The sequence below is a fragment of the Capsicum annuum genome, chromosome 6 (genome assembly GCF_002878395.1).
Source record: "Capsicum annuum cultivar UCD-10X-F1 chromosome 6, UCD10Xv1.1, whole genome shotgun sequence".
Classification (NCBI taxonomy): domain Eukaryota; kingdom Viridiplantae; phylum Streptophyta; class Magnoliopsida; order Solanales; family Solanaceae; genus Capsicum; species Capsicum annuum.
The window spans coordinates 124,409,619-124,481,707 of NC_061116.1; the positions used below are offsets into that span (position 1 = coordinate 124,409,619).

The 72,089-nt window shown below is 35.7% G+C and overlaps 2 protein-coding genes across 3 annotated transcripts; one reads left to right on the plus strand and one right to left on the minus strand.

The window, feature by feature from the left end:
- Window positions 1-14,208: 14,208 nt before the first annotated feature.
- On the minus strand, window positions 14,209-25,825 carry LOC124899519. The gene is made up of 6 exons (XM_047414422.1): window positions 25,550-25,825; window positions 24,950-25,392; window positions 21,857-22,010; window positions 15,932-16,025; window positions 14,701-14,804; window positions 14,209-14,583 (listed from the first exon to the last, which is right to left on the minus strand). Exons 1-6 carry the CDS (start codon window positions 25,823-25,825, stop codon window positions 14,209-14,211), a joined length of 1,446 nt encoding a protein of 481 aa, XP_047270378.1.
- A 3,705-nt stretch (window positions 25,826-29,530) lies between these two features.
- LOC107873170 (probable transcription factor PosF21) lies at window positions 29,531-41,647 on the plus strand. Of its 2 annotated transcripts, none has more exons than XM_016719917.2 (5): window positions 29,531-29,815; window positions 30,125-31,145; window positions 37,697-37,829; window positions 38,089-38,173; window positions 40,982-41,647. In XM_016719917.2, the coding sequence occupies exons 2-5, from the start codon at window positions 30,472-30,474 to the stop codon at window positions 41,359-41,361; spliced, it is 1,272 nt and encodes a 423-aa protein (XP_016575403.1). In that variant the 5' UTR covers window positions 29,531-29,815; window positions 30,125-30,471; the 3' UTR covers window positions 41,362-41,647. The 2 variants fall into 2 exon arrangements, with proteins under 2 accessions (XP_016575403.1, XP_047270828.1); XM_047414872.1 differs by having other exon boundaries at window positions 29,665-29,815; window positions 30,782-31,145.
- The last annotated feature ends 30,442 nt before the right edge of the window (window positions 41,648-72,089 follow it).

Below are 72,089 nucleotides of genomic sequence, written 5' to 3' on the forward strand. Positions count from 1 at the left end.
TTAAAAAAAACCTTTATGTTAACCTTTATTAATATAGTTGATACGTAACGTAGGATTGCTATTACCGCTTGCATATGAGGTTGTGGATACGGAGAATGAAAACTCATGAACGTGGTTTTTCAATTAGTTTAGAACTTCTTTCGGAGAACGTGACAACATGTGTGTTGTATCTGATAGGAATGAAAGTATTATCAGTGTTGTATATCCAAATGTCCCTCATCTTGCCTGCATTTGAGCCTTTGGAAAATGTTTGTGGTTACTTTCGTAAGAGCAAATTAAGTTTTAGCTATTTATATTATTCAATGACAAAGGCTTACAGAAAAGATGATTTTGACTAGTTAATGGCAAAGATTGAAAAAGTTTATCCTAGAGTAAAGAAATACCTACAAGAAGCTTGTTATGAAAAGTGGAGTAGGTGTCATTCACCGGTAAATAGAGGTCGGATGATGACTTCAAATATTGCTGTGACATGACTCGGCCCCCAGTCCATGTCGTAATGGGCATCTCAAGTCCGATCGAGATCGGAGACAACCCCTGTTATCCAACCCAACCTACAGCCGCCTACCCTGAGTTGACTGAATTCCAAACATATAAAAAGATATCATTATTGTTCACATCAAGACTCTGAGATAGGATCATAACTGTGACCGACCCAACCTAGTCCAACCATCCCATACCAACTGCCCAACCAAATTACCAAAACAAGGGCCATAAACCAGGTCATAACCAAATAAGTTCCAAAACATAATGTGATTTAATCCCAAAATAAAATATGATGGACTAACCAACAATACCGTCCAAGGGTGTAAGCCCAACACCAATATCAATGCCAAGGCAAACACCAATACCGATCTCACCCATTCCAACCCATAGAAGTACTACAAAGCCTCTAACCAAAAGAGTAACAAATTTCGATTGGGACATGCTGCCAACCATATCCAAAACCAATATCCGAAATAAAATTAAAGTGTCTAAAAATATCCATAATATGAAATGGAGCCTTCCAAAAAGATGAAAGCTCACCACTTCAATCCAAACAGTTGTCCCGAGTCAATCACTATGTAGGAGAAGAAGAAAAGTCGGTTCCTACATAGCGTGGGTATATACCCGCCAGTAGAAGGGTTAGCGAGTGACCACTAGCATGATATCTGGATAATAATAAAATAATACCATTTATAAAATCAAGTAAATCATCCATAATGTACATTACCATATATATATATATATATATGTCGGGAAAGGGAACTGTGTTTAACATGCATTTAAAATCATTACCTGGGTTGTGTAGCTTTGCCCTTCTAAACCACCCATGGGCTATATGGGTTCAGCTCCCTCTGATGAAAGGGCCCCGATGCGTGTATCCGCACGACCAAGAAGTATCCCATTGGGATGACTAGTACATTCTCCAAAATAAAGTATGACATATGCACACGGTTACCAAGACCAAACCTCATATCGTCAAATATGAGTTTCCAGTTTTAGGCCCTCCTCGGGACCTCCACCTTCCACGGCTTAACTACAACTCGCCCTTTAATGCCCAATTAAAACCATTTTCTAAATAACCAAATGATTATTCCATTATTATCCAAGGCCATTGATATTGACATCGTCATACCAACCCTTACTTGCAAGTATCATCTATAGCCAACCATTTATAGGTTTAAGGGGACTTTTAAGTGCCCTTCCAATTACCATATTAAACCTCTTGGGGATTTCATGTATCCTACAAGCAAAACCATTTAACCATTGACCATTCCAAATCATTTAAACCATCGATAATTCATTTACCAAGGTTGAAAAGAAGGAAGAGTTCCATTTAAAAGTAAATAATGCAATGAACATATCTTTATAAGCATTTTGTCAAGCACATTGGGGACATAATATAACCAAAACCAATTCCAATTACCATTAATCTATTCCCATGCAATCCAACTAACCAAAAACCACCATTGATGCATATAAAAACATAATTAAACCATAGAAAACCATGACCAACCATTTATAACTAAAACCCCCAATTCATAATTGAAAACCAAAATTATACAACCGCAAAACCATGAAAACATTATGTAAAACTACGCCTCTAGTTAGAATTAACTTTGAGGGAAGAGATATATGCCTAAATTGAGAAGTAGACGAAAAGAAATCACCAACACAAGCCACGAACTAAGCCTTTAGATTGAAACCCTAACTTTCTTTCCCAAAAGCTCCTGAGAGAATTTTAGAGTGTTTAGGAAGAGTTTCTAAGTGTTAATGAATAGAATATTAAGGTAAAATAACCTTCCAAGTGCCCTATATGTCATGGGACCTGACTAGGATAAGTGGGGAAATGTCCAAATTGCCCTCACTTAAAATCCTTAAAATTTCCGTCATAGGGGTATGACTGACCCTCACGAGTCGTATCCCCCGATACGAGTGGTACCCACTACTCGTATCTTAAAGCTAAACCCTTGGACCAACACTGTCCAGTAAATGACATCCTTCCCAAGTCGTATTAACAGCATACGATTCGTAACCTTCAACCATATCCCTGGCAAGATAGAATCATATGAGGTTTGAACACTGTTTCCTACATGAGTCCTAGGTATGACTCGTACCCTGACTTACGGCTCCAGGTGAACCACTCGTACTCAGATCCAACCTAAGTAACCCAGTCTTAAGCTAAATTAAGGAACCAAATGATTCGTACCCACCAATACAACTCATACCCCTAATTCGTATCCATTCCAGTAACCAAAATTCATCCCATAAACCAACACTAGTCAGCATACGACTGACCCATATGAACCGTACCTGAGTGTATGACTCATTTTCTCCAGTCATATCCTATCTTGAGACTAAAAATTGAGGAAATTTTCTAAGGTCTAGAATCTAGTGTGTTTCAGTTTCCCTCACTAGGAACATTCATCCCCGAATGACGGAGTGGGTAGCATAAACACTTTTTACACCCCTTAGATGTCTATACTCTTACCTTAAATAAATATGCAAGGAAATCAAGTAGAGTCATTTGCATTATCAAATTATGCATCAAGGAAACATACCTTTCGCACGAATATCCGAAGCCGAGAACAAATGCGGATACTTGGACTTCATGTCCTCCTCCGCTTCCCACATAGCTTTTTCCACCTTATGGTTCCGACACAGAACCTTAACCGAAGCCACATCCTTGGTCCATAACCAACGAACTTGCTAATCTAATATCTCCACTGAAACCTCTTCATAAGACAGAGAGTCCGTGATACCCAAACCATCCAAAGAGACAACCGAAAAAGGATCACCAAGACATTTTCTCAACATGGAAACATAAAATACCAGATGAAGGGAGCTCAAACTAGAAGCCAACTCCAATTCGTGAGCCATATTACCAATTTTCTGCAAAATCTTATACGGACCAACATATCAAGGGCTGAGCTTTCCCTTTTTGCTAAACCGCATCACTTCTTTCATGTGAAATACCTTGAGAAATACCTTATCCCTAGCCTCAAACTCCAAGTCTCGATGCCTAACATTCGCATAGGACTTTTGGCGACTTTGGGCAGCCTTAAGCCTATCCCGAATCACCTTAACCTTCTTCATAGACTGATAGACCAAATCTGGACCGAACATATCTGCCTCACCCATCTCAAACTAACCAATATAAGACCTACACCCTCCTACCATACAATACTTCGAAAGGGGCCATGCCAATACTAGAATGATAACTATTATTATAAACAAACTTTACAAGAGGTAGATGCTTGACCCAATTTCCACCATAATCAATCACACACTCACGAAACATATCTTCCAAAGTATGAATAGTCCTTTCCATTTGTCCATCCATCTGCGGGTGGAAAATAGTATTCAAACTTACCTTAGTACCCAATCCCTTCTGAAAAGTCCGCTAGAAGTGAGATAAAAACTGTGTACCATGATCAGAGATAATCAAAATAGGTGCCCCATGCAGCTTCACAATCTCATGAAGATACAACCTCACATAATCCTCAGTCAAAAGTTAGTTCGTATCGGTAAGAAATGAGCGGACTTTGTCATTCTATCCATGATGACCTAAATCGAATCAATTTGATTTTGAGATCGAGGAAAACCGATGACAAAATTCATATTAACCATCTCCCATTTCCATTCGAGCAACTCAATTTCTTAATACAACCCACCAGGTCTCATGTGCTCAACCTTAACTTGTTGACACACCATGTATTTGGCCACAAAATCAGTAACATTCCTTTTCATAATTCTACTAATACACTTTCTTAAGATCATGATACATCTTTATAGAACCAGGATGAATAACATAGCACGATTCATGTGCCTCAACCAAAATATTTTATCGTAATCCATCAACATTGGGGACGAACAACCTCCCTTGGTACCATAAAGTACTATCACCACTAATCTCAAACACCATTACCCATTGCTCTCTAACTACGCTCTTGATTCTCATCAAAACAAGATCTAGCAGTTGCTTCTCCTTAACTTCTGCACCAAGAGATAAACGAACCACTTCCTGAACCATTACACCACCATCCTTAGAGTCCAAGAGGCGAACTCCAAGATTAGCCAAACAATGAATATCCTTCACCAACTCCCGCTTTCTTTTTCCACATGGTCCAAAATCCCTATGGAAAACTTGTAAGGAGCATCAACAACTACATTAGCTTTACCTGGGTGATAGTGAAGACTCATGTCGTAATCTTTGAGAACCTCCAACCATCCCCTCTACCTGAAATTCAGTTCCTTCGAGTGAACACATACTATAAACTCTTATGATTAGAAAAGATATCCACGTGTACACCATACAAATAATGCCGCCATAATTTCAATGCAAAAACCACCGCCAACAACTTCAAATCATGAGTAGAATAGTTCCTCGCATGCACCTTCAACCACCTGGAAGCATAAGCAATTACCTTCCCATGCTGCATCAAAACACAACCAAGACCTACCCGAGATGTATCACAATAAACCATAAATCCATTATTGCCTTTCGATGAAACCAAAATAGGAGCGTAAGTAAGCTTATCCTTAACCTTCTCGAAACTACCTTCATAAGCATCCAATAAAGAAAACTTTACCTTTTTATGAGTCAACTTAGTCAACGGAGCAACTATAGAACAAAATCCCTCTACGAACCACCTATAACACCTAGCCAGACCTAAGAATTTTTGAATGTCAGATAGAGCCTCTTCACCACCACAACCTTTTGAGGATCCACCATAATTCCCTCGCTAGAAATAATATGATCGAGATAAGTCACAGCGTTCAACCAAAGCATACACTTAGAGAACTTGGTATACAACTGTTGTTCCTTTAAGTTCTAAAACACCACACAGAGGTGATTCACATTTTCTGCCTCACTCTTCGAATAAATTAAGATATTATTAATAAACACAATGATAAAGAGATAGAAATACTGCCTTAACACTTTATTCATCATATCCATAAATATCGCTGGAGCATTAGTCAACCCAAATGACATCACCAAAAACTCATAGTGCCCATAACGAGTACAAAAAGCCATCTTAGGGATATCCACCTCCCTAATCTTTAGCTGATGATACCCGAACCGAAGATCTATCTTAGAAAAGAACTTGGCTCCTTATAATTGGTCAAACAAATCATTAATCCTTGGGAGAGGATACTTGTTCTTGACTGATAACTTATTCAACTGCTTATAGTCAATGCATATCCAAAGGGAACCATCCTTTTTAAGCATGAACAACATCGGTACACCCCACAGAGACACACTAGGATGAATAAATCCTTTATCCAGAAGATCTTTAAGTTGCTCCATGAGTTCCCTCAAATCAGTCAAAGTCATTCTATACGGAGGAATAGATATTGGACTAGTGTTCGAAATCAAGTCAATACCAAACTCTATTTCCCAATCCAGAGGAACACCAGGAAGATCATCTGGAAAGACCTCAAGAAACTCACTCACTATAAAAATCGAATAAAATGAAGGACTTTTCGAGTCGAAATCTTTAACTTGGACTAAGTGATAAAAACAACCTTTAGAGATTAACCTCCCAGCTCTAAGATAAGAAATAAACCTTTCCCTAGGAGAAAGAGAACCACCCTCCCACTCAATAACCGATTCACTAGGAAACCTAAAGACAACCCTACGGGTCTGACAATCCAAATACGCATAACAAGAATACAACCAATCCATACCCAGAATAACATCAAAATCCACCATGTCCAACTCAAACAGATCCACCAAGGTTTGCTTACTACTAACAGCTACCACATAGCTCCTATAGACTCTCTTAGCAATAACTGAGCCACCTACCAGGGTAGAAATAGAAAAAGTATCTAAAATAACCTCAGGATAAAAAACAATACATATAGCCATATATGGGGAGTAGACCCCAAATCAAGAAAATAATACACGGCATGAGAGAAGAGCTATAACATACCAGTAATGACATCAGGTGATGCCTTAAATTCCTATCAGAATGTCAAAGCATACAACTTATTTCGACCAACACTAGAACCAGGAGTAGTAACAAAAATAGATGCGGTACTATTGGGTGCAGGAGCAGAAGACAAAGCCATCAGAATCTTATTTGATCCTATAGGAACCTTGTTAATCAGATAATTCCTGAGCCGATGGCCTGTCTGGACACACTTGAAGTATTTGTCCCTTCTTTTATTGCAATAAACCCAATGAAGACCACCACAGAACCGACAAGAAAGGCATGAAGAAATAAAATGACCTTCGCTTTCCTGAGATTGGGCTCCCTGCGCTCGAGAATTATCACCACTCTAACATCTATCACTCGACTACTTCAGTTGAGAAGCACTAGCAGTAGAGAAGGAACCAGAACACCCTCACTTATTCTTTTGCCATTTACCTCCATCCCAACCACCTTGCGACTGACCTCCTCTCTATTCAGAAAACCTGCTCCTCTTACCTTGCCTATCTCCAAACTCTGCCTGCCTCATCTTCTTATTCTCTACTTGCTGTATATGGACAGTCAACCTAAAAATGTCCACATCCTTAATCAAAAAAGTAGTTTTACTCTCCATGACCAAATCTCGATTCAACCCAGAAGCAAACTTCCTCATTATCGCTCTTATATTAGCCACCAAAGCAGGAGCATACCTTGACAACTGATGAAACTTTAAGGCATATTACTTGAAAAATATTCTCCCCTGCTTAAGATTCATAAAATCCTCCATCTTGGCTTCCTTCGACTCTTAAGGAAAGAAAATATCCAACAAGGCATTAGAAAAGGCCTCCAATAAAGACATCTCCTCAACAACTCCCTTTACCTCATCCCATTCCTCATACCGCTGGTATACATCTTTGAGCTGATAAGCTGTAAAGCTCACACCTTCTACATTGGTAGTCTGCATCACCCAAAATATATTTTCCCTCTCATCTAAGAAAGCTTAAGGATCCTCCTCAGCAACCCTTGTGGCCTCAGCAGACAACCCACCAGAAGTATCTGTCTCGACTAGAACAGTATCCAATATAGAAATAGTATGAATAGACCAGCAAAATTCTACATTAGTTACCTCACCTTGAGGATAAATAGTAGCAATCGGAGGAACTCCAGAATTATGAGGGACAGGAACATGAGATCGAAGACAAACTCCAGACGTAGAACGTACCCCATCAATGTTGCCTCCAGATGGGACTGAAGAGTTTTCTTGTGTTCCAGATCTAGGAGGAATAATTTGAAATATGAACAACCAAGATTTAGATAAGTATTCCAGGACTTAGACTCTAGCTTCAAAGTAGAATACCAAAAATGTGAAACATTCCTAAATGTCTTGTAGCCCTTCTCTTATGAGTGTGGCGCGCTACACCTCCCTAAAAGAGACTCTACCGACATAGTTTTGTGGATTTCCAATTGACCATGAACCTAGGATCTAATACCAACTTGACACGACCCATCCCCCGGGCCATATCGTAATGGGCATCTCAAGTCTGACCGGGACTGAAAACAACCCTTATTACCCAACCCAACCTACAGCCGCCTGCCCTCAGTTGGCTAAATTCCGAACATATAACAAGATGACATTATTATTCACATCAAGACTCTGATATAGGATCACAACCGTGACTAACCCAATCGAGTCCAACCATCCCATACCAACCGTCCAAATAAATTACAAAAACAAAGGCCATAAACCAGGCCATAACCAAATAAGTTCCAAAACATAATGTGATTTAATCCCAAAATGAAATATGATGGAATAACCAACAATAACATCTAAGGGTATAAACCCCAATACCAATACCAATGCCAAGGGAAACACCAATACCGATCCCACCCACTCCAACCCATAAAAGTACCACAAAGCCTCTAACTAAAAGAGTAACAAAATTTGGTTGGGACATGCCTCCAGCCATAGCTAAAACCAATATTCAAAATAAAATTAAAGTGTCTAAAAATATCCATGACATAAAATAGAGCCTTCCGAAAAGATGGAAGCTCACCACTTTAATCCAAACAACTATCTTGAGTCAATCACTATGTAGGAGGAGAAAAACGATTGGTTCCTGCATAGCGTGGGTATACAGCCGCCAGTAGACGAGTTAGCGAGTGACTACTGGCATGATCTTAGGATAAGGATAAAATAATGCCATTTATAAAACCAAGTAAATCATCCATAATGCACACAACCATATATATATATACATATCCATACCGGGAAAGGGAATCGTTTTTAGCATGCATTTAAAATCATTACCTGGGCCGTGTAGCTTTGTCATCCTAAATCACCCATGGGCTATATGGGTTCAGCCCCCTGCCAAAAGGGCCCCAGTGCATGTCGCCACACGACCAGAGAAGTATCCTATTGGGATGACTAGTACATCCCCCAAAATAAAGTGTGACATACGCACATGGTCACCAAGACCAAACCTCATATCGTCAAATATGAGTTTCCAGTTTCAGGCCCTCCTCGGGACCTCCACCTTCCACGGCTTAACTACAACTCGCCCTTTAATGCCCAATTAAAACTATTTTCTAAATAACCAAATGATTATTCCATTATTTTCCAAGCCCATTGATATTGACATCGTCATACCAACCCTTACTTGCAAGTATCATCCGTAGCCAACTATTTATAGGTTTAAGAGGACTTTTAAGTGCCCTTCCAATTACCATATTAAACCTCTTGGGGATTCCATGTATTCCACAAGTAAAACCATTTAGCCATTGACCATTCCAAACCATTTAAACCATGAATAATTCCATTACCAAGTTTGGAAATAAGCAAGGGTTTCATTTAAAAGTAATAAACATATCTTTATAAGCACTTTGTCAAACACATAGGGGGCATAATATAACCAGAACCAATTCCAATTACCATAAATCCATTCCCATGAAATCCAACTAACTAAAAACCACCATTGATGCATATAAAAACGTAATTAAACCATAGAAAATCATGAACAATATTTATAACCAAAACCCCCATTTCATAATTGAAAACCAAAATCATATAATCATGAAACCATGAAAACATTATGTGAAACCATGCCATTAGTTAGAATTAACAATTAGGGAGGAGATATATACCTTAATTTAGAAGTAGATAAAAAGAAATCACCAACTCAAGTCACGAACTAAGCCTTTAGATTAAAACGCTAGCTTTCTTGCCCAAAAGCTCTTGAGAGAATTTTAGAGTGTTTAGAAAGAGTTTCTAAGTGTTAATGAATAGAATATTAGGGTAAAATAACCTTTTAAGTGCCCTATACATCATGGGACCTGATTAGGATAAGTGGGAAAATATCCAAATCGCCCTCACTTACAACTCTTAAAATTCCCATCACAGGGGTACGACTGACCCTCACAAGTTGTATCCCCCAATATGAGTGGTACCCACTACTCGTATCCTAAACCTAAACCCTTGGACCAACACTGCCCAATATACAACTCATTCTTCCCAAGTCATATTAATAGCATACGATCCGTAACCTCTAACCGTATCCCTGGCAAGATAAAATCACATGAGGTGTGAACACTGTTTCGTATACGAGTCCTGGGTATGACTCGTACCCTGAATTATGGCTCTAGGTGATCCACTCATATTTATATCTAACCTAAGTAACCCAATCTTAGACTAAGTTAAGGAACCAACCGATCTGTACCCATCAATACTACTAGTACCCCTAAGTCGTATCCATTCTAGTAACCAAAATCCATTCCACCAACCAACACTGGTCAGCATAAACTGACCCATATGAACCGTACCCGAGTGTACAACTCGTTTTCGCCAGTCGTATCCTATCCAAAGATCAAAAATTGAGGAAATTTTCTATGGTCTAGAATATAGGGTGTTTCATGCTGAGCGTGTTAATAGGTATTTGATGGAGGCTCGGGAATTTCAAATATTTGAATTATTAAAGGAGATGCGAATGTTGTTTGGTTCTTGGAACTATAAAAACAATGAGATATCTTCATATACAAATACAACTTTGGTTCGAAGATTTGAAGAAATTTTAACTCTCAATAGTGTAAAAGCTTTGAGGATGACAATATGTTTAAATTTTTTGAATTTTCATTATGCATTTATATGTAGTATTTAATTAAATTGCCCTAAAACTTTGTATTACTGTATATTTTGCAAAAAAAGTTGTTTATTTGAATTTTTTTCAGGTGAAGGCTTCCTCAACCTACATCTACTCAGTTTATGAATATGGAAAAAGATACATCGTCAACTTCAAAAGTGGCTCGTGCAACTGTGAGAGGTTTCAAATAGAATAAATACCTTTATCTCACGCTATTATCGTCTTAAAGTATAAACATGTAAAAGATTTTGGTTCATACTATTCAGATTACGACAAGCCAATCACTTTGGTGAAGACTTATAAAGTTTCAATTATTCCAATGCTAGATAAGAAGGACTAAAATGTTCCCAATAGTGTAGAAAAGGAAGAAGTATTGCGACCAATATGTAAAAGACTTCCAGGAGGACCTAAGAAAGGAAGGAAGAAGAAATCAAACGAAATTCTTTCATCAAGCACAAATAGTTGTGGACAATGTGGACATGATGGGCACAATAGGCGTTCCTGTAACTTTTTCTCAAAGGAGAAATAACTTATAGTTTTCCTATACTCTTGATGATTAATCACTCGATTATCATTATCAATTTTTAAGTAATGACTTTATTGAACAGTTTAAGTTGGGTCTTGAAACGTTCACATAAATATGAGTTTTTTTTGTTTACCATTTATGTTTGATGTATTTTTTTTGTGTTGTGTATGTGTTGTTGCGTTACTTAGTTGTTTTATTGTCACTTCTACATGCATTTTTTATTCATTAATGTTTTTAATTATTTGTTGATAAGCATACCTTAATTACAACAAATAAATTAGTAGTTAACGTGCTTTATAATACTATGTTTATGTAAAAATTAAATTCCATATATATGTAAACATATACATATATATTGTTTATACAGTTAGTAATTTATGATGAATATCAATTCTATGTATATGTAGACATATACACGAATATAAGCTATAAAAAATGTACCGAATTGACAAAACATTATGTAATTTTTATTAACAGACAGTTAGAATAATTAGCCAGATGTTATGTATGTATGAATCAAGCTACGTCATAAGTTTATGTATATGAATATATATACATTTTATATAACACGTATAATAATGTATGTATATGTAGACATTAATTTTATGTATATGAAGACATATACACACATACAAATGTAAGTAGTGTATCCTATTTACAAAGCATTATATAATTTTTAGAACAAAAAAAGATATATTAATTAGCCATGTCTTATATATGTATGAATGAATGTATGACAGAAGTTTATGTATGTGAATAGATATACATCCTATATAACACTTATATATATTTATTAGCTTGAAAAATATTATATCCATAAATCATGTACAATCTTTAATAATAAAAATTACGTGCAAGACGTACGTTATAGCAATAGTTAATATGCACAAGATGCAAAAATCATGCAGAAACATTTTAACCAATAATCCCAAAACATATGGTAAATGTGTTATAAGAAACTTGTACATACAAAAAATCTAAAGTTTTTTAAAATTCTACATTCCTAACAAATTCACAGAAATAAAAAGTCTTTACCATAAGCATCTTTAAGGCTACTCAATTCTAACTATTCCAGTTTCATCAGGAAGGGGGAGTTTTGTTGTCCTTGGTCTTAGAGGGTCATCATTGTCACTAACATAACATTTCTTCACTTTTCTAAGATCGTAATTCCAAAGGAGTAACGTGTATCACATATAATGGTATTCTGCTTCAAAACCAACTAAAGGCACGTATATTCCTTCGCTTAGGTATTCTACATACCCATCCACAAATACTCCACAATCCCTGACATGCATACAAAGAAACACGTTAATTTGTATAACACATCATTAGTAATAGTTGATAAAAAATATAAAAGATTACATAAAAGCTATCACATTCTTGTTGTGTAATGTTTTGCATATACTTAACCTCAAATAAGTGTTGATTCACTCACTGTTTCCTTTGACTCATCTTATCCCTATATGCATCAAGATTTGGCCAATCTTTATGTGATGTTTCTTCTAAAAATCCACTGTCAAACAAGTAAGTAGGCAACATATCTTCCAACTTGTGAATCTTGGGAGATGATTTCATATTTTTAAATTTGGACCATAAGTCATAAATGCGTATGCGTCTATCCATTAGAACAATTACAGCTAATACCTAGTGAAAATTTTCATTACAATTCACAGGATCATACACCTCATCAACTAGGTGTCATGGTAACCCAACTAGAATGCAAAATCCCTTGATTATGTTTGTTATTTCCTCTTCATTCTGGGCCACAACAACAGACTCAACATAATCTTGTTGTGTAGAAAGTATCGTATTTGATTCATTGAGATAATATCTACGATACGTCTTCTCAAGATATGTTTTGAAAAATTAGTTTGTTGTTGTGAATCTATATTCTTGATCAGTTCTTAATTTTGACTTCTTGCGCAAGTAATAGAAAATCACATCAATATGCTACAAAATTGAAATATAAAGAAGAGGCATTATGTCGAGTTATACTTTGAACATATTTATATGTTTATACTAATTAATATGATTTAAAAAGAGTTTACATATCAGAGGTGTGAATATACATTACATGCAGAAAGATATATCATAAAAGTGCTAGTGCCTATACATAACAGCCAAATGTATGTATAACTGGTTTTTAATTAGCAAGTGCACATACATAACAACAATCATGAATATACATAGTATAAGGCAGACATATATCAAACACATATAATATTTTACTTTTCACTCAGGCATATATATAGGTAACTGTCAACAACAGGCAGACATAAACTTTTCAATCAGGCAGATATATATACATACTGGTAAAGCACATAAATAATAAGCAGACATACATAACAGGTTGATATATACATAACTGATTTCTCATTAGTAATTGCACATACATAACAACAATCAGGCATATATATAGTAGAAGGTAGGCATATATCAAACACATGCAATATTGCACTTTCCACTCAGACATATATATAGGTAACTTCAACAATAGGCCGACATAAACTTTTCAGGCAAGGAGATATATACATACTAGTAAAGCACATACATAACAGGTAGACATATACATAACATGCAGATATATACATAACTGTTTTTTCATTAGCAATTGCACATATATAACAACAATCAGGCATATACATAGTATCAAACACATACAATATTGTACTTTCCACTCTGTCATATATATAGGTAACTGTCAATAACAGATAAACATAAACTTTTCAGTCAGGCAAATATATACATACTGGTAAAGCACAGACATAACAGTAAGACATTTGCATAATTGGTATGCTAATCTTTGTATATGTAATTAAAATGAGTTTAGGTATATGTGTTTAAATGACATACTTGTTAACTAAACTGTATAAAAAATACCTCATCATTCCAACATACGTTTGTTTGAGATATCAAGTAAAACCAGTTTTTTTCATCGTGGATGAGCAATGACAAAATTGATTTCTTGAACCCTAAGAGCAGCTATTTTTGCTCTGTATTGGTCATCCTTCATTTTTCTATAAAATGTTAAATTTTGTTAGTAATAAAACAATATTAATAGCATATACATATTGGCATAAAATATTCAGTTTAATAATGATTAGACTTATTTTTTTGCGTGCAACTTTAATAGACCTTCCTCAGTCCACTACTTCTACTCCTCAATGACACCCCTCGACATATCATCAGATATTATAAAACCATCAAATGTGAATTTTTGTTTCAATTCTGTGGTTTCATCCTCAATGGATTTTGAACCAACAGCAAACTCTGTCAAGTAAGGTGACTTAAATACTTTAGATTTAGTTCTAGTCCTCTTAGCAGGGGTTTTTGCAGCTTGATGTGCTGCGAAAACTGCATCAAAAAAATCTGGAGGAATTTGACTATCTGATATGAAATGCTGGTTGACCGTTTCTTCTATCAGAATAACAACTTCGATAAAAAGTTCATCCACAGGTGCTGCTAGATACTTTATTATTGTGTCTAACTCGGCTTGAGCAGATTCTGGAATTGTACTTGGGTAATCATCCTAATATTAAATATTATGTCTATAGTATTAGTTTTGATTAAATGCGTTAGTAAACTTGATGACATGTATAAAAAATTTGACATATATATTGAAAAAAAATTAACTTTTTGTATTTACCGGGTGATCTTTATGAATATATACGATAATTGATGTTTCAACATTAGCGTAATCTGATTTCAGATTTACCACAACTTCGACAAGAGCATCTAATGTGGCAGTTTCTGAAATTCAAGAGGGGCTAAATTAAAAAAAAAATTGTGAGTCGACTACTGACTCTTTATAGTCGACTCACCTACAAATCAGTATACTTCATAAGACAAATTAAATTTTAAATAGTAAAGGAGATAAATAATCAAACATAAAGTAAAGAAACTGAGATTTATCCTGATTCGAAACACCAATGTGGTGCCTACTTTCAGTCCCCTTGGGTTTTAAAGTTTTCTTAGATCGTTCAATGTCGGACTTGAGTATAGTAGTGAGAAATAAGTTTTGAAGTCTTATTTTGCTCTTCAGATCTGTGACACAGCTTCAGTTATTTACAAAGTTGACTCAATCTTACTCTTTATATGACAATTGTAAACTAAAAGTTACAAAGCCTTGTGAGACTAAGATTGAGACACTTTGATATTCTTCTTTTGAAGTTTCATAAACCGTGTCCATCTTCAGTCTTTCTTTTTTATAGTCTTCGACTTCTACTTTTCATAAGGAAATCCAAGAGATTTTTTCTCAATCAAGGATTTAAATTGATTCCTTAATTGAGGAATGTAGCCATATGATATGTCCATATCAAATATATTAATATACGACTTTTACTCACGTCCATATCAGATATATCCGTGATCTATTATTACTTTTGGTCTTATAAAAATTGATGCCTTTTTAAATATGTTTGTGACCTTTTTCTTCTTTCACTTGATCGTGATTGATCTGATTTTTCATGACTTTTAGGGCTGAGAATCTCCTTCCACTAGTTCTCATTATGATTGATTTACTTGGATGCCATGGATCGCAAATTGATGTCCTTCAATTTCTTATGTCCTTCCATTCCTTATCGTGGATCTTAAATTAGTGTCCTTCCATTCCTGATGTTCTTCTATTCCTAGATTTTGTGATTGATTTTACTTGGATGTCATGGATCGTGAATTGATGTCCTTCTATTCCTGATGTCCTTCCAATATTAGTAGTCTTCAATATCCTGCAAAGACACACTTGTTAGTTTGTCATTATTAAAACATAGACTTGAGAGAATAACAATCTACCTCGTTTTGATAATGACAAACAAGAGTAAACATCAGAATAAGAGAAAACATCAGTTGACATTCTTGTCTTTTCGCTTGCTCCCCCTGACTTGTACAAGTATTAGTTGACTTCCATGTAACATCAGCTGACTTGCTCTGCTCCCCCTGAAAGGTAGGCGACTCTATTATTCTTGCTTTATCCCCCTTTGACATAAGCAAAAGAAATAACACGCAGGCAACATACAGACAACGAAATCCACACATAGAGATACTACAAAAAGTAAAAAAAATAAAGTTGTTTTACAACCTATATGGCTAGGAAGTATGTGATAATTTTTTATTTAACAAAAGTCGCGGCAAAATACTGTCCAAAATAAGGCTTAAAATCACTAATGCTAAGAATACCAAGCTTTTTCTAAAGGAACAAAATCTTTCTTCTAGCAGAGGTTTTGTAAAAATATTTGCTAGTTGATTTTTGGAGTGAACAAATTTTTGAGTAAAATCACCATTATCTACATGATCTCAAATAAAATAATGCTTAATATCAATATGTTTAGCCCTAGAATGATGCACAGTATTGATGTGTGAGCAGATGCTAACATATTTGAGGCTTTTAACTAAGAATAATTGTAAAGTCTTAAGCAACTTTTATCGTTTTTGATTGTTTTATGTTTGATTTTGCAGAGAAGTTGATACGATAGAGAACCAACAAGAATAGAAGCAAAGAAGTTGAAATCTGAAGAAATTTGAAGAAAAGTGTGGCTTATGACATTTGTAATAAGTTGTCAGCCCAGTGATAAGCTATAAGCTTCATCGTCAGCAGTAGACAGAGAATTGGACTAAGTTGAAAGCTGTGATGACATTTTGTGATAGGTCGTCAAGGGTCTGATAAGCTGTTAAGAATGTCGCTAGCCTAAGGCAGCACAGGAGAACTGAAGCAGAGCCTTGACGACATTTTGTGATAGGTCTCAAGAAGATGATAAGTCATCAAGATTGTCGTCAACCTTAAGCAGGAAGACCCCAAACTGAAGAAGGAGTTGACAACATTTGTGATAAGTCGTCAGCCTCCTGATAGGCTATCACAAATATCATCACGTAATCCGAGGGATTTCTGAAATTTTTTTATTTTGTTTCCTTATTTAGGGTAAACTATTTAAAGCTTTGTTTATGGTTTTCTTGGAGAGTTCCAAACCTTGAGTTTTGAGACAAGATACTTTGATATTTTCTCTCTCTAACTTCTTGGCTTGAAAAACAATTACTTTGGAGAGAATTTAATCATTATTTTGGGATTTCCTTTGTGATTTAATCGGAAAATCTCTAGTTTCTATTCATCTTGTGGTAAGTTTATATTTCAAAGTATGAATTCATCTAGTTTCTTCGATTATTACGTCATGAACGACTAAATTCCTTAAACTTAAATTATGGGATCTAGGGTTAGGTCTTGATAAGGTGCTAAGTGTTCAAGATTCAAAAGGTGGTAGGATTTCTTGATAATTTTGAGGTTTTAATTAACGTCTGTTGGTTGCAAACAATAGATAAAACCTACTTTGATTTGCTTGAGAAAGAAATCAAATATAGTAGGAAGTGAATTATCAATAGGGACTTGGAAATACTCCGTTTAATAATCATCGTTGTAACAAGGTTGGTTAACCTGAGGTAAAATCTGGGCAGTGAATATAAATTTCCTAAGTCCAAGAGGATTAGGTAATTAAATGCTTAAGTAGGTCGAGAGACATTTAAGCATAACTATGATAAAGATAACTTGTTGTCCTACCTACCATGAGAATCTTGAACCACTAGTAGCATCTGTCAAGTACAAAAATCCCTAGTGAACATAATTCTGGTTTTTCCATAAACTCTTGATTACAAACTGAAACTAAGGTGACCAAAAATTATTTGCTAATCTCTAAAACCCCCATTTTATCTTTTTGTGCTAGTTGTTTGAATTCAACTTGTAGCTATAGTTTCAAATTAGTTTAATTGTCACTCACATTATTCCTATGGATTCGACCCCGACTCCAAAAGTTGGGTAAATATATTGACGACGACCGCCTTGAACTAAATTAATGTGTAAGTTGAGCGTTATCAAGTATGCTTAGATAAGCTAATAGCACTGGTGTTATCACACATAATAGGAACAAATTCAAAAAATAAGTCAAAGTCGAGAAACTGATGCATGATCCATAAGCTTTGAGTACCACAACTTTCGACAGTTATGTATTCAGCTTTAGTGGTTGAAAGAACAATAGAAGTTTACTTTTTTTTATGCCATGAGATAAGACCATCACTAAGAATTTGACATGTCTCACTAGTGCTCTTTCTATCATTTTTATCTCCTGCAAAATCAGCATCTAAATAACCAATTAAATCATAATGTGATAAGTAGGGATACCATAGCCTAAAGTCTTGAGTTCCTATTAGATATCGGATGACTCATTTGATGGCAGTGAGATGAGACTTCTTGAGAGTCGACTGGAACCTGGTACATTTACACACACTGAACATAATGTCTGGTTGACTTGTAGTCAAGTAGAGTATGGATCTAATCATCCCCTGATACATCTTTTCATCAATGTCTTTTTCAGAAAAGTATGAATCAATGCTTATAAATAGGCTCATTGGTGTTCCATAGGCCTTTTCTTTTTCTATACTGAACTTTTTGATGAGTTCTTTCGTGTACTTGGCTTGATTGATGGAAGTGCCTTTGGGAGTTTGTTTGATTTATAAACCCAGAAAGAATATGAGCTCACCCATAAGACTCATTTTGAATTCTCCTTGCATCAAATTAGCAAAATTCTCGCATATGGAGATGTTAGAACTGCCAAAAATGATATCATCAACGTAAATTTGCACAATGAGAAGATTTATCAAGCTTTTGTATGAACAGAGTTGTATCAATTTTACCCCTTTGAAAATTATTATTTAGTAAAAAAGTACTCAGTCTCTCATACTAAGCTTTTGGAGCTTATTTGAGGCCATAGAGTGTTTTTGATAATTTAAAAACATGATTTGGATATGATGAATCTTCAAATTCGGGGAGTTGTTTTACAAAAACTTCTTCATGAATAAAGCCATTCAAGAAAACACTTTTTACATCTATTTGATATAACTTAAAACAGTTGAATGTTGCAAAAGCTAATAAAATTTGTATTGACTCTAACATTGCCATGGGGGCAAAGGTCTCTTCATAATCAATACCTTCCTGCTGGGAGTAGCCTTGAGCTATAAGTTTGGCTTTATTTCTGATAACTTTACCTTCTTTATTTAATTTATTTCTGTAGATCCATTTGGTTCTAATTACTGAGCACTTTCTTGGTCTTTCAACTAGAGTCCAAACTTGATTACGTCCAAAATAGTCTAGTTCTTCCTTAAGAGCTTCAACCCATGAGTCATCTTTGAGGCCTTATTAGTTTTCTTGGGTTCAATTTAAGAAACAGGGCGAAAACTATTTGTCTCCTCAATGATGTTCTTATTTGCACTCTATCCTATGGATTTCCGATGATGAGTTTATTTGGATGACTAGAATCGTACTTCTATTCTGTTGGAACACTTGGCTTTACTCTTTTTGCTTCAGGCGCCGACTCTTGGGAGGGTGTAGTCGACTTGTGTTGTGATGGATCAGAGATTCAGATCGCAGTTTACCTACCTGTTCTTCATCAACACTCAAACTCATAAAGAAGTGATTAGATTTATCAAATACAATATGCATAGATTCCTCAACACATAAAGTTCTTTTATTAAAGGCCCTATAGGCACGATGGGTGGGAGAGTACCCAAGAAAAATACCTTCATCACTTCATAGATCAAATTTTTCTAATCTATACTTACCATTGTTGTGAATAAAATATTTGCATCCAAAAGAGTGGAAATAACCAATGTTGGAGTTCTTTTCTCTCCAGAGTTCATAAGGCATTTTCTTTAAGATAGGTCATATCAGGTACCTATTAATGATGGACATGTGGTGCTTACTACTTCTGCCCAGAAATGATCTAGGAGATTATGTTCTAACAACATTGTCCTGGTAGTTTCCTGGATAGACCGATTCTACAGCTACACTACACCATTTTGCTGAGAGGGCCGAGGTAAAGAGAAGCTCTGAGAGTATCTTTCTTAGAACAATACTTCTCAAACGTCTTATTTTCAAATTCTCCTCCGTGATTATTGTGAACGTATGTAATGAGGTGTACGACTTCTCTTTGTACCTTTCTACAAAAATCTCAAAATTTGTTAAAGCCTCATGTTTATGAGCAAGAAACATTACCCAAGTAAAACGTGAATAATCATCAACTATGACAAAAACATATCTCTTTCCCCCAATGCTTGCGGTTTTAGTGGGCCAAACAGGTCCATGTGGATTATTTGAAGAGGTTTGGTAGTGGAGACAGTCTTTGACTTTGAATGATGTCTGGGTCTGCTTACCCAATTGACAGGTATTACATATGTGATCCTTTTCAAACTTGAGTTTTGGCAGACCTTTCACCAATTTGAGTCTAGACAACTTCTTAATGATATGCATGCTAGTATGCCTGAGCTTCTTGTGCCATAACCAAGTTTATTGGCTTGCACAGTGAGGCAAGTTAAGGTAGTAAAATCGGGACTATTTAAAACATAAATATTATCAATGCATTCACCGATGAAAGAGATGTCTCTTTTATCGTATTTGATTGAGCAAGTTTTGGCTTTAAAAAGTACTCTGAATCCGGCATCACAGAGCTGACTGATGCTGAGCAGATTATATTAGAGGCCGTCTGCTAGATATACTTTCATGAATTTACATGATGAGCTAAGTTTTACTGAGCCAACTTCAATGACATTGCCTCTAGCATTATTATCGAACCTTACTGATCTCCCATCTATTTTCTCTAGAATAGAAAATTTTTATTTCTTTTTGATTATGTGTCTGGAACATCCACTATCAATAACCCAGGTTTCTTTCTTATAGTTCTTGCGGACCTGTTCCTGCAACATAAAAAGATCAATTTTATTTAGGTACCTAAGTGGTCTTGGGTCCTTGCATGTTAGATGTGTTTCCTTTGGGCTTCCAAACCCACACACTTTTAGGCTTATGCTTGTAGCTGTACAATTTAGGCCCTCTCTGTCCACATATAAAATAGACAGGTCCTTGAGAAGAAAAGGAGATCTTAGCTGATTTAAATGATTCTGATGAGGAACTTGATTTGTTTTGAAAAGAGTTAGCTCTCACAAAACTGTGATTAGGATTTTTCTTAATACTATTTAGCTTTATTTTTGCATCATCAGGCTCTTCATGAAGCAAGTCAATTTCAATTTGACATGCTTCGATTTCTATTTAATGACTTTTCTATTCCTCCTTAAGTTTTCATTTAAATCGAGCTTCGCAACTTTTCTTCTCTTGAGCAAATTTTTTATATTTATTTATAACCTTTTGAAGCTCTTTAATTATCAAATCTAAGTTAGACTCAAGAATATTACAGTTGTGAAAATCATGTATTCTTACCTCGCTAGATTCACCTGTTGCCATGAAGCACATATTGACGGCTTTTACTTCTTCTTCAATTTTATCTTCATCATCCCATGCTTCAAATTTTGATTTTTTCTAGACGATCTTCTTCTTAACTCAGGACAGTTTTGTTTAAAGTGACTAGGCCTTCCACAGTAATAACAACGATTATCATTTCTGTTCTTTACCCCTTGGAATCTTTGCTCTTTTTGTCTCATAATTTTCCTTACTCCACAATTTATGAGAGTCATTTCCTTCACTATTAGCATCTTCTAGTATGTCCACTTCTTCGATTGAAGCAACATTGAAGGCTATTGGTTTCTTCTTCTCTTCTTTATGGTACCTATTTATATAATTTGTGTTCATACATAGTGAGGTTACCTCGTAGTTCATCGTATATCATATTGTAAAGATCTCCATCTTCCAAAATAGTAGCCTTATTTTTCCAAATTTGTGGGAGACTTCAGACTAGCTTCTGCACTTGTAGGCTGTGTGGATAGATCATCCCCAGTGATTTTAGTTCACATATGATCTTGCTGAATCTGGCAAACATTACTTCAATGTTCTCATTTTCTTCCATTTTGAACAACTCATTGACCATGACAACAATCTTTGACTTTTTGACTTTGGTTCCTTCATAGGTTACCTCTAATTTATCCCGCATCTCTTTTGCAGTTTTGCAAGTTGATATCTTGTCATATTCTTCTCCACTAATTGCACAAAAAAGCAAACTTATAGCACGTGCATTAGTTTGAATAACCTCTTATTGTTCTTTCGTGACCTCGAAACTTTTAAGGTCTCTATGTCAGTGCTGCTAGATTCTTTGTCTTTTTCCTTGAGTTATGGAATTGGCTTTAGACCCTTCCTGATGACAACCAAGGCTTGGAAGTTATTTGATTGGACAAAAATTCTAAACATGTTTTCTAGTAAGAGTAATATTATCTATTAAAGTATGTAGTCTTGTGGAGCAGTGACTATCCTGAAGAAGAGCACCAGGAATCTGGTAATTTTCCATTTGAACTTTGCTCACTTATGGTTAAGCAATACTGTTGGTGAGACCTATTCTGATACCAGTTGAAATTCAAGAGGGGGTGAATTGAAAATTTTCTGTGAGTCGACTACTGACTCTTCACAATCGACTTGTCTGCAGATCAGTACACTTTACATAGCATATTAGATTTAAAATAGTTAAGCAGATAAATAATCAAACATAAATTAAAGACACTGAGATTTATCCTAGTTCGAAACTCCAACGTAGTGCCTACTTCCAGTCCCCTTGGGTTTCAAAGTTTTCTTAAATCATTCAATGTTGGGCTTGAGTATACTAGTGAGAAATAAGTTCTAAAAAATTATTTTGTTCTTCAGATCTTGTGACACAGTTTTAGTTTATGTTACAAAGTTGACTCGATCCTACTCTTTAAATAATAATTATAAACTAAAAGTTACAAAGCCTTGTGAGACTAAGATTGAGACACTTTGATATTCTTCTTTTGAAGTTGTGTAACCCGTGTCCATCTTCAGTTTTCCTCTTTTATAGTCTTCGGTTACTACTCTTCATAAGGAAACTCAAGAGATTTCTTCTTAATCAAGGATTTGACTTGATTCCTTAATTGAGGAATGTAGTCGTATGATATGTCCATATCAGATATGTCCATATATGACTTTTACTCATGTCCATATCAGATATGTCCGTGATCTATTATTATTTTTGGTCTCGTAGAGATTGATGCCTTTCCAAATGTGTTTGTGACCTTTTTTTCTTTTACTTGCTTGTGATTGATCTGATGTTTTGTGACTTTTGGGGTTGAGATTCTCCTTCCACTTGTTCTCATTGTGATTGATTTACTTGGATACCATGGATTGTGAATTGATGTTCTTCCATTTCTAATGTCCTTTCATTCCTTACCGTGGATCGTGAATTGATGTCCTTCCATTTCTGATGTCCTTCTATTCCCGGAACTTGTGATTGATTTTACTTAGATGCCATGGATCGTGAATTGATGTCCTTCCATTCCTGATGTCCTTAATATTAGTAGTCTTCAGTCTTGAATATCCTGCAAAGATACACTTGTTAGTTTGTCATTATTAAAACGTAGACTTAGGAGGCTAACAGTTCCAATGTCCACACTACACCCTTCAAAATCCTGGTAGAGATAACATAAAGCATATACAAAGCTAAATCACTTTATTATTTTAATGGTCCATTTTAAAATATAAGATATGTAACTTCGGATTGTTTATCTATAGGACTGTGGTTCTATCAAAATAAGCATCCTCCATTATATCATCACTAAATACGTTGCCTAAGGATTTATCAGTGTCGTCGACAACCTACAAGTTGAAAATAAGCATTGCATGGATTATGATAACGTTCACATTTAGATATACTACTTATGTGTATTATATTCATATACATAATACATATCACATACACTTTGTAATAATAATGGAAGTAGCAGGCACATTAGTCAATATCCACGACAAATCAAAATCAAGATATATCAAAAAAAATAATTTAAAAATTTTAAGATAAATTCATATATGAAACAATCTATGTAAACCTATTATTTAGAAAAAAAATACCCTTTTTCCTTTGTCTTTCATGATTGTAACGATATCCATTTCTTCAATATTGTCTTGTGATGGTACCTCTCCAATTTTAAAACCCTCTACTTCATGATCCTATTGAAATTAATATTATATATATGTAAGTATAATTTTGATAAGATCAATCTAAGATAAGAAAAAACATATTTAGAAAAAAATACCATTTTTTCTTTGTCTTTCATGATTGTGACAATATTCATCTCATCAACATACTCTTGTGATGGTAAATCTCCCGTTTCTGAACCTTTGACATCATGATTCTGTTGATTTTGTTAAATAGATATGTAAGTATAATTTTGAAAACATCAATTTAAACAAAAAAAAAGACATAATTAACCTTATAATGCTTCAACTGTGAACTTACATTAAATGCTCCCTTTTCTGCGCAAATATTTGCTTTTACACCATGCTATGTAAATAACAAAAACAGTGGTTACAGGAGATCGAACGTGATATGAATTAATGGCTATTAACAAATAAATGGAATATATGTAAATAAAAAAAATATGATTTGAAAATACATAAATGATGTAGTTAGATAAACTTTATGTATAAAACACATGTTGAAGTGCATTCTTGTTCATATACATAACACAATTTCTGTATATTCGATAATATACATATGAAATGTCATTCTACTTAAAAATGTGTATGTATGTTAAACTAGCATTTGAAGGTGAGCCATTGTAAAGGAAATTATAACAAAAACTACATACAAAAAGTTGTGATGTATATGAACCTTATTTTTTTCCCAATATTTAAGATAAATCAGACAAATGATGAAGAAACAGATATAGTTCATATACAAATACAAATTCGTTAATTATATAACGTAAATCCAATTTACTTTACCTTTTCATCGGTGTGTTTGTTGTGTGTCAACATTTGTATGATTTCAGTATGTTGTTTTATCAATTTTGACATTTGAGTATTCATGTTGTTTAGCAATTAAATAATGAAGATCGTTAAATTTTTTGTCAACCTGAAGATAAAAAGACAAAGAACATCTGAGTGTTTTCACAATTTATTTTATAATGTCGACCTTATGAAAAAACTTTCATAAGACTGGATAAACAACTTTGTCTCGTCCCACTTGACATCAAAAGTGGCCTGAAGAATAGACTTGCTGGGAGATGATGGACATATATTTCCTGCGTTAACACGATCTGAAATAGAAGTTGGTGTTTTGCTTGTTGACATATATCCTCTTGAAACAGATGGTGGTGTTTTCTCACATTTTTGCATCTCTACAGTTTTAACATCAAAACAAACTACCCTCCGCCTTTTCGTAGGTTGTGATGCTGATGTATCGGTACTCAGATCTATCTTTTTAAGAATTTTTGGAGGTGGGACAATACTGAAATCCTTAAAACCTTGTAGCTCGGAGTCCGAACGTGTATGCATGTCATCAGCAGGCCGTTTACCACTATGATCTATAGAAGTATCACATGAGAATGCAGATTCAGGATCATTTAATTCAATGTCCTAGATCATTAGCAAAACCAATGCACTTCTTTACGAGTAGGTCGTAGATTATTGTATACAATCTATTAAGCAATAAAAAATGGCAACTTTAAGAGTCCATTAAAGTCAATAAAATAAAATAAAAACATGAACTCGAAATAATTTACTAAATACTTACCTTGTTGAACATACCCCTTATTAACTTCTCGTACTTGACCTTGATTCCAACAACTTTCCAGTTAAAAATTCTTGAAATTACATCTCCCATCCGCTCAGCTATCGTACTATCTACCTCATAACAATATTCATACATCCAAACATTCAGCACATAAGGCATTCCCCCTATCTGGTATAACTGTTTTTCAACAAAGAAATCCTGTCTCCATGTTGACATAAGCTTTTGAAACAAAGACTTTCCCCATGAAAATTGTTCGTACCTTTCATCCTCAACCATCACAAAGTCGAATCTGCTAATACTTGCATCACGTATTTATGAATACACAAAATTATGAATAAAATAAAGTATGGATATGTTCAAAGCATCATTATTATTGTCGAAGTTTTCCAACTTGAATCGCTGAACAAAAATAAACTTTTTAATGAAATTTTTTGCATCTGGGAAATACTTCGCCATTAATACAGACTTTGATAATTCAGTATATAGGTGTTTCTCAATGTTCCCTATACATTTAAGTTCGGATATTATAGCAAACTCAAGAATAAAAAACTTGAGAATAGTCCCCTGCACATAAACATGTATTTCATCCGGGTACTTTATCTCCAGCATGAGTAAGCATTTGAAAATCTGACCGTGAAAGTTACACTGAGGCATGTATAGAAAAGAACCAAAAATTGTTTGATGGAAAAGATTTTGAACTTCTTCACCAAGATAATTTTTTATATCAGATCCAAAATCACAGTTGCAAGAACTGTCGAAATGCAACGAATGCACAGGGACATGTTTTATTCTATATTTCAGACCCTAAAGGAAATGAAAAAACCATCATAGCTGAGTGTATATGGTCAATACATAAAAATTACTTATGTATATTAATAACATATACATAAAAATATGATGTATATGAACTAGGCATTTCATTACACATCAAACAACATATCAAAATTTATATATATGTCTAACATATACATAGGTAATGACTGAAAACTTATGTATATGTCTAACATATACATAGTAATATCCATTGCCTCAAACACCCATAACAAAACATAATTCAAAAACCACTTATGTATATATTCAACAACATGTAATGAATAATGTATGTTTACAACACATATATACGTACTAATATATAACCACACCGACATCACATATGTATATGAACTATATATATCATTGTAGTTCAAAAAAAATGCATCATCACATATGTATATTCCTCTAATATATACAAACAGTTGTTTTGTATTTACACAGGCAACTTCTACAAAAACATCAATTTGATGAAAAAATTCAAAATCTACAGCAGAACTAACAACCATCTCCAAGTAATTAGAATTTTAAAAACCTCACATTATTGGAAAAAAAAACAAAAATTCCAGAACAAAATTAAAAATAAAATTTAAAATCGAAAAATCAGAACTATCTTTGGTAGACGTGGTCGTGCAGTATCATCTTTTTTGGCTTTTTTTGACGATTCTTCAATTTATTTTTTCGATTTTCCAACAACAACGTTGTTGAGCTTTTGCATCTTAATAGGGTCGTTACGATGTTTTGATCTGTTTTCAAGAAAATTAGGTTCCTCATAATCAAATTCTCTGGGAACAAACCCAATAACCCAATTTGTTAGTTCATTATGCTCTAACTAAGTTAATCCTAAACTAAAAGAAGGAGAATCATCCATTTACTAAGTACTATGTAGTTAATTTAGTACTTGAAATAGTCGAATTTGAAAATAAAAAAGGAGAATTCAGATATCAAAACTATATTTTGGTAAAGTAAAAAACCAAAAAATCACTCAAGTACTATGAAAAAATCTTTGAATGAACAACATGCAACAACTTGTTCATTTGGAATCTGCAATTTTCAGTTAAGTAAAAAAAAAAATTTTAACCTCAAATCTTAAAAATTCAGAATGTTAAAAGGAGATTTAGTTAAAATTGAATGTCATTGAGTAGCAGTTGGACTCAAACACATTTGGATTCAAAAATGATAACCGCTCCTTGATTGTAGCCTTCTTCTAAGGTGAATAACCGTGAGTCAAAATTGATAAAGCTATGTATATGTATTTTTATAGAGAGAAATACAAAAAGTGAGATTTTTGTAATATGTTTTGATGGTTGGAATTTTGTGTAATAAGTGATACTTAAGTTGTGACTTTGTGTAATTTTTAATTTTTTTATAGCCGTCATGTTTGGGCCAACTTCGTGCACCTTAATTAATTTTATGAAATACCTGCTACCTCTCACCAACAACAGGTACCAAGTAATTCTGTCCACCAAGGCAAGAATACGTACGAAGAAATCAAATGGTGTTTGTCTCTCTTCAGGATTGAATCTTAGACCTCATGATGCTCAACCCAACTTTATTAGATTTATTGTTTGAAAATTTTAAGTAATTGAATGAGTATATTTCACAAGTACTAAAGTTTTAAGAATTCGTCACAACTGAAAAGGATAGTTTGATCATGAAAATTCAAATATATTCATTTTATTTAGTATTTTTAAAGTTAAAAATACAGTAGGAATTGTGTTTGGACATAATATTTTAAAATGAGTATTTTTGGAGTTAAAAAATATAAAAAGTGAATATATATATATATATATATATATATATATATATATTATATATTTAAATTAGAGTTTCATAAAAGTTGGGTTGTTTTATGAAAATAAAAAAGTTAGTTTTTTTCTAAAAATAAATTAAAAAGTGTAAAAGTGAATTCAAAATAATGAAAGCACCTCTTGAGGTGTTTTCGAAAATTCAAATATTATGAAAATAAATTTCAAAATATTTATGACCAAATAAGTATTTCAGAATAAAGTAAAAATATATTTCAAAATATTGTGAATAATATTCATGGAAATCGCCTACTTATAAATCCCAATAGCCTCACGTTTATTGTGCCTAATTGAACTTGAAGCTATAATTTATTGTAACCAAAAAGAAAGGTATTCTATTTTCTCTATTTTAAATTAACTGTTAATATTTATTTAAAAGAGATAATACCTAATTAGCCCCCTGAACTATACCCAAAAGGCTATGACACACCTCAACTTAAAAGGGGTCCTATTACCCCTAAACTAATTAAAAGTGGAATTTTCACTCCCTTAGTGCCTATGTGGCACATACATGGCACAACACGCTGAGGTGTCCACGTATGTTCCACATAGGCACCAAGGGGGTAAAAATTTCACTTTTAGTTAGTTCAGGGGTAGTAGGACCCCTTTTAAGTTGAGGTGTGTCATAACCTTTTTGGGGTCGTTTGATTGGAAAATTGTTATCTCGGGATAACTAATACCGGGATTAGTTATTCTGGGATTACCTGGGATAACTTATCCCATCATGTATATGAGATAAGTTATCCCATCACTAAGGGAAAAATGGTGGGATAACTTATCCTGAATTGGATCAATCCCTCCAACCAAACAAGGGATTAAGTGATCTTTTATTTTATCCCGCAATAACTTATCCCTTGGATTTTTTATACCTCAAACTAAACGACCCCTTTGGATATAGTTCAGAGAGTAATTAGGTATTTTCTCTTTAAAATAATTGGTTCAAAATATTTTATCAATTTTACTTTTAAAATTAATTATTTTTAGAAGTGAATAATATTAATTATATTAAAAAGTGGTAAATAAAAATATTCTAATTTACATTTTTTAAAGGATATGTGAAAGATTAAAGGAAATATGACAATTGAGACTCATTTGGTACAAAATTGTATGATTAATTTTAGAATGAACTTATCTCATTTGACGAGAATAAAATGTATAAGATAAATTATTATGAAATTATTATTCTAAAAACATAATATTATTTTTATTTATCTTTAAAAATAAAATAATTAATTACGGGATAACTTCTTCTCTAACCAAACGAGCCCTTAATATGTGACGAATGGGACAACATTTTTTTTTTCTTTTTGGGCGGAGAGCTGAAGATAAAATAAATTAAATAAAGTAAATAAATAGGTGGGTCATGTGAGTTTGAAAGCGTCGGAACATGTCCTCCGGTTTCCTGATATCCTGTCCGAATTTATGTTATTTCAATTTCCACCATTTTAATAATAATAATAATAATAATAATAATAATAATAATAATAATAATAATAATTACAATTACATGATTCTCACAGATTTGCCTCGTTGTTAATCATCTCCACAGCTTTTCCCTTTTCTCTCTATGTGATAAAGCCGCTGGATTCTGTACATTTCCCCTTTTCTGCAGATCTATTTTCAAACCAAAATACCAAATCGATACTTTGTAAGAAAATTTACCCCTTTCTCTTCTTTTTCTTAAATTATTTTCTTTTCTTTATTACCCATCTATTTGATTTCGTGCTCTGTGTTTTTCCCCTTTTTAATGTTTTTTCCATTGATGTTTGTTAAATTCGTCAAATGGGGTTGTTAAGGTCTTAGTTTTTTTTTGTTTTTTTTTTTCGAATAACAGGTTTTTGTTATTTTCTTGAATCTATGTTGTATAGAATTTTTGTATATCAGAATTCTATCTCCGTATCATAAATTTTTGTGGGGTTTGCTCATTTTGCTGTTTTTTTATTTTTTCAATTTTCAGAGGAAATAATGTGGGACAAGCTTGGTTGGTATTTGCGGAATCTACAATGTCTCTCAGCAAGGGGTTTCATGTTCCATTATAGCTAAATTTTGTTAGAGTTATTGGTTTCCGTGGAATTTGAATACCTCATGACTTTAAATGCAGAGTAAAAGCATCTTGTATTGTGGTTTTCCAGCTATAACGTTTTCTTGCTTTGACCGCGAAAACTGTCATTATTTGTTGATTTTTGTGTTTCTGTTATTAATGTTCTTGAATTTGGAGTATGTATGTATGGGACATTGGGTTTGTCTCTGTGCTGTTAACATTTGAAGATCATTAATCTGAAGGTTTTGGGTTGGAGGGCTTGTATGGATAAGGATAAGTCTTCGTTGCCTCCATCGGGGAGATACTCATTATTTTCACATCCTGGTAGTAGTTCCAATGTAAAGTCGGAACAACCTGGATTAGTAAATTTACCTCCCTTAGGACCTGGAAATGCTTCAGAATCGGGTCATTGTGGTCATGGTTTGTCGGTGGAGTCAAGCCTATTTAGTAATGATATAAGCCGAATGTCTGATAACCCACCTAGAAAATTTGGTCACCGACGTGCCCACTCAGAAATTCTTACTCTTCCTGATGATATTAGCTTTGATAGTGATCTTGGTGTTGTTGGACTAGATGGACCGTCTCTGTCAGACGAGACTGAGGAAGACATCTTCTCAATGTACCTTGACATGGATAAGCTCAATTCTTCATCGTTGTCTTCTGATTTCCAAGTGGGTGAGTCTTCTTCAGCAGCTGCAGCTTCAGGTTCATCACAAACGCAAGGAATGACATCAGGGACAAATAAAGTTGCTCCTACTGTTAGTGAGAAGCCAAGAGTTAGACATCAGCATAGCCAGTCCATGGATGGTTCAACTACAATCAAACCAGAGATGCTCATGTCAGGAGTGGAAGAGCCATCTTCAGCTGAAACTAAGAAAGCGACGTCTGCTGCTAAGCTTGCTGAACTTGCTCTTATTGATCCGAAACGTGCCAAGCGGTAAGGCTTTATATGGAAATGTTTTTGCTCATTATTGTAGCAGTCCATTCACATTATCTTAGCTTGGCTTTGCCATTGCATTTTGCTTTATTGGTACTTGGTATTGCCTAGGTTGAAACCATAACGTGGAGGTCTGGTGGTAGACTTCCTAAATGTGTTCTGGATGTTTAGAATAGTTATAGATATTATGCTACAGTGTTGTTTTATGAATGTCTGCTCTGTTTGAAGATAATCATTCATTCTGTTGGTGGTTAGGCATTTTATGTATATGTTCCCTATCTCTTTTCTCCTAGAACCTTTTGTTTTTTGTTTAACGAAGTAGTTCTGTCATTGAACTTCTAAAAGTTTGCCAGCGTAGTCTTTTGTCATCTTTTCTCTTTCAAAGGCTGGATAAGACTGAAATAATGACGGTAACTGGAAAGGAAAATAAAGAAAGAATAGAGAGACGTGGCCTTTCTGCCCCTCTATTTTATCTGTACCAACAAGTTTCTCCTGTTCCCCTATGCATTGCTTTTCTGTTTCTTGTCCTCTCCCTTCCATGAGCCTACATCAGAAAAAACTCAAAGTTGGAGTTCATTTATGATGTGTTCAAATCCACCTCTAAGTACTAAATTTTAGCTTTCTTGGATTTCTCTAAATTAGCTAAAGTTGGTGTCTGTTGTTTGTGATGTGGGCCACTGCCCCTCCCTTGCCTTCTAGGCATTTTAAATTTGTCTATAACAGGGAGGGGGAAGGTTCAGGGAACATATAAGATTAAGCGCCCAAGGGTATGACCTAGTGGTCAATGAAATGGGTGCAAACTTTGGACACTAGTCCCAACAGAGATGGAAAAACACTAGATGATTACTTTGCATCTGCCTAAGCCTTGTTGGCAGAGTTACCGACTATCTTTGCTGGTAGAAGGCAAGTAGCCAGTGAAATAGTTGAGGTCCTGGCATACTTGCCTGGGTTCCACCTTTATCGGAAAAAATATATGAGATCAAAACTATGGGCCTTTCCGAGGAGTGTGAAGTAGGCAATTGCACCCTGGGGTGCTAATGAAGAGAGGTAAACTAATGGTGGTGCATATAAGGAGCCCGTGTATTGTCTTTATAAGATTAGAGCCAATATGAGACAAATAACTTTAGCAATATTTCGTTTTAAAGTTAGTTGCTTGCATAGATTACAGAAAGTAATGGGATGGCTCACTGTCTTAAGCTTTATTTTGTTGTCCTAGTTCAACTGTTCTTTTCCGGTCCCCATGCCTTTTGTGCTAAACTTAGTAGTAGGCTAGTAGCTTCATTATGCTTTTGTTTTGTGGGAAAGCTTAAATGTTTGCTTCATTGCAGATGATATTATACAAATATTTTAGTCTCGGTCTTTCTCCTGTTATTAATTTAAGGCTCTTTTGTCTTTCCCTATATTGCGCCCTTCCTTCTTAACAAAAAAAAGCAAAAGACTTATTATCCAGCGGCTATATTGGTGTTGGCATCATCGTCCCATCTTTGTTCTTTGTCTGACTTGTTAGGTTTTCAGCCTACTTTCTCCTTCCCCCAATGTTTTAGGTTGCAGGTTAGTGAAAGCTTGCAGACTTGTTGCATCTTCGTTTATCGGGTCAAAGATAGACGTTTATCAGACCCATAATGCGCTTGTTGCTACCTCATTAGAAACCTTTCCAGAAAAACTCGATTGGGACAAAAACTGCTCAAAGTAAAAAAGAGTGTAGCGTGTGTATCCTTGGGGTCCAGATGCACTTATCTAAAGTTTCAGTCCCTCAGGGCGTTGAAAATCCTTATTGGATGGTGCCTTAGGCTTAGATCATTTTTTTTTTTTGGGGTGAAGAATGACCTTATTCTTCCTTGCTGTGGGTGAGATGATCATTTCACGATCACGAGACTTACGGGGCGAACCTTTTGGAGCTTCAGTCCTTCTCATTGTGAGATGTCCGATCACGAGACTTACGGGGCGAACCTTTTGGAGCTTCAGTCCTTCTCATTGTGAGATGTCCAATTTGTAATATGAAGGAACAAAAACAGACAAACTGTACCTTTTTCTCTACCTGTCCTTTGTCTGTGCTTTGCCGCACTTAGTGATTGTCATTGTTGTCGGGGTCGGTGGCTTAACAAGTGGATCCTAGCTGAGCTACCTTAACTTGTAAGCGTACAACAACATATTCAGTGAAATCCCACAAGTTAGGTCTGGGGAGGATAGAGTGTACGTAGACCTTACCACTACCTCGTGGAGGTAGAGAGGTTGTTTCCAATAGGACCCTTAGCTTAGCTCAAGTGTAGCACATTCAGGTACAAAGAAAAAGGAAACAGTGGAAAAAGTATAGCAACTAACAAGGAAACAGAGCAGAGTTTACAAGGTAAAAGCAAGAGCCACAACATTATAGTAAAATAATCTAAACACAATAAACACGAAACGATGATATATATTACACGCAGGGACTACAATACTATGGCTAGTATATCAACAAACCCAACAAGCCTAAAATCTCAACAAGCAGGGCAATACCTACCCTACTAACCTTCTATCCTAATACGCGTCCTCCACATTGTCAAAAACTTGTCAGTATGCCAAGAGAAACAAGAACAAAGGAAAAGTAGGTAAACAAAAAAAAGAGATAATACCATAGCATCACCGGACGTCCATACTTGAACAGTCCTCAACAATGTTATGATTCTTTTTCAATTAATGGTCGGCCAAGTTGGGTCAGTCTTTCTTGACTGTCTATCTCCTTCAGATTTTCTCGCGTTGTTGTTCTTTGCCTCATTGCTCAAGAATTCTCTTAGGTGGCCATTTTTCAAGAACGTGGCTACTCTTTTATGAGATGTCGACAATCCTCAGTCCTATTCTCATGAGTACCATGAAAATTACTCCAGAGACTTTGATCCCTTGTGTTTGGGTCTGATCTAACAAGTTTAGGGAACCGGGCTTACTTGATGTTCTGGATGGCTGAAACCAGTTATGAAGGACCAATAGTAAAACAATATTCCGAAAGTCACAGGACTTCATTCAGTGCATAACTTGCGGGCTTGTGTGCTTCCTTCACTTGTGACCCCTTGCATACCCGATCCTTATCATTCTTTTCATTGAACCGCAGACTATCCTTGGCGTGAGTACTAACACCCCAGTGCAGGCTCGGCCTCGTACTCATCATATGTGGGAATAGCGACTCCGAGACTGATTCCCAATTGGATTCGGGTCATGTTCCCGTTGGAATTGGCTTTTACTGTCCTTGAACTGATTTTTCATTGATTATCGATTAACTTTGGGTTGATCTCCCATGCCTGGAGCATTTTTTTGTGAATCCAACAATAATCATTTTCGTTCAGAATCTTTGTCTCGTACTAATTGTGCATATCAACCCAGGTTTGGCCTCAAACCCGGTTAATCTCTCCCAGTGTTCGGGAATGCATTCGCATCGTCGCATAATGCGATGATGTGACCCCATCTCGCTCCGTGTGGCTGATGCTAGCCAACCTTACAGCAGCGGGCGCATCACAATCACAAGGTTATGGGAGATGCGTGCTGATGTGAGATCCGAGCCAATGCGAGTGCATCACGTTGATTTCTCTTTTAGGGTCAATTTTAAATTTTAAAAAAGAGTTGCTTCATGTTGATTTTATATTTAGGGTCAATTTTAAATTAAAAAAGTGTCCGTTGCTGCAATTTTTTGGGGTTAACTTTGAAGTCTACTACTGCGACTTCTTCGTCTTCTTCTTCTTGATGAAGTAGATGAGCTTTAGAAGAACAAGAATTAGATGTTGAAGCATTATTAATTTAGATTTGTTTTTCTTTATTTAGATTTGTTTTTCTTTCTTTTTTTGTTTTGCTATTTTGTTGAACTGTTTTGCTATTGTGGTCTATGTTGTTTTGCTGGTCTGTTTCGCAGCAGGTGTTTCGGGGATCAAACTTGTGATTTTGGCGTTTAATTTAAACTTCTGCTTGTATATAGTCTTTATTGTTGATTATGTAGTTGTAGTGGTCTTTTCAGTTGAAGTCTTACAGTTGGATGCTCTATTTAATCTTTTTTCTTTTAAATTGCGCTTCACTTGAATGATGTGCTCACATCGCTTCACGCTTCGCGTAATGTGTGATGCGGAGCCTTGTCGCTTTTTTCCACATCACGCTTCCTTGAACACTACTCGAACTCCTCGGGTTTCGGTCCTTTGTGAAGGCTTTTGCTGCTCAACGCAGTCATCTGGGACCATTGGCTGCTAATCCTTTCCCTCTGGAGCCTTGCGACGAACTCTTGAGGCAGTTCGGTGTCGCCTTGCTCTATTTTGTAGATGTCCGCCTTCGGTGTTGTACCCTCCTCGTCCCAGCATGTGCTTTGACAAAGCTATCTGCACACATATTCGAAGAACCGATAGAGTTTTCGGACAAGAAGGAATACCAGATTAGTGCTCCGCCCGATAGGGTTTCTCCAAATGTCTTGCCAATAACCGAACCCTCTTCTTCTTTGGTCTAGTCATTTCCGGTAACAACCAATATGAAAAAACAAAACGTGCTTCCGGGGTCTGTGATCCCATCATTCTTGGTATGTCCGTCAGTTTGACCCTCACGATTGGTTTGGTTACTCCACTCCTTGTAACGCACTTTGACATAACTCTTGGAATTCGGCCCTTTAATAACTGTCGGCGCTCTTGGTATGTGGTTCATCCGTGTATTCAGCTCCGAATAATGGGTCTTATTTTCTTTTCTCAGTAACTATATTACGGGGGCGAGGGATGCTGCAACCTCAGAGTTGGCCTCAGTTTCGTTGGCCATGTGTTCTTTCGATTGGTTATTGCTACTGGTGGTGCTCGTTGTTTCCCCTCGAGTGTTGGAGGTCATTTGACTCACGATGCTCTTCAACTCCCCTTGAGTAAAGAGTGTTGATAACTTTCTGGATTTTGTTAGCTCCTTGGCTCTTATTTAATGGAGTTCTAAGGCAACTTACTTTTGATTGTTTTACTGATCTTTTGCTCGAGCTTCATGTATCTAAGTTTAAGCTATTAATTTTACTCTCTCATTGCAACTTTGCATCTGCTGGATGCCTTTCTAATACAATTTGCTTACTTTACCAAATTTAAAAACTCCCCCACCTTCTCATCCTGTGTTTTCATGTGTTCCAGTATGGTATTTGTTTCTTAATGAGTCCCAACAAGATTTCTTTGAGACCTTCCAAATTTGTACCACTCTTCTCTCCCCTTGACTATGCTTCATCAAAGCTTAGTCCTGTGTTTCTTTTCCATGTGTTCACATTAGTCATGTTGAGCTTTTCAATATCGAAACTGGGTGTTTCTTCAATGAGATGATTTTGTTCATCACAGAGGGCGGTTCGACCTGGTGTCTCCTCGATTGGCCCTTTCTACATTAGTATGGTCACCTTCCTTGCCATAGGTGGTTCCTGTGAAACAACAATGTTCAAATTAGTAAGAAAGTAAAGTTAGGTGAGCTAAACCAACACAGTTGACCTGGCGCCAAACTTTTTAACGGAAAAAGTAGTACAATTAAATTTGTATGAGATTAACGACACACGTCTTAATTTAATTTGTTAGTTCTGGTTATTAACAGTTGAATATTGTGACATTAGTAAGTAAAATGAGCAAGCGAATAAAGAGTAGGAAGCTTCGAGCTTCAATGTTGTTCCTGGAACTAATCTAGAGATGCTAGTCCTAGCCCTGATAACGTCCGGAAATAGAATTGGTTAAAGTTAAAGATTGAGTAAATAAAGTAAAGTTGGAGCTCAAGAATAAGAGTGTTGTTGTTGTATTGCTTAACATTCAGAATACCTTTACATGAAGGAAATAAACTTTTTATAGGTTACAAGGGTGGGCATCAGCCAATAAGAAAGCTTCACTCGAGCCCTGGAGTACCAATACCAATGATCATAGGTCACGTGGTGATGCCGTTAATAGTTCCAGCCAATATTCCTGACACGTGCAGGCGATCTGTATGATGACGCCCGCGTATCTGTCCTTTTTGTCCTATTAGCCACGCCATTCGGGCAGGGGTCCTTCCCTTTCATTCATATCCTCTTCTCTTGTTTCCGGAAAATCCTTCCTCTTGTCTTTGAGGATATCTCTTTGAGGGATTCAACTTGTCAGCTCCTTGCTTTCATTAGATCCTACCACCACGTGACCTTCTCTACTGGCGCCATGTGCTTCAGTGGATTTTACCCAATATAGAAATCACATGCCACGAAGCAAAAACTTATGAAAATTCTCTAAACTATATACAAGTTTCTTTAAAATAAATATTTGTGTACCTTATCCCCCCAAAAAATATTGCCGGTTTAGTTTGGTTTCCGTTTGATTTATCTAGGTTAATACCAAACCAAGCCAAATATTGTTATTCTTTTCTTGCTGAGCACCAAACCAAATCTTACCAAACCACTTGTCAATTTTCTGTTGGCTTTGATTTTCCAACACCCCTACATCTCTCGGTAGGGCTTAAAGTGCACCTCTGCTGTTTTGAGGTCTTTCGTGTTCCTTGAATTTATTAAGATTTGTCTTATGTAGTTGTTTAAAATTTAAGCTAATTTGTTACTCATCACTGTAGTTGCCTATGCTGTGCAACAGGATTTGGGCCAACAGGCAGTCAGCTGCAAGATCAAAGGAAAGGAAAATGAGATATATAGCAGAGCTTGAGAGAAAAGTTCAGACTCTGCAAACGGAAGCAACTACTTTATCTGCTCAGTTGACCCTGTTGCAGGTGTATATCAGTTGCCCTCACTGCCCAGCAATTGTTTGTGTTCTTTTCTCTTTTTATTTGTGTTGCTTTCTGTTATTGGAAACAAGTTGTTTGATTGTGGTTGAAGTGATGGAAGCACATAAGCGTTTGGTCTAGAATCTGCAGCATCTGCTTGCACATGGGAAAAAGCACAGATATATTTATCTTCAACTTTTTTCTCATGTATAAGATAAGATTATTGGTTTTGAGATGTTTGCGTTTTTTTCTCCACATGAAACAGAGAGATACAAGTGGCCTGACTGCTGAAAACAGTGAACTTAAACTGCGCTTACAAACAATGGAACAACAGGTGCACTTGCAAGATGGTAAGAATCTGAGCATGACTTCTTTAGTAACTTTTTGCCCATAGCCCACTCTTTTTATCTGCCTGAATAATGGTTGCCGTTTCTCAATGGCATCTTAAATGTACTTGTTAGAATATGAGTAGGAATAGGAATAGCATATAGAATCTTACTTGGAAAGGGATTGTAATGTAGTGTCCTATTAGGAAAAGGATTGGAATGTAGTGTTTATAAATAGGGTCTCAATGGATAACGTAGTTACAACAATTCAATAATATTTTCCTCTTATATTTCTCACATGGTTTCAGAGACTATGATCTTGGTAGAGAATCAAAGAGATTCCGCTGTCGGCGGGCGGCTATAATCCATATATGCCGCCCGTCCGAGCAATGATCATGTTATCAAAAGTTAGGCCACCACACTTCTTTTCCCTACTTTCTCATATCTAATTTGTGTAGTACCGTGCATCTTTTCGGACAACTTTCTCATATCTGAGTTGCATAGCACCGTGCGTCTTGTTGGTGACTCCTTAGATCTGATTTGCGTAGTTCCATGCGTCTTTATAGGGATTCCTCATATCTGATTTGCATAGGGTCGTGCCATCATTCCGACCCACCCATATAAGTTCTCTTTTTTAGTAGGGTCCTACCCATATAATTTCTGTTTTTCAGTACGGTCGTGTCGTCATTCTAATCCTACCCATATAATTTCTATTTTTCAATAAGGTCGTGTCGTCATTCCGACTCTACCCATATAATTTCTATTCCTCAGTAGAATCGTGTCATCATTCCAACCTACTCATATAATTCTCTCAGTAGGGTCGTGTCATCATTTCGACCCTACCCATATAATTTTTTCTCAAATGGTGACCACTTTTCAGCCATTAAGTTCTAATTATCCGCCGCGTGAGTATGTTCCGTCCAGCTCTTCGGTTACTATCTTGTGTAAGATCTACTCATCTCTTGATTTCAAGATGACCCTTATATTTTATACCACTTTCCGGCAATTTTCTAATGACACATTGACTTTCCGGTGATGTTTACTACTTTTGGATCACTTTTTCAGTTTGTTCCGTTTTAGTTGAGGTCTCTCAAACGTCCAAAGCAGTCCTTATCAGTTTTCTTGCAGATATCTTCACCAAGTCCCGCATCAATCCTTATATTAGTTACATCTATAACAAGCTTGGTACATATGTCTTATATGCACCAGCTTGAGGAGGAGTGTTAGAATATGAGTAGGAATAGGAATAACATATAGAATCCTATTTGGAAAGGAATTGTAATGTAGTGTCCTATTAAGAAAAGGATTGGAATGTAGTGTCTATAAATAAGGTCTCAATGTAATAATGTAGTTACAACAATTCAATAATATTTTACTCTTATATTTCTCACAGTAGTTATGTCGAGTTTTTGACCATTCAAGTTGATTTTAACTGGATTAATTGTCAACTAAGTTGCACGGACTCTTCACTTTCGATGCTGCATCCGTGTTGGATTCTCCAAAAATACGCTAGCTTTGGCGAATCCGACATGCACCCGTTGACATTTTTGAAGAGTCCGAGCAACATAGATTATCAACAGCAAGTTATATCTGGTTGTAATTAGGCTTGGTTGGTTTCCAAATTTTCCTCAATTTCAGAAGGAAGTAAATTTAATTTTGATATGCTTCATAACTTTCACATTGGTTTGTATTGACGTTACAATACTAGTAATTCTGCCTACAAAAACTGTTGATATACTTCATAACTTTCACATTGGTGTGTATTGACCTTAAAATACTAGTAATTCTGCCATATTATTTTAATCTACAAAAACTTACACATGAATTCCAGCTTGACATAAGAAGGCCAAACATAGTCTGAATTTGGACCTGGTTGATGGTGATATAGGGATTTCCTTTTTTGATAACTGTGGTGTCCGGGCCAGCTTGCATGCACCTCGACTAAATCCGCGGGATACCTGCCACCTCCCACCAGCAACAAGTACTAGGTATCAGGTAACCCTATCCACCAAGGCTAGAACAGGTGGAAAAAAATCACCTTGTGGGTGTTTTAGTTGGGAATTTAACTTGAGACCTCATGGTGCTCAACCCAACTTCATTGAACCACTAGGCCACACCCTTGGATGATATAGGGAAAATATTATATACAGTCCAATTATTTTAAAGTTAGTACTTTGAATTCTTATGGTTTGGTTGTGGAGGTTAAATAGTTGCATATTTCAGATGTTAGAATTACAAAAGCTTTTGTTTCTCATAACGTTATGCTGTCGTTATAGAAGTGCACACTCAGAAATTCATATATTTAGTGACATGTTTGGCACCATGTATTAGGTATTCTGTTTAATCCATTAAAAATTTGGATAAGTATCTGTGTTGAGAAATATGAGGAAGTTATATAAGGTGGTTAGGAGATACCAATAGGATACTAGTCACCTTGTAACGCCCTTGACACCATAGAAATTTTCAATGATCATATTCAACCAGAACCTTATTTTTTTGCTTTCTGTGATCAATTGTATTTGGGCAGATGAGAACAATTTCCTAACATAATTTTCTCTCTCAAAATTTTCCTCTCCATGATCTCTTCAGTGTCTTCGAACATCTTCAGCTGAATACTGGTTGCAACTCTATGTGGATAATGGATTTAATACCTTACTAGTGAATAACATAAGCCCAGGAAAACACTTCCCTTAGATTGCTAGAGTTGCATGTGCAAATTCCTTCGATAGGAATTCGTTAATAACTAATTCATCTACTGATTATTTGGAGTTTTGTCTGGAGACTTCTAATGGATATTTTGCTCTATTTCTTCTTTATCTTCTTCATATGTAGCATTGAATGATGCTCTAAAGGAGGAGATACAGCATCTGAAAGTGCTAACTGGGCAAGGCATGGCAAATGGCGGACCTATGATGAACTTTCCAGCATCTTTTGGAGGCAATCAGCAGTTTTACTCTAACAACCAGGCGATGCATACGTTGTTGGCTGCACAACAGCTGCAACAGCTCCAGATACATTCTCATAAGCAACAACATCAGTTTCAGCAACATCAGCTCCACCAGTTTCAGCAGCAACAGCAGCAGTTGCAGCACCAGCAACAACAGCCTCTTATACAGCAGCAGGAACCACTGTCACAAGCCAGTGATGTGATGTCTCTGGCATCTGCTCACAATGGCAATGCTTCTGATGTTAGTTCTGTAGCAAAGGATTGAAAAGCTGGTGTTCAGACAGTAAAGAGTTGGGTGTATGTTTTGAAAGTATTTTCTCTAGCTCATTTGGTGTTGCAAAATCATCATGTGTTAAAAACACATCTAGCTCAGGTTCTTGCTTTCAATTAGCTTCATCTGCATTTTAGTACTTTGTAGGGTCATGTTCTCATAGTTGGAATTGTTCAAATCCCATTCTATGCATGTCATTTTGTCAACAAGCAGCATGGTTCTTTATGTTACCAGTATTTTGGTGGTAGTTTTTTTGAACATCAAGCACTGTTCTCTCTCACTGTGTCAGCGTTCACATACTTGGAAATATGTTTGTCAGCGCTCACATACTCGGAAATATGTTTGGGGCATTGTTTTGAATGCTCTGGGCAATTGGGGAGGGTAAAATTCTCATGGTACTCAATAGATAGGTTCTACCAGTGGCGACTCCAGAGGGTAACCTATGGGTTTAGGGAACTCAATAACTTTTGCTTAGGCCTGTATATGTATTTGCAATTAATTACAAATACTCGATTGTGAAATTAGTTACTGTTGTAATTGCCTGTCCCTGTACATAATACCGGTCGGCTCCATCTTGTAACTGTCCTAAACCTGTTATCATTTCAGAATAAGTTCCGGGGGTCCATGTTTTATATATATATATATATTTTTTTTTTATTTTTTTTTTATTTTGTGGGTAGAACTAATATCCAACGTTCTGAATTATATTTGTTCGTGTTTGGATTTAGTAAACTACAATTTGTCTTGCATTAATATAACTCGGAAGTGATTTGCACCATTTGGCTAACTGTTCTAAAATCTAACATGCATAAAATTTAATAGAAGGGTGTTAAAATGACAATTTTCGAAAGCATCAAAACTCTGGAAACATCAACAAAATATAATCGAACGGTTCAAAGGTTGAAATTTTGTAGGTAAGTTAAAATCTAGAAGTATGCACCTCGTGGTTGAGGGATGCAACCGTTAAAATATGGAGTATCTTTGGTGACAAGGCTTGCATGTTGCTTCTCTCATTTTATGGGAGATCTTTTCGTTTTATTTTGTCTCGAAAAGAAATGTTATTTATGACATGCTTAGACAATTTGTTGGAAGCTCTATTAGTGAATGCAATTTTCGCCCGATAAAACTGATCATGCCCTGCTGCTTGGTTTGGAATCAAACTAGCCTATTATGCCCTTTCTTCATTCCTGTATAGACCCATATTCCTATTTTCTTCCAATATTTATTGTATTACTGGATTTCTATTTGCTGAACCATGTTAAAGAAAAAAATTTATACTGGGGGAAACTGTCTCCGAACTATTCTAAATGTTTCGCTACTCTTCTAATTACCCTTAAGTCACAATTGGAAACCCTTCTTTCATCCTCTCTCTCTAAGTCAAGAATACAACTCAAGTTCATAGACTAATCTCAAGATCAAATTCGACCCTTTCTTCTACAATTCATCATCAAAAAGGTTTATGTTTCAAAACCCTTATATACTTATGTCTTATCGAATATTGAACTAGGGTTGCTAGTGTAGGTATGTACAGCTTATGAAAAAAGCATGAAATCGTGATGCAATATTTTTTACTTGAAATTGCTCTTAATTACATAGTGATTTAAACCTTAAAAGAAGACAGAATACATATACAGGCCCCTCAACTATTCGACTTTTTTCGTATTGGCATCTCAATTAAGACATATACCTATTGAATCTTTACTCTTTCACAAAATGTATCAATTGAGTCCAATCGCTGATGAGGCGCTAACATGACGTGGCATGTGTAATACACTCTTCATTAGGAGAGTGAGAAACCATAATTAAAAAAAAAATTAAATATAAAAAACCTCAACCAATGAAAAAAAATACATAAAAGAATTTAAAAAAAAAAAGAAATAACCATCATCTTCTTCTCCATATTTTCTTCTCCATTAATGGTTTCTTTAAAATTCATTTACATATAAGTTGAGTGAGAAATCATAATTAATCAAAAAATTAAACACAAAAAACCCCAACAATAGAAAAAACACATTAAAAAATTAAAAAAAAAAAAAAGAAATAGCCATCATCTTCTTCTCCATATCCTCTTCTATATTAATGGCTTCTTTAAAAATCATTCATATATAAGTTGAGTGAGAAACCATAATTAATAAAAAAAATTGAACATAAAAAATCCCAACCAATAAAAAAACACACATTAAAGAAATAAAAAAACAAAGAAATAGCCATCATCTTCTTCTCCTTATGTTCTTCTCCATTAATTGCTTCTTTAAAAGGCCTTCATATATAAGTTTTCTTTTAAAATATGGGATTTATAATTTTATTTGGTGTAATAAAAATAAGTTGTTGATATAAGAAGAAGAATAAGATACATTTTTTTTCTAACTGTTTGTGCTCAATCGAATGGGGAAGGTTTGGAAGAAAAGGGCTGCTGGGGGTGGGGTGTATTAATTTTTATTTTTTTAAATTTAAATTTAAATATATTAAAAAAATTATTTTTATAATTATTTTAAGTTAAAATACCACGTGTCATTATTTGATTTGTCACTTTGCCACATCATTGACATGTGTATTATACACATTTTATATTTTTTTTCGCGCCAGTAGATTGGACTCAATTGACACGTTTTGTGAAGGAGTAAAGGGTTCAATAGGTACATGGCTTAATTGAGGCGCTTATACAGAAAAAGTCGAATAGTTGAGGGGCCTGTATATGTATTCAGCCTTAAAAATTTATAAATGTTATCTTGCTATCACCCATATTAGAAGTGTTTGATATATTTGTTGGGTCAAACGATACATTTATTTGGTGAGCCTAAAGTCCTTCAATACAGAGCCTTCCCCTTTTGAACAGATGCACAAATATAATACCTACGCGTTAAAAGAAAGCTAATGATACATATATTGACTATTTTTAATCCGGGTCTAAAACGAGTTCGAAAAATGAAAGAGATAAAATCAAAAATTTATTTTAGAAACACATTTTCAAGGTTATGGGAGTCTATAGTTGAAAACCCCTTGCGAAAATGAGTTAAAAACGAGGTCAGAATTGAAGAAAAAACATTTTTAAGCTTTACTGATAAAAAACCTCAAAAATTTATTTCAAAATCGAGATTAAAATTTTTTTTTCGAAGACATAATCAATAGAAAATAATTAAAAGATGAGTTTAGAGGTTACCCACACAAAAATGATGAAAAAACCCTAGCAAAATCATCTTTTCCGAAGCTTGGAGGTTAAAAAATAGAGTAAAATTCTAATTTTGAGCTATTTATACTGTTCTGTAGATGGTACCTCGCTAGTGGACCCTACCTCATGATTGAATAGGTCAACGTTGATCGGTAATTAAGCGGGTCATCGTGATCGCGTAGCTGGGCCTCACGATCGTGATGAGTCAACCTGACCCCATCCACCAAAAAACCATCACGTTTGGGGTACCACTACCGTGCGATCACGATGAAAGTTATCATCGAGGCCCGTAATCTCGACATGTGGGCGCACGAACAGATGAAGGGCCTGATGCACAAGATATCAACTATTAAACTGAAATACAAGTTTTTAAATTCTCCAAACGTACCCTCAGGATTCATTCGGGATCCACAGAAATAAACCATATATGCTACTAGACTATTTTCGATGTTCTGGGCTCAATGACATGTCAATTTTTAGCATAGAGTCCATTTTCAACAAATTAGTCTTGGGACCCCTTGTAGGCAAATTTTACTATTTTTTTAAAATGCAGGACCGAAATGTAACCTAAAGGTTTTGAACTCGAGTCAACCTCGCTACTAACCCAAATTCGATATTTCGAATCTAATAGAACTGCCCAAATCACTATTCGATATCAAATCATCAAATATTAACTGAAGTCAATTATAGGACTTTTAAAACACCTAAAACCTTAAACTCTTTCAAACTTCTTACAAAGGAATTAGGAACCGTGTCAACCACCCCAAAATAATATGTAGTAACACGGGAGAGGGAAAAATAGTCAAATCACATAAAAAGACAAATTTCACAAGTCAGGTCACTATAGCATCCACCACTAAGACTCTAGTTCGTCCTCAACTAAAAGGCAAGGAAGTACCTAAATCGGTAAAGAGCTAAGGTTAACTACTATGCATGTTGGACTCAATCTCCCAAGTAGTTTCCTTAATAAGATGATGTCTCTATTAAACCTTAACCACATAAATCTCTCTAGAGCGCAACCGTCTAACATCCTTGGCTAATATGAAAATTATCTCCTCTACAGCGGTCCACCTCTCATCCAACTAAGTCCCAATGAAGCACATGAAGCTTATCAGGAATATAGCATTTTATCATGGACACATGAAAAATTGGATGAACGACTAAAAAGTCTGGGGGCAAGACTAACTCATAAGCTACCTCCTCAACTGTCCAAAGGATCTCAAAAAACCTGATATACCTGGGGCTAAGCTTGCCCATCCTCCCAAACCTTATCATGCCCTTTATGGGTAACACTCAAAGAAAAAATCGATCACCAATCCTAAACTTTAAAGCACGGAGTCAATAGTTTGCATAACTCTTTTGCCTACTTTGGATTGCCCGAAGCCTATCCTAAATCACTCAAACTCTATCTAAATACTCGTGAAGCAAGTATGTATAACAGGGTCTAACCTCAAAAGTCTCAAACCAACCAATCAGAAATCAACAATGCCTATCATATAATGCCTCAAAAGGTGCAATCTCAATATTCGAATGGTTGCTATTATTATAAGCAAACTCCACTAAGACTAAATATTGCTCCCACTGACCTCAGAAGTTCATGACACACGCGCGGAGCATATCCTCCAAAACCTAAATAGTCTTCTTTGACTGACCATTATTCTGGGGGTGAAAATCTATGTAAAGTTTAATTTGAGTACCCAACTCCTTCTAAGACGTCCTCCAGAAGCTAGAAGTGAATAGTTAGCTTCTAGATGAAATAATAGACATGAGTACCCCATGTGAACGCAATATCTCATGAACATAGATATGAGTCAACCTTTCGATATTAAAAAAAATCTAAATAGGAACAAAATGGACCGATTTGGTCAATCGATCCACGATGACCTAATTACTATCAGTACTATAAGAAGTACAAGGCAACACCTCATGAAGTCTATAGTGATCTGCTCCCACTTCCATTCAAGAATGGGTAATCTCTAAAGCAAACCACTCAGTCTTAGATTATCACAACCTGAGGCTACCCCCTAGTCGCGACAATGGTACTTACGATCACACGTGACTACAAGCTAACCCATGAGCTGGTACCTGCTATGAACACTGAATAAAATAATGATAATGGATATGTGTGGAAATAACTGATAAAGCCATAAGGTCTGAATACTGAAAATACGATTCAATCTTAAGTTTGAACAACTAATAAAAACTATAAAAAATAAACTAACTGTCTGAATGTCTGGAAGCCTCTAAACTGACTGAGAAGTTGATGGGATAAGTCCCCAACTAACTCCAACTGACTAAAGGTACTGAACTACTGAAATAACTAAAATAAACCATCAGGTCCCCGATAGATGAGGACTTACCACTGCTGCTGCTGAGTAACACTGGGATGTCTAACTGAGGTCGGGGAACTGAGCATCAGAACTATGATATAAGACATCATAGCGCAAAGAAGAGTATGCGGTCATTACTTTGAATGTACTGATATATGAAATGAGGTCAGGCTGATATACATGAGGTATTGTGCATACAAGATAAGGACTAACTAAAAAGCATGAGATAACTGAACATGAATGCATGAAAACTGTAATAACTGAGAATGCAAGACTAAGCATATAATATTTCTAAAATAATCTGTACTAAAATACTGCAATCTGATAACTGAATAACTGGTAATCTATATGCTTTGGTCATGCAAATCTGAACTAAAAAGACCCTGAGTACTGTACTGAGATTGTGAGAGGTATCATCTAACTGAGATGCCCCAATATGAGATAATAGGGGTTCAACCAGTAACCCCAATTAGAAGGGTGTCAGTATCGTGCCACAGGTATCAACACATGGTTGTGTGGATCCACTAAACTGGCATCCCGAAGGAATAAAGAGTCACCCTATACTGGAAGGAGTACTCATGAGATATGTGTCAACCCTAAACTGGCAGGAAGACATCTCAAACCTACGCTGACTATGTAGTTTTGTAACTCAGGTATTGCTACTAAAGGTCAAACCTTAAACTGGCAGGAATGCCCTCATCTCTGGGTTCGCTCGGTGCTGAATCCTAATCCCAACTGAATGACACTGATTATTGGACTGAACTAAGTTTGGCTGAGCAAATAATTGATCATAATAACTGACTGAATGACAATGCTCATGGTTTATCTAAAATCATTTTGAAGATACTGAAATTTTGTGAGAAACTAGGTATCGGGTTTTCATAACCCACCAGCACTGGATGGAAATAATAATATGGACATATAAAATCTTTGATAACCATAATAGGGAATCATTATTCAAAACCCCAACTTAGGCAGTTCTCATACACATGAGAGTCATGGACTTAAGCATGGGAATGGGTAAAGCATGCGATAATTTACAATACTAAAACCATGAATTTAGGATTTCAATATTCAAATCATGTAATGGTTTATTCCACTTGAAACACTTATAATCATACTTGAAATCAAATTATCAAGACATTCATGGATATGATTCAACTTAACATGTAAAACTCATAACTATTAAAGCAAAAAGAGATTCTTGGACTCCATGGGTGAAAAGGGCCCATGGATGAACATCACACATACCTTAAACCCTTAGTATTTAGTATTGAAAGAGAAACACCAATCTTGATACTTTCTTGAAGGTTCTTGGGTTTGGGAACTTGAATTCTTGTTTTCTTTGAAGAGAAAGTAATTGAATTGGTGATCTTGGGAGATGAATAGGGTTTCTTTAAGAGGGGAATTAAAGAAAAAGGGCAAATAATTCCCTAATTGATGGTATAAGTCGTGATATGTTGATTTGGATTGAGGGAAAAGGAAACAATTGCCCCTCAAGCAATTAAATTTGTAAATGAACTACAATTTACATGACCACCGCGATGTGGTGTACGTGCCATAGAGAATAACACCACGATGCAACACTATCACGATTATTTACTAAATTTGTGATCCAAACATGACCCAATCCTCATCCAAAAAATCCAAAACTTCTTTGAGGCATGCTTCTTACACCCCTGAACATGAATTAACTAAAAAACAATACCTCGGGGTCGGGAGTACTAACTTAAAAATCCTCGAAGTTAAGAAGTCTTACAAAATGACTAAGTCCCTAACACTTAGTGAAATTTTTAGGCTTTAGAGCCCCTTATGCACCCAACTAGAAGCTGAACTGAGCAAAGATTAATATGGGATATTACAATATCTCCCCCTTGGAAATATTCATCCTCGAATGAGACTGATTAAACTGAGAATACTGAGGAAACTGAAATCATATACTGAATATACATAACTGGAAACATGATTACATGGCTGAGTCTGAAAAATGATACATGATTAAAATCATTTCGTAAATGCATGCAATGACATAATAATGAGTATATAGATGAAACTGAGAATAGAATAGAGACAATCTAAGGAAAATTGTTACCTTAAGTTGGGTCTAAGTTTGCGGAGAAAATATGAGGGTACTTGGTACGCATATCTGCTTCTTCTTCCCAAGTAGCTCCCTCAACAGATTGATTCTTCCATAAAACTTTAACCAAAAGAACTTCTTTGTTCCTTAGTCTACAAATCTGACTATCTAGAATCTCAACTGGAATTTCTTCATAAGAAAGGCTATCCCGAACATATATTCTTTCTAAAGAAACTACAACAACAGGATCACCAATACACTTCTTTAACAAAGAAACATGAATCACTAGATGCGCTGACACTAAATCTGCAGGCAACTCTAGCTCATAAGCTACCTTTCTAAAATGGCTCAGGATTCTGTAAGGGCTTACATATCGGGTACTAAGCTTCCCCTTCTTGCCAAATCTCTTCACTCCCTTCATGGGTGAGATTTTCAAATAGACTAAGTCGCCAACATCAAACTTAAGGTCTCTTCTTCGAACATCTACATAAGATTTTTGATGGCTTTGGGCTGTCTTAAGCCTCTTTCTGATTAACTTAACTTTCTCTATTGCATCAAATATTGAATCTGGCCCTATCAAAGAAGCTTTACCTACCTCAAAACAACCAATAGAAAACCTATATCTTCTCCCATAAAGAGCCTCAAATGGAGCATCTGCATACTGAAGTGATAACTGTAATTGTAGGCAAACTCAATCAAGAGTAAGTGATCATCTCAACTTTCCTTAAAGTCAATAACACATGCTCTCAATATGTCCTATAGGGACTGGATGGTCCTCTCTGCCTGACCATTTGTCTAAGGATGAAAAACTGCACTGAAATGAACTTGGGTACCAAGACCTTTCTAAAAAGCTTTATAAAAATGAGAGGTAAACTGAGTACCTCTATCTGAAATAATAAACAAAAGAACTCAATACAACTTAACCAACTCCCTAAGGTAAAGCCCGGCATAATCCTTAGTAAAGTATGAAGTATGAATTGGTAAGAAATGAGCTGATTTGGTCATTCTGTCTACAATCACCTATATTGAATCATGCTGACGACGCGTACGAGGTGACCTTGTCACAAAATCCGTGTTCACAACTTCCCATTTCCAAGTGGGAATATTAAACTTTTGCAAAGTAGCACTAGGCCTCTGGTGTTCAACCTTGACTTGCTGACAATTAGAACACTTAGCTACAGACTCTGTAATATCTCTTTTTATACCACTCCACCAATAGACTTCCTGCAAATTACAATATATCTTAGTGTCTCCTGAGTGAATGGAATACCATGCACTATGTGCTTCTGCCAAAATCTGCTGCCTCAGACCATCAACACACAGAACACATAACCTGCCATGGTAACGCAACACACCATCTCCTTCTTGGGAGAAAACCTCTACCTTCTAATCTCTAATTGATTCCTTCAACTTAACTAAACTGGGATCCCTATCTTATTTTTCCTTCACTTTGGCAACCAAAAAAGATTCCAAACTACTCTAAACCCATATACTACCCTCAGCTGAATCAACCAACTGAATACCTAATCTAGCAAGTTGATGCCTTCCTGACTAACTTCTTCTTATCTTTCTCAACATGGGAAACACTACCAATAGACAACCTACTAAGGGCATCCTCCACTACATTAACCTTGCTTGGATGATACAACATACTTATATTATAATATTTTAACAACTCAAGCCACCTTCTCTGATGAAGATTTAAATCTTTCTGTGAAAATACATACTGTAAACTTTTGAGATCCGTGAACACATCAACATGAACCCATAAAGATAATGCCTCCAAATTTTCAAGACAAAAATAACAACTGCCAACACAAGATCATGGGTAGGTTAATTATTTTCATGGGGTTTAAGCTATCTGGAGGCATAGGCTATGACCTTACCTCTCTGCATCAAAACACATCTAAGACCAACTATGGAAGCATCACAGTAAACAACAAATCCCTCTGAACTATTTGGTAAAGTCAAGACTAGGGCAAAAGTGGGTCGAGTCTTCAACTCCTAAAAACTCTTCTCGCAAGAACCTGACCAATGAAACTTGACTTTATTCTGAGTCAATCGAGACATGGGAGATACAATAGATAAAAACCCTTAAAAAAACCATCTGTAATAGCCAGCCAACCCAAGAAACTCCTGATATCTAATGGAGAGGTGGGCTTGGGCCAGTTTCTCATTCCTTTGGTTTTTTGAAGGTCAACTCATATGCCATCATCAAAAATAATATGACCAAGGAAAGCTACTGATCTTAGCCAAAACTCGTACTTACTAAATTTGACGAACAACTGACAGGCTCTATGAGTCTGCAATACAATTCTGAGATGGTTTGCATGATCATTTTCACTCTGGGAATAGACAAGGATATCATCAATGAAGACTATGATGAACATATCTAAGTACTGCTTGAATAATATGTTCATCAAATCCATGAAAGATATTGGGACATTCGTTAGTCCAAAAAACATAACTAGAAATTCAAAGTAACCATATCGAGTTTTGAAGGTGTCTTCAGCATGTCATATTCTCTGACTCTAAGCTGATGATAGCCGAATTTGAGGTCTATCTTAGAGAAATAACTGGCACCCTGAAGTTGATCAAACAAGTCATCAATCTTGAGGAGTGGATACTTATTCTTGATTGTGACTTTGTTCAACTGACGGTAATTGAGGCACATTCTGAGAGAAACGTCTTTCTTACGCTCGAAAAGAACTAGAGCACCCCATGGGGAAACACTAGGCCTCATGAATCCCTTATCTAAAAGATATTTCTACTGCTCTTTCAACTCCTTAAGATCTGCTCAAGCCATTCTGTAGGGCAGAATAAAGATAGGCTGGGTATATGGAAGGAGATCTATTCTGAAGTTAATTTCTCTTTTAGGAGAAACTCTGGAAAGATCTTCAGGAAAGACGTCTGGAAATTCCCTTACTACTGAAACTGACTCGAGGCTTAGAGTCTCAGAACTAGAGTCTTTGACTCGAACTAGATGGTAAACACACCCCTTAAATATCATTTTTCTTGCTTTAAGATAATAAATAATGTAATCCCTAAGCACTGAAGTACTACCCTTCCATTCAATGACCGGTTCATTGGGAAACTGAAGCTGAATAAACCTATTTCTACAGTCAACTAAAGCATAGCATGGGTGGAGCCAATCCATGCCAAAAATGACAAGAAAATCAGTCATCTCTAACTCCACAAGATCAACTGAGGTGATTTTGTGGGATACTATAATCGGGCAATTTTTTTATACCCGTCGGGTTACAATAGACTCACCCACTGGGGTAGAAACTGAGAAAGGTTCTGCTAAAAATTCAAAACTGACATCAAAATCGACTGCTATATAGGGGGTTACAAAAGAAAGTGAATCCTCGAGATCTAACAAAGCATAAACATGATGATGAAAGACCTGCAACGTATCCGTAACCATATTAGGATAACTTTTCTAATCCTATCGGTTCTAAAGGGCATACAACCTATGCTGACGCTGCCCACTGGTTGCACTGGATGCAACACCCTGCTGAGTTAGGCGATCGACTAGAACTGGAGGACGACTGTGCTAACTCTGCTGACCAATCTTAGTACATTTTCTGACTCTATGGCTTGTCTTGCCACATCCAAAACACACATCACTACCAGCCCTACATACACCATGATGATTCCTATCACATTTTTTGCAAAGTGGATTAGTACGACCACTCTTCACACAACTCTGAGACTTGGAGCCTAGCTCCCTATTCCGACTGTCATTCCTAAACTTTGGCACTGGTGCACTAGCTGAAGATGGAGCAATTGGACTCAAACTTGGGGCATTCACTAGAGTGAATACAACTCATTCGTGATGACTTCTCATGAGTTTTAATTACTTGTTACCTGAGTCTTCATCACGACAGTGTGCCATGCCCTTAAAAGGAAATTTTTCCACAACTTCTTGCCACGACATCAAATTGAGGTGAGACTTAAAGGGTTGGAAAGGTAACTTAGTGGTCTATATTTTGAGAGGGTCTAGAGCTTGAGAATTCAGAGTATTACAATATCTCCTCCTTGGGATCATTCATCCTTAAATGAAACTAGTTGAGCTGGAGTACTAGGAAGACTTAGATCATGCATTGAATACTTATGAGTCGAATCATGATTAAATATATAAATTTGAAAACATAATGTATAGATTAAACTGAATTCATGAACGCATATTATAACATGAGTATTGTTAGATAGATGAGATAGAAAATGAGAGGATTGGTTTAAGGAAAACATTACCTCAAGCTGGGTCTAAATTAGCAGAGAAGATATAGGAATACTTGGCTCACATATCGACTTCTGCTTCCTAAGTAGATCCCTCAACAGACTGATTTCTCTATAGAACCTTAACTAAGTCAACTTTTTTATTCCTTATCCTACTAATCCGTCAGTCAAGGATTTCAACTGGGATTTTTTCATAGGAAAGATTAGTTTCCATGCCCACACTTATTAAACAAAATGACAGAAGCTGGATCACCAATGCATTTCTTTAACAACGAGACATGAAATACTGGGTGCACTGATGCTAACTCCGCAGGCAACTCTAACTCGTAGTCTACCTTCTCAAAATGGCTCAAAATCTGATAGGTGCCAACATTGCGGGTACAGAGCTTCCCTTTCTCACCAAATCTCTTCACTCCTTTTATGAGAGAAATCTTTAGATACATAAAATCACCAACATCAAATTAAAGCTCATTCTTCTCATGTCAGTATAGGATTTCTGATGACTTTAGGCTATCTTCAACCTTTAATGGATAAACTGAACTTTCTCTATTGCCTCATACACTAATGGATAAACTGAACTTTCTCTATTGCCTCATACACTGACTCTGGCCCTACCAAAGTAGCTTTGCTAACTTTAAACCAATCAATAGGAGATCTACACCTCCTACCATATAGAGCCTCAAACGAAGCCATTTGCATATTGGAGTGATAACTTTTAATACAGGCAAACTCAATCAAAGGTAAGTAATCATCATAACTACCCTTGAAATTAATAACACAAGCCCTAAACATGTCCTTTAAGGTCCTAATGGTCCTTTCTATTTGAATATCTTTATGCGGGTGAAAAGCTATACTGAGATGAATTTGGGTACCAAGACCCTTCTAAAATGCCTTCCAAAAATGAGAGGTAAAATAAGTGCTTCTATCTGAAATAATGGTTAATGGGACCCTATGCCACTTTACCAGCTCCCCGAGATAGAGTCTAGCATAGTCCTCGATTGAATATAAAGCATGGAATGGCTAGAAATGGGCTGACTTGGTTATTCGATCTACAATAACCCATATAGAATCACGGTGACAACGCGTATGAAGTAACCTTATAACAAAATCCATATTCACCACTTCCCACTTCCAAGTGGGAATGCTGAACTCTTGAAGTGTACCACTAGGTCTCTAATGTTCAACCTAAACCTGTTGATAATTTGGACACTTAGCCATGAATTTGCAATATATTTTTTCATACCATTCCACCAATAGACCTCTCGTAAATTGCAGTACATCTTTGTGGCTCCTAGATGAATAAAATATCATGAACCATGTGCTTCTACTAACATTCGTTACTTTAAACCATCCACGTTTAGAACACATAACCCACCTTAACAACATAGTACACCATCTCCTCTTGGGAGAAAATCTCAACTTTCTGATATCAAAATACTTCTTTCAACATAAATAGAATAGGATCTCTATCTTGCTTTTCCTTTACCTAAAAACCAACGAAGATTTCAAACCATTCCAAACCGAAATACTACTTTCGACTGAATTAACCAATCGAGTACCTAATCTAGATAGTCGATGAACCTTACGAACTAAATTTTTCTTATCATTCTCAACATGGAAATGCTTCCCATAGACAACCTGCTAAGGGCATCGGCCGCAACATTGACCTTACTTGGGTGATACAACACACTTATATCATAGTCTTTCAATAATTTAAACTACCTTCTCTAATAAAAATTTAGGTCTTTTTGTGTGATCACATATTGTAAAATTTTGTGATCAGTAAACACATCCACATAAACCCATATAAATAATGCCTCTAAATCCTTAAGGCAAAAATAACTGCTGCCAACTCGAGATCATGAGTTGGGTAATTCTTCTCATGGAGTTTAAGCTGCCTAGAGGCATAGGCTATTACCTTATGTCTTTGTATCAACACACAACCAAGACCAATCCTGTAAGCATCACAATAACTATAAATCTATCTGAACCCTCAGGTAGAGTCACTACTAGAGTGAAAGTGAGGCCAGTATTCAACTCCTGAAAACTCTTATCGTAGGAATCTGACCTCTAAAAGTTGACTTTCTTCTGAGTCATTCAGGACATGGGAGAGGCAATAGAGGAAAACCCTTTCATAAACCATCTATAGTAACTGACCAAACCCAAAAAATTCCTATTGTCTGACAAAGAGGTAGGTCTAGGCCAGTTTCTCACTATTTTGGTCTTTCGAGGATCAACTTGAATGCCTTCACCAAAAATAATGTTCCTTAGGAAAGCTATTGATTTCAACTAGCATTTACTGAACTTGGTGAATAGCTGGTGATTCCTAAAGGTCTACAAAAATAATTCTCAAATAGTCGGCATTCTTACCTTGACTATGAGAATAAATGAGAATATCATCTATGAAGACTATGACGAACATGTCCAAGTACTGCTTGAACACTCTTTTCATCAAGTACATAAAAGCAACAGGAGCATTGATCAGTCTAAAAGACATAACAATGAATTCAAAGTGACCATACCAAGTTCTGAAGGCTGTCTTTGGAATATCATATTCTCTGACTCTAGGCTGATGATAGCCGGATTTGAGGTATATTTTATATAAATAATTTGCACCCTGAAGCTAGTCTAACAAGTCATCAATCCTAGGGAGAGGATACTTATTCTTGATTGTGACTTTGTTCAACTAACGGTAGCCGATGCATATTTTGAGAGAATTGTCTTTTTTGTGCGCGAAGAGAAATGGATGTAATACCCCGTATACTTCTAAACTAGAAAATGAACCGTTCTTTCTATGTGTGAAACCTCTAATCTTGTAATTCATATTTGAGTACATGACTTACAATTAGTATCCTAGTGAGAAGAGAGCTTATGATGTGTTAAACGTGTTCATAGGAGTCACTTAAGGTAATGCAAGCTAAAACCTTTTGAATCCATCAAATTTTAGTCTTTGACTTTGTAAAGGTCATATTTGAATGAGTATAACTTGATGTATATGTGGTATTTTGGCATATTTAGACCCAGCAAATTATAGAGAATCAAATTATCTTCCCAACGATACCAATTTTGCCTTAGTCTAATACCCAAGCAAAAAGTTATGCCCATTTTCTTAAGAGGCAGTAAGGGTATACGATTGGTTAGGCGCCGCCCAATCAAACTGAGGCGATTGGTTAGGAGCTGCCTAACCTAGCTTGTGCGATCAATTGGGTGCCGCCTAAGTCACTTTCAAGTGCCAAAAACACTCTGTTTTGACTTATATCAAGGGTGTTGAAGTCATTTCACACCCCTAAACCGTCCCTAATCACTCCAAATCTTTATAAGGGATTTTTAAACACATAATTACAATCCCAAAGCCCTAAATCAGTCAATTTATAATCCAAAATCCTTCCCCTCTCCCCAAGAACAAAATCTAAGTTTACCTCTCAATAATAAAGAAGTTAAGCTCCGAATTCAAAGTTCTCTACAAGGATTCTTTCAATCAAGCTTGAAGGTCCAATCTTTTAAAAATTTCATCACCATTAAGGTATATGGGGTTTTAACAAGAGGAATCCTTTTGCTCTTGTGCCCAAAAATTATGTTCCTAACAGATTTATTATGATTTTGAATGTAGGGTTTACACCCAAAGTATCTTGTTGATGAATTTTGATCATGATGTGATTGATTTATGAAATTTTATGGTTTTATTAAGTTAAAGAAGGCTCTTTTGTGACTTTGAATACCATGAGCATGATTTGAGACATTGTTTATAGTTTTTTTTTCATTGAATTGAACATGATATTGTGATTTAAAGCTATTACTTTGATATTATTGAAGCATTTTGAGAAAAGCTTATGAAGCATGATGATTTGCCATTCATTTACATGAGTTTGATATATTGATACTTAATTATATAAGCAGTATATGATCTTTGATCCTTATATGTGTTTTGAAATTCACTTCATAGAGTTATTCATATAATGAATGAGTGCATTACTGGTTTCCTAATAAACCCTTATACGAGTTTTTATGTGGATTTCTATGAGATGAGTATAACTAATAAAAGGGAGTAGTATTTAGTATCGAGTTGGGTAAGTTACTACGATTTCATACTCCAGAACTATCTACCACCATAGGATTGAAACTTTTAGGCCTGAGGCCAAGATAGTGATCACTAAGTTGAGGTTATACTCCCTGGCAAGAGTATGACGCCTTTCCCCAACGTGAGGTTTCTTCCTTAGGAGGACAAGACGTTGGACTCCATGTAGCTCGCATGGTTTATATCGATTAAGAGAACCTCCCTAATAGTAAGATTTTTAGAGTAGTTTCATTAGGTATTTTTCCCTTAAAGAAAGTATTTTTTCCCTTAAGATGAGTTATTTTCTCTATTAATCAATGAAAGCTTTTAAAAGTATGTTTCCCCATAGATTTAGAAACTAAGTGTAAAGGCTCACAATTTAATCAAATGTTTTTTTACTCGAGATTTCAGTTTCAAAGTTACAGTCTTAGCTTTCAGATAAAGAGGTGAGCACTTGCCCACTTAGTCTATATGTTTTGAGAAGGGAATAAAATTACAGATTTCAGGAATAAGTATATTGACTCACGATATTTATACTATGTGGTCCATTATTCATAATGGATGAGATTTACATTTTTGAGTTATTCAAGCTATGTGAGTCATTTGTATTAGCATGCATGATTTCTATAAAGATTGATGATATTATTATTTTAATCGTCGCATACACCCCCATAAACTATGTACATCCTCAAAGTACTGATCCACATATATGTATGTGTGCTACATTGTCTCATAATGTAGGTGTCAATTCAGTTGTAGCATGCATATAATATTTAGACAGTTTACAGATTCCAGCCAGTAGATGATATGTCCTCCTACTTTGGGAGCTTCAGTCAAGCTTATTTATGTTATTTATTTTCTTATTCCTATTATTGATTAGTGGTTGTTGGAGGAATGTCTCAACTATCTATAGTCAGTATAGTAGAGTCTTCACAGATGTCAGTTAGAGCCAGTTATGTAAACTTCAATTTTGTCCTTCAATTTTATCGGTATGTAAAGTTGGATTCATTTTGTATCATCATTATTATGTTTCCGTACAGAAAATTCAGTACTTATTTCATATTTATTCAGTTGCTTAATAGTATACCATTAGAAGGGTTATCTTGGGATCACTTGTGGTCCTAAGTACCGTGTGACGTCGCAGGACAGATTTTTGGGGTGTTACAATGGTGAGAAACACTAGGCCTAATCAAACCCTTATCTGAGAGATATTTCAACTACTCCATGAATTCCTTAAGCTCAGCTAGATCCATTCTATGAGCTGGAATTAAAATAGGCTGGGTTTCTAGTAGGAGATTTATTCCAAAGTTGATTTCCCTCTCTAGAAAAACTCCGGGTAGATATTCATGGAATATTTCTGGAAACTCATTTACTACTGAAATGGATTCAAGACTTTGGGTTTAAGAACTTGAGTCCTTGACTCGAATGATAGGATAGATACATCCCTTAGAATATTTCCTCACCTTGAGAAAAGAGACAAACCGACCTATAGAGACTGAGGTACTACCCTTCTACTCTAGGACTAGCTCATTAGGGAACTAAAACTAAACTATCCTGATTCTACAGTTAACTGAGGAATAGCAGAAGTGAAGCCAATCCAAGCCAAGAATGACATAGAAATCAATAATCTCTAACTCTATGAGATCAACTGAAGTAACTTTCTGAGATACTGTGACTGGCCAATTTCTATGTACTCGTCTAGCTATAATAGAACTACCGATTGGGGTAGACATGGAGAACGGTTTTGTAAGAATTTGTAGGATGATGCCGAAGTCTACGACTATATAAGGAGTCAAAAATAATAGTGTGGATTTGGGATCTAATAATGCATAAATATGAAGGTGGAAGACTTGTAACTATACGTTACCACATCAGGAGAACCTTCCTAATCCTTTTGAGTCTTAAGGGCATAAAGTCAATTCTAAAGCTGGACACTGGTTGCACTAGAAGTAGAACCTTGCTGATTCAGGCGACCTGCCGGTATTGATGAAGAATTAGCCTGACCCTGCGAATAAATATTTTTACCTTTCTGGGCACGCACTGGGCATTCCTTAGTTCTATGACCTGGCTTGCCATATCTAAAACAAACATCACTGCTAGCCATACACTTACCCTTATGGTTCTTACCACACCTTCTGCAGACAAGGTTAGTATGCCACTATTCATGCTACCCTAGGTCTTAGAGCCTGGTGATCTATCCCTATTATCTTGTCTAAACATAGGTACTGGAGCATTGGCAGAAGATGGGGCTGGGGATGAAGATTTTGGGCAGAATAGAGAATGATTCCCACTAGGCTTTGCTTAGAGAAGTTGAAGCTACCGGTTCTAGCCCTCTTATTTTCTCTCTCTTTCTGAGTTTTTTTCCTTAATCTACTAAGCATGAACCATCAGTCTAGAGAGGTCCATCTTCTTAATCAATATTGCAGTCCTGCACTCCTTGGACACATCGTCAGAAACTCCAGACATGAACTTACTCATTCTGGACCTGGAATCAACCAATATAGTCAGAGCATACCTTGCTAACTGGGTGAATTTGAGTAAATATTCCTTCACGCTTATGCTACCCTGCTTCAAAGAGATGAACTCTTGTACTTTGTCCTCCCTCAATTTGAGTGGGAAGAACCTGTTCAAGAAAGCATTAGAAAACTTATCCCACTCTACATGAATACTGAAAGAAGAGAAACTTTCCTAAAAAATCTAGTAGCCTCTCGCCCATAAGTGTGGCGCTCTTCACACTAATGCATAAGACTCTACTTAACGCGACTTTCAGACACCCTAAGACACTTTAAAACTGGCTCTAATACCAAGTTTGTCATGACCCAAGACTACCCCTAGTTGTAACATGATACTTAAGGCCATAATCTACCCCAAGCTAACCCATGATCTGGCACAAGCTATAATTATTGATGGAAGATAACAAAATATTGTGCGGAAGTCATTTAATAAATGTTTAAATAATCAAGTCAACATCAAAAGAGTCTGAAACACATCACTAAAAACATAACTAACTGTATGATTATTTGAAAGCCTCTAAAACATGATGAGTTATTGGGATAGGTTCCCAACTAACTCCAATTATTGAGATAAACATGAACTAAAATATTGGAAAGCATGATAAATAATATAATTAGTCTTTAACTGATGAGGACTCACCAATGTTGTAGTTGAGTAGCATATAAACTGTCTAAGTACGATCAGGAAATTGAGCATCCAACCTATGTTATAAGACAACATAGCACAATAGAGAGTATGTGGTCAGTACTTTAAATATACTGGTATGTGAGATAAGGACTGACTAACATACATGTAAACTAAGCATGAATGCCAGAACATAAAAATCGAATACAATACCAAGCATAAACATGCATTAAAATAATCTAAATAACTGGATAACTATTATATCTACACTTAATCATGCAAGCCTGAAGTGATGTAGTCTGAATATTGAACTAAAACTGTGGAAGATATCATAAAATTGACATGCCCCAATCTAAGCTAATTGTGGTCCAACCTATAACCCTAATTGGAAGGGCTTCAGTACCTTACCACAGGTACCAATACTAGCCATTTGGATCCACTAACATGATGTCCCAAAGGACTAGTGATACAAGTACAAAGAGAACCAAGAGCAAAAGCTATTGTACAGGGTTCAAGCTTCAGAATTGGCAATAAATTGAAGACCTTTTTGGAGTATTTTAAAGCCTTGGTTAAGATAAGAAATGATGAGGACTTATATACTTAAGAGGCACCTCAAGTGAAGGGCAACATTGAATTTATACCCTACATTTCAACACTCAAGAGGCGCCCTTTTGTCTAGCCCTGTCTAGCCCTCATTAAGGGCATTTTTATCAATAATTATGTAATAGTATAAATAGATATTTTAGCTTCCATTCTCAGGAGATTTGATGAATATTGAAAGATTACTCTTTAGAGTGTAGTTCTTAGTCTTAGTTTAGTGTTAGCTTAGTGTATACACCAAAATTTGGAGTGTTTTAATACATTTAAAGGGTTCTTTATTTGTGTTGAACATTTGGCAAGAAAGGTGTGATTGGGGGAGTGTGAATTCTTTTGGTTCACCAAACAATGAAGTGTTATCCATCCATGGTGAAGTGAGTCTAGTTGTTTGATACACAATTAGGTGCTAATCATTAAAGGTGGTGTATGTTTTATTATCTATCTTTATATTTATGCAATCTTCTTATTCATCTCCTTTCTATGTGTTGTTTACTTTGTCTTGTGTTTGCTGATTTTTGTGTCTTAAGTCCTTAGATTCGGTTTTAAGTTGTTTTAGGCTATCATTTGGTGTCAAAGCCTTGGTCAGAAGTTTTCCTACATCCCTAAATCTTGGTTTTAGTGTCCTTATTAAGCAAAATCTCACAAAAAAAGAGTCAAAAATTCGAAAATCTAAAAAAAAATTATGTTGTCTTGTGTTGTGTTGTAGATTCGAACCTAAAAACTTAGATCTACATGATTTTACTTTGTTTTGGAAGTTTCTTGTGTTAGCTTCTTGTTATCTAACACCTAAGGAGTCTAGATCTATACTTGGAACAAGATTTGGTTGAATTTGAGCTAAGGCCTCCATGGATATGGCACTTTGAAGCTTTTGGGATCTAGATCCGTGTTGTCTTTACATTTTGAATGTGGTTTGTTGCTGATTTTTAGATATTTGAGTTCATCTTGTCTTAAGGAACCTATATCTAAAAGAAAATCCAAATTTGGGGTTCATTTGATAGAGGGTCAAACTTTTGTCAACTCTTAAATATTTATCTTGTTCTTTAATTTACATCATATCTTGTTGGTGAAGAATATTCAAGAGGTGTATTTGATCCAAAAATAAGGAGGATAGAGGGTGTACTTGGTGTTTATGAAGGAATAGTCCTTGGTATATTCATAGTCATCCAAAAGAAAGAAGAGACAAAAGAATAATCAAAGTACAATTCCAAGTACAAAGGGAGGGGGGGACCATTGTTTTTGAATTCATTTGAAGCTCTAAAAACACTTTCAATCCTTCAATTTTTCCCTCTCAAACAAAATTCTTCTTCTCCTAAAGAGTGTTTGGCCGAAACATGAAGTTTGGAAATTGAAAATTTTGAAAATTCAACATCCAATCAAAGAATGCCACATCATCAAGTGTAATCGGCCAAATTGGGTTCCTAAGTAGATTTTCTAGTTTCTTATTTTTTATTCTAGTTTCTTGTGTGTTAAACTGTAATGCCCCGCAAAATTCTCTTCCAGTCTGAGCCTTAGAGCATATTTGGTAAAGCAAAAAATTCGAGTCAAAATGTTTCAGAAATACCCTCCCAAGTATGAAATACTTTGAATCATGTGGGAATCTATTTGAGCATGAATTAATATCATAGAGGTCCCCTAACTCAAGGACGAGTTGAAATCTTTCCTATCATTCAAGTTTTAGTGACCGTCAAAATTTGGGTCAACTTCAATCGACCATAACTCCTTGTATATATCAAATTAGAGGACTGGACCTACTATATATCAAATTAAATATCTTTGAATTATATTTCTAATGATACCAATTTTATCAAAAACAGATATCGGAGCAAAGAGTTATGCCCATTTTACTCCAGCATGTCTAGCCGAGAAACTGGTGACGACAATTGTGACAAGCCATCACGCCCATGACGGCCGATCACCAAATATCGTCATCCCTGGTCAAAAAATCAAGAATTCGACCCCTTTTTGTGACGACAATTCGTGACATCGTAACACGGGCCTGACGGCTTGTCATGAATGTCGTCAAGAGTATTGTTCCAGCAATTTTAGAACATTTTTTGCAAGGGTATTTTGGTCATTTCCCATCTTTTGAAAGCCTCTATAAATATGAAAAACCTCATCCAAAACCCTAATTTCCTTCATTTTCTCTTTCAATTCTCTAAAGAGAGAATATCTAGGATTTCATTCAAGAATCCTAATCTTCTAAAAATTCATCCATAATTCTTCAAGATTTCTTCAAGAATCAAGTTCCTCATAGTGTGGGCTTCGAGAATTATTTATTACAAGTGTGGATAGAGTCTCAAGCATTAGAATTCATCCAATTTCAAAGATTAAAGTATGTAGATGTTGATTCTTGGGTTCCTTTCATCCAAGAAGCTCAAGCACTCTTTTTAAAACTCAAAGATTTTTATATTTATGAGTTGTTAATAATTTGTATGAGTTGAAATGGATGTTCAATGTGATTTTGAGTTTTGATTTATGTTTGTCTACAAAATTTATGAGCTTTGACCTTAGTAAGTGGAACTCGTGTGATAGAACCTCTTGAAGTTGTTTTTCCATGTGATGTGTTCATGACTTTTGGGTGTAGAAATGGTTGAATAAGCAAAGCATGTCCTCCATAGGTTTGATAAAGAGCTTAGGAGAAACATAAGGGCCATTATAGTATGTTGAATAGGAAACCCCAAATTGTGAGTTAGTTTGTGCTTAGTGTTTGATAAAATGCCCAAGTGAATGAATTATTCCATGGTGGTAGGAAATTCCCAAATAGGTGTGAACCCGTGCATGTCTAGTGTTTTCTTGAAGGACCTTAGTGAACAAGTGGAGAGGTGATATTAGTAATTTCTCCAATTATGTTCTCTTGATATATGCTAAGCTTTTAATACGTGCCAAGTGGTTAGCAAGTAGGTTATGACGTGATAGTATGAAGTTTCCCCAAGCTTTGTGATATCCAAACACGTGTCAAGACTGAAATAAGTGTGAAATAACTGAGGTAAAACCTTGTTGAATGGAGTACGATCTAGTAGCATGTTTTTTCTTACGTTATTATATGATTATGATTCCGAGATGCCTAAAGTGACCCCTCTGCGACTGTGAAAATGCTTTAATGAGTATGATGATGCTTTAATGATTATGAGATGTTTTAATGATTGTGATGAGACATGAATGATTATAATGATGAACGAATGCTTGTGATGATGAATGTATGATTATGCTTTACTTTTATGCTATCGAGTCTTGGGGGTATTTATACCCGACAATAGAGCTGTTGTCTAGAGCCCATATCAGTTTCTCGATAATTCCAGTCGACCCATGATTCTCAAAACTCAGTGAACTATAGAACTCTATATCCTCAGACAAATGCAGAACTTAAGAAAGCTCAGTAATCTCAATTATCTCTGTAATCCCTGTATCGCTAGTAATCTAGACTCAGTCCTGTAATAAGCTTAGATCTATTAGTATTCAAGTGATTCAATCAGAAGAGATTCGAGTAATCTATTCAATCTCTGTATTGTCAGTCAGATACCATGATTCAATATCTTTTTGTCAGCTATGGAACTAAGTAATCCTAGCGTAACTCAGTCAGATCTTTTAAGAAGCATGATCAGTATCAGATTCAGTTCAGTTGTGTTCAGTTGAGAATTCAGTTCAGAGTCTTTCAGTTGGGAGTATAAGCTAGCACCGAGCGAGGAAAGTGATGTCAGCTCTCCCATCAGAGAGGTCGAGTCGCTAGGAGCAATCGCTGAACTCTAAAACTATATAGCCAGCACAGGAAAAGAAGTTACCCATTAAGCAATCTTGACATCCTGTTGAGGGTTACCGCTAGAGAGCCTGACCTTAGAGAAAAGATAATGTCCTTACCCATGGCACAGTATTGGCACCCTCCCAACCGGGGGTAGAGGTTTGACCCCACCTATGGTAGGTTGTGGAATGTCGGTTAGATGACTACTTCTTACAGTTTCAGTTTCAGATTCAGTCTCAGTTTTAGAATTAATCTTTAGAAATTAGGACTGTATGCTACAGTCGTTTATCTTAGTGAAGAACTCAGATAGTTCCATTGATTTATCGACCATTCTGTCAGATAGGCTTGGTCTTATATATAGTTGTTTGATATTATATTCATAGATATGCCGCCAGACAGGCTTGATCACAGAATTAAATTTCTATTGAATATTCTTGTCGTCAGATTTAGGTATAATCACATTTCTTATCATTGATAAGGCTTCCAAAGTAATCTGTTAGAAAATTTAATCTCTAATTCTGTCAGTCGAAAATAGTAAGCTCAGTGAGTTCAATCTACAGTAAGGTGGTATTCGAGTTTCAGTAGCTAGAGTTGCGATGATTGTGTTTATGTTCTGTACATTCATGTATGTGTTCTCATACGGCATCTTCATGATTAGTCAGTTTAGATATTGTGCATAATGAGCCCTTCCATTAGCCTACCTCGTCTACATACTCGATACATTCCTGTACTGACGCATTTGTGCTATGGTGTTTTATTTGACACCATAGTTTCAGAGGCACAGGATCTAGATTATCCTCAGTAGTTCAGTCCCAGTCAGCAGCAGTAGCAGTGAGTCCTCTATTTTTAAGGATGAATCTCAGTTTACTATTATTACTTCATACCTTATTTATTTTCAATTGACGGAGTTAGTTGGGGACCTATCCCATCACCTTCATAGTTCAGCAGTTTAGAGGTTTTTCAGACAGATGTATTAGTATTCAGTTTTTTTGTATTATCAGTATTCATAAATGTGTTGAACCTTATGGCTAGTTTCCGTAATTATTTAAGATATTATGCAGTGTGCAGATACAGATATCAGTAAAGGGTTAGCTTGTGGTTATACGGGGTCATAAGCACCGTGTGACGTCTCGGGATGGAATCTCGGGGCATTACATAAACTCTATCACTAATTAGCAAACTAGTAACTATCTACTTGGTCGATAATTAGTTTTGAGTTCGTTTGTTCCATGTCTTTGATTTTTGTGTGCTTTTCTCGTTTTTCAAGTCATAGTAATTTGTTGGTTCAAGTTCGTAAATCATTTTTATTTGAGTCATATCAAATGAAAATCGATTCCGGACCAAGGCATACTCACCACTCATTCACTTGCCAAGTATTGCCAAGTTTTCAACACTTGTGAGACCAAGTGTGAGGTAAGATTCGAGTGTGAGTGTGGTGAGGTTTTTGAACTAACTTGTGTGTTCATTTTGTAGGTTTTCCCTTTGTTGGTTTTTACTTGTTTGTAATGGAATCCAAAGGTACCACATCCCAACCTTTGGGAAATGATGTTTTGGGAGTCTTGTTGGCTCAGTTTGATGTCTTATCCCATGATTTGGCAAATGTGAGTATAGATGTGGGAGATATGAAAGGTTATATGGGGTCAATAAAGGGTGATGTGATATACTATGTCCACCAATATCTCCATAATTTTAAATCCCTCAAAACCAAAGATACTACACTTCTCCAAATCCAAAGCCACCAACCCAAATCCATCCTCAACCAAAAATGACACCTCCTTTCTAAACCATATTAAACCAAGACCTCTCCATCCAAGTAGAAGATGAGGGAGAGTTAAGGTCCAAGGAGAATGAGGTCATGCCTCAAGATGGAGAGAGAGTGGATGGACAAGTATAAGAAGAATATAAATAAAAAGGGGAAAGGGAGAGAGAAGCCACAACTTGTAAGCTTGGAAAAGGAAAAGCAACTTTGATTGTGGATCTTGTCCACAAAGGACCCTTGATAGTCACTAACCTCAATGCTAGCACTTTGCCTATTATTGATTATTCTTATGTGCAGGTTCAAGATCATAGGTTCTCAAAGAAGAATCCAAAAGGAGTTTCACACACATACATGGTTGCTGAGTTAATGGAACCCTTGGCCAAAATTTCTAATCTTGGAACAAGTGATGAAGAAATGAATCCAAGGGGATATATTGACATATTCCACTGTAAAGTGGAGCATGACGGCTGCCATAATGCAAAACCAAGTGAAGAACACACTTCCCATGATCTACAAGGTAACAAAGCTATCTTCTACACTCCTAGAAACTTGAATTGTTGTGATGTGGCTAGTAGTGGCCAAAGTGGTATAGTTTCAGATTTCCTTAGTGAAGAAGTGTATGAATCTTCCTTTTGTGATAATCTTGGTGTTGTTAGGTTGCATAAGGACCAAACCTTTGTTGTAAGTACGAAAGAACTAGTTGATCCTTTAGATGACAAAATCAATTCTTTTCGTAAGAATGGTTTGTGTCCATCTAGTGCTAGCACTTATAACGTGAATAAGGTTCCATTACTAAGTGACAAGAGTATTCACACACTAGTTGACCCTTATGAAAACCAAGGTGAGTCTACGTTGGTAGTTGAATTGCCAACAACTAGAGAAGGTGTGCAAAATGATTAATCGGGTAGAGTTGACCTTGATTTGCTAGAATGTTTAGGAGACCCCAATTGTGATTATACTTGTGCAATTGGTTTAGATTGTGGTCCTTTGCTGCCCATTATTCTTTGAATATGTGTGTGGGCTACTCTCTTAAAATAAAAGGTGGTTTTATGATTGAGGACCCTAAGGAAAATGTGTCATTGCCTCTTTGGGGTGTTGCTTATACATGTGCATCTTTGTTTGACACACTTGTGATTAAGTTACTTGAATCTCAACTTGTGGATTCCAAGTTTATGTTTCTTTTGAAAGGAAGGAGTTGTATGAGTTTAAATGACTTGATTCCATCCTTATATGCTAAATCTTTTGAATCGATTGGCATTCTTATAGATGATATCACCTTGAATGAGTTATTTACACTTGATGCCTTCCTATACTACCTCTTTTCTTATGATGATATCCATGATAGTCTTCGATTTATTTTATGTAGGGGTAAGACATTTGTTTATTGGTCCACTTGGAGTTACAATGCTACATGGCTTTTGTGGACCTTTGTAGTTGCCTTATCTCGTGATGTGTATAATGAACCATGTGCTCCTAATATTAGCTCACTACTTGAACATGAGAATAGTGTGATTGAAAACTTTCAAGTTAGTGTTGTTGCTTGTAATAATGATATTGATGTGGAGCATAGTCTTTTGAACTTGTGTAATAAGATCTATGATATTAGTCCTGTTCAGAGTGACCTTGTTTATGTCAAAATTGTGAGTAATGCCTTGAATGATTGTGAGCTTGGTAGCCTAGAGAAAAAAGTGGGTCATCTCGGCTTAAACCCTTATCTTTTACTCCCATTTGATCCCGAAATACTTTTGAGATATGAAAGTTGTAGTTTCGGGTCATGCTCAATTACTTTTGATAATGATCCTATTCATGTCTTTGGTATCCTTTATGCTAAGCTTTTCATGTCGAATACTAAGGATATATGGGTATATGTCAAGTGTGAGCAACCATGGATTGATGATATAAGTGTGGTAATAATACTAACTCTCCTACCAAGAGGATTGTGTTTTTGTTTTTCTATCTCTTTGGTTTTGCAAGATCTGAATTTGAGGATAAATTCCTTTCAATATGAAGAGGAAGATACAATCACAAGGAGACCAAGAGCACAAGCTATTGTGCAAGGTTCAAACTTCGGAATTGGCAAGCAATTGAAGACCTTTTTAAAGCATTTTGAAGCCTTGGTCAAGAGAAAAAAGGAGGAGGACTTGTACACTCAATAGGCGCCTCAAGTGAAGGGCAAAGTTAACTTTATACCCTACATTTCAACACTCAAGAGGTGCCTTTTTGTCTAGCCCTCATTAAGGGCATCTTTATCAATTGTTATATAATAGTATAAATAGACATTTTAGCTTTCATTATCAGGAGCTTTGATGAATATTGAAAGATTACTCTTTGGAGTGTAGTTCTTAGTCTTAGTTTAGTGTTAGCTTAGTGTAGAAACCAAAATTTGGAGTGTTTGGATGTATTTGAAGGGTTTTTCATTTGTGTTGAACATTTGGCAAGAAAGGTGTGATTGAGGGAGTGTGAATTCCTTTGGTTCACCTAAGAATAAAGTTTTATCCATCCATGGTGAAGTGTGTCTAGTTGTTTAATACATAATTAGGTACTAATCATTAAAGGTGGTGTATGTTTCGTTATCTATCTTTACATTTATGCAATCTTCTTCTTCATCTCCTTTCTATGTATTGTTTACTTTGTCTTTTGCTTACTGATTTTTGTGTCTTAAGTCCTTAGATTCGGTTTTAGCTTGTTTTAGGCTAGGTTTCAGTCCTCTACTAGCAGGTGACCCCTAAGAGAGTGTCAGTTCTCAACTGGAGGGAGACCTCTCATAACCTACATTGGCTACGTATTTCAGGAACTTAGGGACTTCTACTAAAGGTCTCAGTCCTCTATTGGCAGGTAAGCCTTCATCTCTTGGTTCGTTCGCTGCTAAGTCCTACTCCCAACTGAACTGACACTGATATTAATGAAAATCTTAACATGATTGATACTAACATGAGGGTGTTTTGAATTTTATGATACAAGTATGCTCTGAATGACTTGTAACCTGACATTTGTGACATATATCAATATCTAGGTATCAGGTGTTCATAACCCACCAGCACTATCTAATGCAGATTGATCTTGACAAATATTCAACAATCCATGGCATGGAAAAATCATGAATAACACCCAAATCAAAAACTAATCATGATGTAGACATTTGCATTATCAAACATATGAAATCACAATTATCATGAGGAAATATATTTTTAGGGATGAACTTTAGAGTTTAACGGAATAAATTATGAAATGCATACTTCTCATAGAACCCTAGATAAAATAGGGATTTAAATTGAAAATTTGGAGAACTTTGGGACTCAGTGGGTGAAATTAGCCCATTGATGAATATCCCACATACCTGAAGTAGAAGCTTTGAAGGAACCTTCTTGAGAATTGGACTTGCTTGAAGAATCCTAGTCTGCTCTTATGAGAGAAAGGAACCGTCTCTTTGTTTCCTCTAGGGTGAAATCGATAATTATGTTATGAATTGAGGATTTGGGTCTTTTCTACCACCCCTTATAAATCCAAAACGATATGGGTTTGGATTTTAAGGGAGTGTAAGAAGACATAAAAGTCCCTGGAAAAATGTGATAAAAACTAGGTTCCAGTCATTACGACCCACCCTATGACTCGTTGGGATTGACTATGACTCGTTGGGACTGGTCATGAGTCGTAGTTTAAGTCGTAAGCTGGAATCTAGGGTCTAAGGTCCCTTTATGGTCTGGCTACGACTTCCCCCATATAAACCATTATAACTGACTACGAGTCGTAAAATGGAGTCGTACTCTGAATCTTGAGTCTTGGGTCCTTTACTAGTTAGGTTACGAGTCCCTCCTTACGACTCGTAGTCACTGATTATGAGTCGTAAGGCCTAGTTATAGCAGTTGGACTCAAACTTAGGGCATTTACTGGAGTGACGACGACTCACTCGTGATGACTCATCATGAGTGGTAATGACTCATTACCTAAGTCTTCGTCATGGCAGTGTGCCAGGCCCTTAAGGGAAAATGTTCCACAACTTTTTACCATGATATCGAATTGATTCGAGACTTGAAGCGTTGGAAAGCTAACTTAGTGGTCTATATTTTGATGGGGTCTAGTTCTTGAAAATTTGGGGTATTATATGTTCAAGAACCAAGAATCTAAAATGAAGAACTTAGATAGAATCGGGGCTGATTTAGATGAGAAAATCAATGGGAAAAAATTAAGAAATATGAAAGCATTGTAAATGAGCATATCTGAAGAAACTCAATAATTTCCAAGCTTTAAGGTGCAATAATGGAGGTTAAGCTCGGTAAAATGAGGAAAAAGATGAAGTCTTATATATATGACTAAAGAGGTCAAAGATCGCATAAGCCTCGAGGTTTGATAGTTGTGATAATTTAGTGGTCTATAATAGTTGTGATCGCAATTATAACAATAATAATAATTAATACAAATAAAGATATATAGTTATCACACTAAAGAGTTTTAATTGGACTTTTATTATTGTCCAACTAATCTTATAGATATTGTTTATTTTATTTTTCTTTTTGAATTTAAATTGGATATACAATATTTTCTCAAAGATAAACTTAGAAATTTTGAATAGAAAAATTATTAGATTTGTTAAATCAATAATGCATGCTACACGATTTTTCGCTGCACAAAATTGATAGAACCATCATTATTAAAAGAGTTATTATTTTAATCAAACACATTTTTTAAAAAAATAATTGAAAGATAAAAATTTAAAATTTGAATTAAAATTATAATAATTGTAGTAGTATATTAGAATCTTTAATCTAAATTATAAGATAATCATGATATTTTAAAATCTTATCTTTCTAGCAAATTGACATCACATTCAATTTTGAATTTGAGCTCTTACTACTTCATATAACAATAATAATCTATAAATAAAAAATAAAATAAAACTAATTTCATTTATATATTAAATGAAAGATAAAAAATTATTATCATTCATAATAATTACTATTAAAAAATTGTAGTATTGGGTTTTACATAGTTATAGTGATATAAGGAAAAAAGAAAACACATGAATTTGATTTTTAAAAAAGTGGATTAATCTTACTGATTTGAAATATTTCCGCAATAGATAAAATTGTCTTTTCATAATTTTTTTCAATAATGATATCATTATTTTTATGATATTAAATATGTACAATATTAAACATATTAAAATATATCACAGTTTGACTGCTACTGCTGCATTTGGGTTTTGAGAAAAAGAAAAAATAAGAATGCAAGTACATATATGCTTGCTTAATTCTTTGTAATGACTACATTCTTTTACTGTAATTTAATCTTCCCTCTTTTCTCTCAATGTTTTTTCCCTCCATTATCACTAATGTTAAATTTACCTTTTGTATTTTTAGGCTTCGTGCATCACTAACGTTAGGCTTGCATTATCACTAATGTTAATACTTTCTGTTATTATAGTAATGACAAAATTTTGTTCATTAATTTAATTTTGCTTCTTAATTATTAGGGTGATTTAGTTTTGCTTTTTAATATTATTGTGTTGAATACTTCTTTCTTTTATATTGTACATGGCTGATTTATATTTTGGTTGCATTGTCATGCCCTTCACAGTTAGCTATCCCGAAGAGCCCTTCAAAGTTACTTAGTTTTCCCGAAG

Coding starts and splice junctions, on each gene's coding strand:
- LOC124899519 (XM_047414422.1), bottom strand. CDS start 25,825: ATGGTTGAGGATGAAAGGTACGAACAATTTTCATGGGGAAAGTCTTTG. Junction 16,026..21,856: donor AAGAAAATGAGAACATTGAA/GTAATGTTTGCC, acceptor CTTATGTCAAAG/GGGGATAAAGCAAGAATAAT. Junction 14,584..14,700: donor ATATTCATAAAGATCACCCG/GTAAATACAAAA, acceptor ATTTAATATTAG/GATGATTACCCAAGTACAAT.
- LOC107873170 (XM_016719917.2), top strand. CDS start 30,472: ATGGATAAGGATAAGTCTTCGTTGCCTCCATCGGGGAGATACTCATTA. Junction 31,146..37,696: donor GATCCGAAACGTGCCAAGCG/GTAAGGCTTTAT, acceptor GCTGTGCAACAG/GATTTGGGCCAACAGGCAGT. Junction 37,830..38,088: donor CTCAGTTGACCCTGTTGCAG/GTGTATATCAGT, acceptor CACATGAAACAG/AGAGATACAAGTGGCCTGAC.